Source organism: Odocoileus virginianus, chromosome 11 (assembly GCF_023699985.2).
Source record: "Odocoileus virginianus isolate 20LAN1187 ecotype Illinois chromosome 11, Ovbor_1.2, whole genome shotgun sequence".
Classification (NCBI taxonomy): Eukaryota; Metazoa; Chordata; class Mammalia; order Artiodactyla; family Cervidae; genus Odocoileus; species Odocoileus virginianus.
The window spans coordinates 66,150,176-66,222,264 of record NC_069684.1 but is presented as its reverse complement, the minus strand read 5'-3'; positions in this window follow the sequence as shown (position 1 = coordinate 66,222,264).

Below are 72,089 nucleotides of genomic sequence, written 5' to 3'. Positions count from 1 at the left end.
ATATAAAAAATCATCATTCATCTGTGAAACTGTTCCTATTCTTGTATTGTTTTTTCCCTAAATGGTGGCACTGTTTTTCTCATTTGCAGTCCTCAAAAACCTCTCTCTCCACCTCCTCCCTCATCACTAAATCCCTTCTGCCCCCTACCTAGCTTTAGTCTTTAACCCAACCCTGCCGTATCCCCTGATCCTTCCTCTTTTTGCCACACTGTGCTGCTCTCCTCTGTCCCCTTTCAAAGACTGCCACATCTGACATTTGAACTGCCCCACCTTCCCAACGACCCAAGAAGCGTATTTCATGCCTTACTGCCTGATGAGGCCATTTTCTCAACGTCTTGAAGACACTGTCTTGAAGACACACGGAAGACACTGTCTTCTAGAATGTCTCGAAGACATTCCTTCAGTGCAACCCATCTTCTACCTTGCGTTTTCCATGTGCCATATTCCAACCTTGCCCCAAAGCACCTCCACCCTTTGCTCCCAGACCACAAACTGACTGAAGGCAGAGCTGACAGCCAAAGCTTCCACGTCATCAAGTGGAGCATCTGATCTACAAAAGGAATCCCACACAATTTTTTTAGTAAAATGTAATTTGTTGAACATAGACTATCATAAAAGCACTTTAATGCATGCAAAACATAGCATAGACTCAGAATTCAGTGCATTAAATAAGTACAATTGTATTTCATGTGTCTGAAAATATTTACAGCCAGAGAAGCTATGCACTGGATTTTTTTCTTTTAATTGTTTACTTGGTTTTATTCCCCATAAGTGGGTATTATGATACAGTTACTGTGACTGCTCACAGGGCTGGTAGGAGGCACAGTTAATTAACATTTGCTGAAAGGTTTAGAATTCTCACTAAAGATATTTTATGGTTCCAGATCACTTTATTTTATTCAATAATAACAAAGTGGTCCAGTTTGTCTGTTTGCCCTGAAAGATAAAATGACATAAATAGAAGCACATAAAAGACACTAGGAATGCTGCAAACCTTGGATGCATTTAGTCTTCAGATTTTAGAGATAGTTATATCAATATGTGTTTTGGAACTATGTTTAAAGTAGAAAGGGCTTCTGAGTTATGAAACAATTTCCTTGAATTATAGCTCAGATACAGGGCCCAAAAGTCAACTGCTTTCTCTCATGAAGATTTTTGAAATCTTACTAAATAAAGAAGCAGTTTCTCACTAGGATCATTTAATGGTTAATTTAATTTTAAATATGCTGTTTATCAAAACAAATTAGGTGAATCAGATGTTTCTTTTCTAAGATTATAAAATCTGTAAATTACCTGAAAGTGTTTAAATACATATACACATATCTTAACCTGTATCTGGTATGCTTAAGATATATATATGCATAATTATAAATGATTTTATTAAAATCAGGCCAAAAAATAATATAACAGAGCATTTATAATAGAGATACCTACATAAATATAGCAAAATCACTTTTATGATATAAAAATACAAAATAAAAAGTGATTTCCTCTGGTCAAAATAAATTGCACCATAACCTCTCATTTTCTATATCAATGTAGAGAGCTAAAGAGATTGCTGTCAACATAAATATCTAGTTAAAATAGAGATATACACACAAATTCATGATATGTACTTCTATGGCAGCTTCCTGATCAAATATGAAACTTTGAAGATGCATATTTTTATATTTCTTTTTTTTTCATTTATCTTTATTAGTTGGAGGCTAATTACTTTACAATATTGTAGTGGTTTTTGTCATACATTGCCATGAATCAGCCATGGATTTACATGTATTCCCCATCCTGATCCCCCCTCCCACCTCCCTCTCTACCCGATCTAAAGTCATATAAATTGACATAGAATGACTCTTCAAAATAACACAACTTACATAAGAGAAAAAAGAAACAAAATCAGTTGGAACAAAAACAATTTCTATCTCATATGGTACACCAATCATCCCATGAATCAGAAACAACTCTTTTATGTTTTTCTAGGAAACATAAATTTAAAAAACATTTTAATAGAAGCAGCCTATACATTCAACATTAGGTTCCAACTAGAAAATGTTAGTGGAATATATTGATATCCAATTGCAAAGGCTTGTAGTTTAGTCGCTAAGTGGAGTCCAATTTTTTTTTGACACTATGGACTTTAGCCCACCAGGCTCCTCTGTCCATGGGATTTTCCAGGTAAGAATACAGGAGTGGGTTGCCATTTCCTTCTCTAGGAGCCCTTCTCAACCCAGGGATTGAACCAGTGTCTCCTGCATCACAGCCAGATTCTTGACCACTGCACCACCTGGGAAGCCCCTGCAAAAGCTTGCCTGTGTTTTATAAATGCCACTAACAGAGAATGCTCTCAGATCTGGGCCTCTAACTGCCCAGTCCCCACCCCCAACGCAGGTTTCACTCTGGTTACTGTGTCCTCCAGGGGTTCAGTCTGGTGCATCTCAGGATTCGGTCTCTCTCCGGATGGAGATGAAAGCTGAAACAGATGCACAGAAACCTCTGCCTTCCTCCACTCCTGTTCTCTCCTAGTTAGAGCCACACCAGCACAGTAAGCTGGTGTCTTCCCTTTCCTGATTTCTGTTCACAAGTGAATAAAGCAAGGGTGCCCTTCACCTCTTGACAGCCTTTATCTTAATGACATACTCAGAAGATACTTTGAATCAAATTCTGTTTCCCTCTCTCAAAAGACTGTTTCTTCAAGATGCAATTGAAAGAATATTTCTAGCCTTTACCCATTTTTTAAGTCTTCACAAAACTTGACAAAGCTACTCTCTGCCTTTGTTGACTGCACAAAGAGGGTCCTCTATCCAGGCAGCCACTCCCAATGTGCATGACACCAATGTTTGGTTCCCCAGGATGGTAACAGGAGATAGACAGAAAAACCTTTATTAAGGGAATTCTCAGAGTATTTAACATATTACAGTGCAGCCTCATTCTTCAAGAAAGAGAAGAGCTAAGTAAAATAGCATTTTCCAGTCTGATTGTAGGAAAGAAGCTCTCATTTCACAGAGAAACTCATAGGAATAGTGATTCATGAGATATCCTTGGGAAACACTGTTTCAAGCAATGATTCTAAAGCCAAATATACTGATGTGCCTGCCTCCCTGCTGTTATATTTCTCTTTCACACTCAGCGGGAACATTTAATCCACAAAGGCAGGCTTAACTCTACCCTCAGCTCTCAGTACCGAGAAGTCTAAAATGAGTCAACATCCGCTCAGCTCTGTGCTCTTCCTGACATCTCTGAGGGCTTCATCCTGGTCAGTGGGTATCTGTCTAACTCCTGAGCTGACATCAGCTTTAGGGATGGTTTCACATCATGCTGTCTCATACCCAACTCCAAAGAACAGCTTCCTGCAGAAATGGATTTATGAGTTGCTCTTACGTCCTTCCCAACTCTATGCCTCAGCCAAGAGACCACCTCTGAACCCCAGTTCTGAGGCTGGAATCCTACCTACTGTCAAACACAAATCCAGACCTCCACATGTTACATATTCCATCTCTGCTGCATATATCTGGTACTGACTTTTGTCTGCTCAGTTACATTCTATATTACACCCTCCCCCCAGAGTCCTTAGTGATCAGGCTGCACTCACAGGTGTGGACGTTCCAAAACTGAAACTTTTGCTTTCAGTTCTAAAAGCAAAGTCTGCTTCTGATTCCTGTTCTCACTGTGCAGGGTCCCCAACCCCAGTCTCCCTAACCAGACCTGTCCTCCCGCCTTCTGAGCTCCACAGCACCATCCTGACACTAAGGAGATAGGCTTGAGAATCAGCAAACATTAAAAGGACACTACAATTTCTAACTTTATTTATTCCACTGAATGAAAATACTTTAAAACTTATACAGGAAAAAAAAATTCTCAAAATGTACATTAATTACACCACACTGGAGATGGCCATCTAAAGAATTTTGCTCAAAGACTTTTTCTACAGTAAAGACAATGTTCAAATTCTTTTCTTTCATTTTTACAGTTTTATTGAAGTGAATTGATATCCAAAAAAAAAACTGTACATATGTAACGTAGACAGTTTTCTGAGTTGGACAAATGTACCCAAGGTCAGGGGCAGCGACCGAGAGTGCCAGGCTGCAACGGCGCAGGAGTGGCCGAGAGGAGCTACCCCACCTCCAAGGAGTGGCGGCTGCGCGGGCGCAGGAGGGCCGAGAGGAGCTACTCCATGTTCAAGGTCAGGAGGGGCGGCCATGAGGAGATACTCCTCGTCCAAGGTAAGAAGCAGAGGCTGCGCTTTGCTGGAGCAGCCGTGAAGAGATACCCCACGTGCAAGGTAAGAGAAACCCAAGAAACACCTACCGTCTTAGGTAGGTGTTGCAAGAGGGCATCAGAGGGCAGACACACTAAAACCATAATCACAGAAAAGCAGCCAATCTGATCACAGGACCACAGTCATGTCTAACTCAGCGAAACTAAGCCGTGCCATGTGGGGCCTCCCAAGAAGGATGGGTCATGGTGGAGAGGCCTGAGAGAATGTAGTCCCCTGGAGAAGGGAATGGCAAACCACTTCAGAATTCTTGCCTTGAGAACCCATGAACAGTATGAAAAGGCAAAATGATAGGATACTGAAAGAGGAAATCCCCAGGTCAGTAGGTGCCCAATATGCTACTGGAGATCAGTGGAGAAATAACTCCAGAAAGAATGAAGGGATGGAGCCAAAGCAAAAACAATACCCAGTTGTGGATGTGACTGGTGATAGAAGCAAGGTTCCGATGCTGTAAAGAGCAATATTGCATAGGAACCTGGAATGTTAGGTCTATGAATCAAGGCAAATTGGAAGTGGTCAAACAGGAGACGGCAAGAGTGAATGTCAACATTCTGGAATCAGCGAACTAAAATGGACTGGAATGGGTGAATTTAACTCAGATGACCATTATATCTACTACTGTGGGCAAGAATCCCTTACAAGAAATGCAGTAGCCATCATGGTCAACAAGAGTCTGAAATGCAGTACTTGGATGCAATCTCAAAAACGACAGAATGATCTCTGTTCATTTCCAAGGCAAACCATTCAATATCACGGTAATCCAAGCCTATGCCCCAACCAGTAACACTGAAGAAGCTGAAGTTGAACGGTTCTATGAAGACCTACAAGATCTATAGAACTAACACCCAAAAAAGATGTCCTTTTCATTATAGGGGACTGAAATGCAAAAGTAGGAAGTCAAGAAACACCTGGAGTAGCAGTCAAGTTTGGCCTTGGAGTACGGAATGAAGCAGGGCAAAGGCTAATAGCGTTTTGCCAAGAGAACGCACTGGTCATAGCAAACACCCTCTTCCAACAACACAAGAGAAGACTCTACACATGGACATCACCAGATGGTCAACACCGAAATCAGATTGATTATATTCTTTGCAGCCAAAGATGGAGAAGCTCTATACAGTCAGCAAAAACAAGACTGGGAGCTGACTGTGGCTCAGATCATGAACTCCTTGTTGCCAAACTCAGACTTAAACTGAAGAAAGTAGGGAAAACCACTAGACCATTCAGGTATGACCTAAATCAAATCCCTTATGACTATACAGTGGAAGTGAGAAATAGATTTAAGGTACTAGATCTGATAGAGTGCCTGATGAATTATGGATGTAGGTTTGTGACACTGTACAGGAGACAGGGATCAAGACCATCCCCATGGAAAAGAAATGCAAAAAGGCAAAATGGTTGTCTGAGGAGGCCTTACAAACAGCTGTGAAAAGAAGAGAAGTGAAAGCAAAGGAGAAAAGGAAAGATATTCCCATTTGAATGCAGAGTTCCAAAGAATAGCAAGGAGAGATAAGAAAGCCTTCCTCAGCGATCAATGCAAAGAAATAGAGGAAAACAAGAGAATGGGAAAGACTAGAGAAAATCACTGCAGATGGGTGATTACAGCCATGAAATTAAAAGACGCTTACTCCTTGGATGGAAAGGTATGACCAACCTAGACAGCACATTAAAAAGCAGAGACATTACTTTGTCAACAAAGGTCCATCTAGTCAAGGCTGTGGTTTTTCCAGTGGTCATGTATGAATGTAAGAGTTGGACTGTGAAGAAAGCTGAGTGCCAAAGAATTGATGCTTTTGAACTGTGGTGTTGGAGAAGATGCTTGAGAGTCCCATGGACTGTAAGAAGATCCAACCAGTCCATCCTAAAGGAGATCAGCCCTAGGTGTTCACTGGAAGGACTGATGCTGAAGCTGGAACTCCAATACTTTGGCCACCTCATGCGAAGAGTTGACTCATTGGAAAAAAATCCTGATGCTAGGGAGGTTTGGGGACAGGAGGAGAAGGGGACGCCAGAGGATGAGATGGCTGGATGGCATCACCGACTCGATGGACCTGAGTTTTAGTAAACTCCGGGAGTTGGTGATGGACAGGGAAGCCTGGCATGCTGCGATTCATGGGGTCATGAAGAGTCGGACACGACTGAGCGACTGAACTGAACTGAACACACATATGATCGCTACTGCAGTCTCAAAATTAAAACAAATTATCACTTTAGAAATATATCAAATAAAAGACTAGCTTCTGAAACAACCACGTCCATATTCCCCCAAAATGTGGGACTTTTGAGAGCTTCATCGTATTTTCTCTCACTGTAACTCCTAGCCACATGCTGTGGTTCAGTCACTCAGTCACCACTAACTCTTTGAGGCTCCGTGTACTGCTGCAACAGCAGGCTCCCCGTCCTTCACCACCTCCTGAAGCTTGCTCAGACTCACGTCCACTGAGTCAGTGATGCCATTCAACCATCTCATCCTCTGTCATACCCTTCGCCCCCACCTTCAATCTTTCCCAGCATCAGGGTCTTTTCTAATCAGTCGGCTCTTCACATCAGGTGGCCAAAGTATCGGAGCTTCAGCTTAACCAGTCCTTCTGATGAATATTCAGGATTTATTTCCTTTAGGATTGACTGGTTTGATCTCCTTGCAGTCCAAGGGACTCTCAAGAATCTTTGGTTCAAAAGCATCAATTCTCCTAGCCATTGGTTCTATATAAATGATAGCACTTTTTAAAACTGTGAAGAGTCATCTGTGAAAACCACCTTATATTCAGTTATAAAATGAGATTTGAATTTAAAACTTGTTGGAAATATTTTTAACTGTTTACAGTTTATTTTAAACTTTCCTCAAGCTGGGACCAATTTCTGGGCTAAGACTAACAAGCACCATGCAGCACAAATCATTTCCTGGCAGGTATGTCGAATGATCAAAAACAATTAAAGATCATTAACCTAGATTATCTTATATTTCCCAGACTAAAATCAGTCTTCAGGGCCACTTAATTACAGACCAGGACCACAGAAATACATAGTTGACTGACGTGTGGACCTTGACCATAACCCTCCCACAGACCTCAAGCTGCCAGAAGCTAAAGCCCTATGCCTGCAAAGCTTCTCTTCTCAGATCCTCAGAGAGCTGCCAACAGACACCGAAGTATGCACTTGCAAGAGCAACCCTCAATGACTCTCAGGAATTGGTGGCTAAATACTCCTACTCCCTCGCTTCACAGGGAGGGTAATTCTGGGGCATGTGCCATGCTCCATCTTGCAAACTTTTCTCTAGTTACGCACTTTGCAGGATTAATAAAGCTCTCTGCTTATAACTGACTGTCCTTTCTTCCCAGTTTCTCTTTCCCACTTCACTGTTTTACTTCCCAATTTACATTTAAAAATTTCCCATGAACTTTGGCTTGCAGTCAAATCTATTCTTACTGTTGTCTAGGTCTTCCTTCCTACCTAATTTAGGTAGAAATTATATTCCACTTTCTACCATACACTCATCTGGATCAGTTTGCCTCAGAATGTCCTATTTGATGCCTATAATCCTGGTGTATTTATTAACAGCAGTCCTTTTCATTCTGAAGTTCCTGGTGTTGGTGATAAATTATACCATCACTCTTCATTGTACTATTAGCCTGCCAGGCTTCTCAGTTGTCAACATTATGGAGAGATAGTAAAGTTTACATCTTGTTCTGCCCATCACTATAGTCTTCTTTATTATGACTTCGTGCCCAAATCTCTCTACTTCCTCAGTCCTGGTTCTTACCTTGGTACATGACAACCCATGTCCTGGTATAGCAGACTGCAATTATTAACTGCCTTAGTTTAGAATCACTATTTTCCAGTTTTTAATGGGCAGAATTGGTTTCTTATTAATATTTCAAGGGTTAAATAAAACCTTTCTATTGACTTGCATACTTTCACTGTAACCCACATGATGTGAGCATTAAGGCAACCTAGGATGTTAATGGTGACCAGGAGGGAAACAAGACTAACCCAGCAGTGTGTGGGGTCAGGTCGGAGAATGAGGGGTGAGTATTATAGAGTCACAAGATCTAAAGTAAGGTGATGAATGGAGCTTCTACTTGAGCAGGAAAAAAATAATAGTATATATTTTCAAAATTTATAAGATGCTTTCATTAGTCAAACTCTCTTGTATTTTTTTTTAATTTCTGAAAACAATCAGGATGATGGAATAGCAATGACTTCACAGAAGAAATAACAGTTGGCCTGGCCATTGGCTAATGAGTAGCTGTTCTGTTTTTCTGGTGCAAAAATATGAGGAAAAACATTCACATTCAGAGCCATGAACACGAGAGGCCATGTGGCAGCATGGAATTGGGTAAAAATCTGATTAACTGGAACATAGGTATTATTGAAGACAACAGCGAGAAATACTTCACGGCAGTGCACCTAACTATGTCTCACTAAGGATGCTTCAGATCTACTCTTCCTGACTGCCTTCTTTAATATAATTGGGAAGATGCCATTTTTTAAACCTGTCTTGCAATTTTAGCTTTTGATTCAAATAAATATAGACAAAAAACTAATGTATGGCCACTGTGTCTCTTATTAAGAGGATTCTTAGGAGACAGATAGCAAAATATGTTTTAATAACAATAATCCAAAAACTCAATTATAGAAATAAATGAAATTTAAATGCACCTTTTCCACACATTTATTGAGAACCATTAGGAACTGGAAATGTACAAGTAGTTTTTATTCCATGAAAGATGTTGGCCTAAAATATTAATACATGTTCTTAAATTATTTGTGATTTTCTCCTCCTTATTTCTCCTAACACAAATGAGAGTAATATCTTACTGTGCCTTTTTTACTTAAAAAAGGAAAGCTTTCATATCACAGAAATAGTTGAAGCAGATTTCTGAGACTCAGAACATCTTTTAAAGTTTCCCAGTAATGTAAAAGAAATTCAGAAAGAAGGCCTGACAGGGCGTGTTGAAAGGAATTAAAAAAAAAAAAATACTTTGCATGATGTCCTAACTGCAAATCCAATTCCCAAATGTGCTTTACTTGATCATTTTCAGTTAATCTTCTTATAATACACCAAACCGTCATCTCACCAGCATAATTTAGGCACCACAGTGCATATGCTTGGACACACACCCACAAACATATACACCAATCCTAGGTCTAGCCACAAACTGAAAGCCTTGAAATCCTACAGTTTTACAAAGACTTTTCATGGGGCAATGACTATGCGCACACAATCTCCAACCCACATGAGTAAAAATTAAACCTCTGTGTAGTGCAACCACTATTATTCACCTAACGCAAAAGGTCTCTCTTAAATTTTAATAGGCAAAATTAAATTGCCCTCTAAAGGACTGAGCTGACTTACACACTGAAGGAGAATATATTGGAGAACTACTCCACAGTTTTAATCATTTGAATAATCTTTTTATCTTCATCAATTTTGTGGGTAAAACAATACTGTCCTGCAACACTGATTTGTATTTCTTGTGTTATGAGAATGGACAGGTTTGTGTGAGTTATGCTGATTTATCTTTTTCACGTATGTGCTCTGCCCCTTTTCTACAGGGTTGCTAGTTTTTCTTGATTTGTAAGTGGTCATGACATAGTAATACAAACACTGTATGAGGCAAACACTTCCCAGCTTGTCCTTTGATACTTTCCTTACTGTACATCAATTTATAATTTATATTAATGTATGTATCAATGTTTTCTTTCAGGACTTAAGTATATAGTGCCATACATTAAAAGTCTCTCCCACTCATTAGGTATTTGTTTTAATGTCCTATGTTTTCTTTCAGATCTTTAGTTCCGCTTACCTGATGCTGCACAATAAATTACCCCAAACTGTAATGACTTCAAACTACTGCTATCAATTTATTATCATCTCTCAAGGTTCTAGAGATTGACTTCATCTGTTGGGTCTCACTCAGGACCACTCATCTGACTGCAGGCAGACAGTGCCAGCAACTGGGCTCACCTCCAAAGCTTCTGCACTCACATGTCTCACAGCTGATTCTACCTGCTGGATGAGACCTTTCCACATCAGCTTGGAGGGGGAGTTCTAAAAAAGCAAGGGTCTCAAAAGAGATAAATTATGAGCTGCCAGTCTCTTAAGGTCCTATTATATGGGTCAAACAATCACAAGTCCAGATGCAACAAGAAGAATATTGACTTCATCTTTTGATGGGAAGAATGCAAATAAATATCAGGGGTATGTTTTAAAATGGCCATACCTTCTATGGCTTAATTTAATATCAGTTTGATGGCAAAGTAATTTGTATACAGTTCACCCATTTTAAGTATACAATTGGATAAAGTTTAACAAATGTATAGAGTTGAATATCCACCACAATCAAGATATAAAATATTCCTATTTCCCCTCAAAGTTCTCTTTTCTCATTCTCTCTTCCTCCCATCCTCAGCTCTAAACAATCACTGACCTACTTTCAACGTCTTTACTTTGCCTTTTCTAGATTTTCATATAAATGGAATCACACAGCATGTAGTCACTGTGACGAGCTTACCTCACTTAGATCACATAGTGTTTTCAGATTCATCCACGCTGCTCTGTGGTCAGGAGATGTTCTTTTTAGTGCGGGAAGTTTTGCATTCTGTGGACAGACTGTAACTAGTCCATCCATCCACCTGTTGGTGGACATTTGTGTGATTTTCTGTTCGTGCTGTCAGAAACAAGCTTCAGTTGAGTATCTGTATACAAGTCCTGGTGGGGACATAGGTTTTCACACATCTTTGGTAAATATTACAGGATTTGAGTTGCTTAGTTCATCTAAGTGTATGTTTAACTTTGTAAGAAGACACATCTTCATTTTTTAATTATTTAAATAACTGACCCAGCAGGAATTGCTTTTTAGAGTAAGGAGAGAGTTTCTATAATTTGTTTCCAGACAGCTAGTCAGGGTTCTGAACACTATTTATTGAATAATACTTTCCTTGACCTTCAACAGATCTGTCACACAGACTGAATTCCATAGGTATCTGGTCTACCTCCGGACTTGCCCTTCTATCCCATTAGCGGGGACTGCTGGAGGCACTGGGGCTGGTGCTAACCTGCACTGCTTTAAGCATTTTGCACATGTCAACTCCTTTCATCTCTACACCAATGCTTTGAGATAAACACTATTTTAAGGCTCAGATGAAAAAGTAGGACAAAACCCAGAAATATTAAATAATTTCCCCGAGATCCTACAGCCAGTGGAAGTGAGGAAGACAGGCTGGGAACCTGGCTTCCCTCCCAAGCCCACGTGTCTGAGCCCTGGACTGACTGCCCACATTCAGCACTCACTCAGTGCCTTCACAGTGCACCATCCAGATACTGCATAAAACCCTGTGTGAAGAACTGTCCTGTCACACACTGATTATTTTCCCCTATGAGTAATGCAATTAGCTCAACTGTGCGTGCAGGCTAAGTCATGTCAGGTGTAACCAACTCTCTGTGACTCTATGGACTGTAGTCTGCTAGGCTCCTCTGTCCATGGGATTCTCCAGGCAAGAATACTAGAGTAGGTCGCCATTTCCTTCTCCAGGGGATCAAATCCATGTCTCTTATGTCTCCTAAATTTGCAGGCAGGATCTTTACCACTAGCGCCACCTCAGAAACCCCAAATAGCCTGACTAGCTTTGAAAAGGGCTTCCCTGATGGCTGAGTTGGTAAATAATCTGCCTGCAATGCAGGAGACCCCGGTTCGATTCCTGGGTCACAAAGACTCACTGGAGAGGGAAGAGGCTATCCACTCCAGTATTCCTGGGCTTCCCTGGTGGCTCAGCTGGTAAAGAATCTGCCTGCAATGTGGGAGATTTGGGTTTGGGAGGGGAGGGGGAAGGGAAATCCCTTTGGTATTTTGATTTGTTAAAAAAAGAAAAAAGATAAATTAGTTCAGGGAGAACTGGCCCCTTGTTTGTATGATGAAACAGCCAGATAGCATCACTGACTCAATGGACATGGCTCTCAGCAAACTCTGGGAGATACTGAAGGACAGGGAAGCCTGGTGTGCTGCAGTCCACGGGGTCACAAAGAGTCAGACACAACTCAGGGACTGAACAACAACAATAAGTATGCTATATATATTTCTATCCATTTCTAAATTCCTTTTAAAATTAGAATTTTTTCTCAGTGTCACTGATATGCTTTAAATACTTTCTTCATGTCAGGCAAATCTAGATGTGAAAAGTATAGTACATTTATTCTCCTCAAAGAGAATGAATGAACAACGCTCTTAGGGGGTACTGAAAAGACCGCTGTCAGGAATGCAGCAGGCACAGCAGGTAAAGTTATCAATATGCATACGTAAACAAACACACTGTTCTCAGTCTGTCCCCACTCTGTAGCACACCTTTTCTGAGCATCCCACCATTGGATCCTAACCACCCCAGATGCTACACTCAGTATTATATTCTTCTGTACTACCCCTGCTATTCTCCTTCCATTGACACTTCTCCAAATCTCACCCCTTTTTCCTTTACAAAGTCAATGAGGTGAGAGCTAATTTCCTAAATACATCCATGTTTTTGTGGAAAGAATTCCAGAACAGAAGCCAACCCAGCCCTTCAACTCTCCAGAAACACAAGCATGTTTACACGGAGTCCTTCTCATTGCAATGCTCTTGCTTTTGCAATCTCATCAAGCTATGAGAATTTCAAATCATTCAACTGGGGAGGCAGGGAGTAAGTATTTGTAGGTGGACAGGCTCAAGCGATACCCTCATATTCATCCATAATGGCTTTAACTATAGACAGGCTCAGCCCCAAACTCTTCCTACTAAGTTTGTATTCTCATTTCTAAATGTAGGCACAAAATACAGCCTTTCTAGAAGTGTGTGTGTGTGTGTGTGTGTGTGTGTGTGTGTGTGTGTATTTGTGTGTTCAGTCACTCTATCGTGTCCAACTCCTTGTGACTCTATGAACTGGAGCCCACCAGACTCCTTTGTCCATGGGATTTTCCAGGCAAGAATATTGGAGTGGGTTGCCATTCCTTTCTCCAGGGGATCTTCCTGACCCAGGGATCCAAACTACACGTCTCCTGAGTCTCCTGCACTGGCAGACAATAGTCATCACCACGGAACCACCTGGGAAGCCCTTCTTGCAGTAAACCAGACAATTATTAAGTCCCCCAGAATATCTATTTGCTACCTTTTTCATATTTCAGAGTGAAACATATACTGAGTCATAATACAGAGAAAGGAAATTCTCAATAATCTTTAAATTAAATAGCAAGCAAGTGAACAAGTCTTCCTGGGAAGTCACTATCTATACATGTTATCCTGTGCCCATGAATGTGACTCTCTGATCCACCATCAATGAAAAATGGAGACTCCATCTTGTAACTTGGCTTGTCCCTCTGATAGAAAACCATTTCTCCTGGGGAATCCTCTGAGATTAAGGACCTGTACTGGGACCTAGGAATGCCTGCAATCTGTCAGAACAGTTTTCTCCTGAGTCAAAGCCTCAAGGTGAAGTGACAGCCCTTTAGAAATGAAGGCCAGTATATTAGAGGTCATATAATTTCCTACTTATTAAAATCCAATTATTTTCTGAGGCAGTGATGAGGAAACTGAGGTTCATAGAGTGGAAGTGACTTGCCATACATGACACAGCAAGTTAATAGCAGAGCTCATACTGACCTGGGTGCCTTGACTGCCTGCCCCTGCCCCCTCATTGCCTGCCAGTCACTGCTTATGTCTGCTGCTCAGAAAGCCCTCAACTGACATTGCACATTCTCTGGTTCAAAGGTAGTACATAATACAACAAGACAGTGTGTCTCTCCTAAAAACAATTCTTAATGTTCCAAAACAAATATACAACAGTTTCATTAAAACAAGATTGAGAAGGGTGTTTTTCTTTCAAAGCACTTAGTCTTCTTACACTTTACTTATAGCAAAGTGTGTCTAGGGACTTCAAGATCAAAAAGGTAACCATCACTAAGACCTCAATGAAAAATAAATATATTCTAGAGCTCTGTTGTACAACACAGAGCATAAAGTTAACAGTACGGCAGCACTGTACACTTCAAAATTTGTCAACAGCGTAAAGCTCATGTTAAGTATTCTTATAACTAAAGGGGGCGGGGCACAAGGAAACTAAGTGATGGTGTATGTGTCTATTACCATAATTGTGGTGATCGCATCGTGGGTGTTTGCATATGTCCAAACTCGTTAAGTTTTATACATTAAATATGTGCAATTCTTTGTATGTAAGTTGTTCCTCAATAAAGCTATTAAAATAATTCTAATACACTGTGCGTTAGCAGTACTGATTCAACCTATTAAAAAAATAATATCTGGGGACTGGATACACTTAACAGCAACTTCGTGCTCTTTATCTGGATCCTGTAAAACTGAAAGGGGACAAGAGGAGATGATTCCTGTTTTGACTGAAGGAAGAAGAGGGAGTCACCCACAGCTAAGCATCCACATCTACTAATTCCCTCCTTATTATAGACTGCAGGGGCGGACACTGAAATGAATGTGGACACACCGTCATGCCAATTATCAATGTTTAAAGGGGGCTAAATGAATTCACTAAAAACACAATTAAATATATCATTAAGAGTAATAGTAAAGTCATTTAAAAATTAAAAAGGAGCAACTACAGTCTGGGCATTCAAAATGGAGCCCAGTGACCACTGTGGATGTGGTTTCAGACCAGATCCTGCATCATCAAAGTACTGAACTTCCTCAACTGCATCAAATTCAAGGATACCAGCGGTGTTTTCAAAACAATATCCCAGAGCAGTTGCTAGCTGCAACTTTGTAGTTTCAAAGTCCCCCAACCCAGGCTTCACAACTATGTTATCATTTTGAACCTCAATCAATCCTTGCTTAACAAGTACCCTTTCTTCTTGTCAGCCCCAATCCTAGCTCTTGACAATGGACATAACCTTGCAGGTTTCGCCTTTCCCCATTTTGCACTCTCGCAGAGCACAACTTCAGTGCTTCTTGGTTCTATGTCTCCTGGGTTGAAGGCCCACAAACTCCAAACAAACGTTTCTTCATTTTAACCAGGTCTCTGCTTTTTCTGAACAACTGGAATAAAACAGCGTATGCCCATTGTCATTCCTCTATCAGCCGACCATGATTTATACCTCTTCATAACATGCAGGTTTGGTCCCTGGATCAGGAAGATCGCCTGGAGAAGGAAATGGCAACCCACTCCAGTGTTCTTGCCTGGAGAAGCCCATGGAGAGAGGGAGCCTGCTGGGTTATGGTCCATGGGGTCGCAGAGAGTCGGACCTGACTGAGCACACACCACATGCATAACATATGCTACCTCTCAACAGATTATTCATATGTTTGTATGGCCCATCTCCTTTCTCCTGTAACAGAAGTTCCGTGAGAGTAACTACTTTATCCTTAGACAGAAAAAGAATACCTAGAGCCTAACAAACACTTACTATTTGTCAAATGACTGAATGTACAAGGGTTTCTCTATTCTTCCTACATATACACTGGATATCAAACCATACCTATGTACTCCATTTCTTATGTATGACATGCAACCTTATATGCATCACTTCATCTGCTGGGAAGGACACTCTGTTTTGACTGTTTTATGAATTGGACCTCTCAGGTTCATTCCAGAATTAGACAATGTTAGTAAATTTGAATCCATTTGCTTGTCACGGATGCCAGGGTTCAGTAGAGATGTATGACCTCGTAAATATGACTCAGTGAAAGCATGCACCCCCCAGAAACCAATCGTGTGTCCCAGATCCACTTTTATTGTTCAAAACTTCCTCTTGCTGGCAACAATTTATAATGAGTATTAATATTACTATTAACCTCAAACACTTTTTTTTTTCCTATAAGGAGCCAGCTAATAAACATTTCAGACTTTGAGAGCCAGGGGTATCTGGCACAACTATTCAATTCTACTGTCACAGGGAGAAAGCAGCCACAGACAATTTACACATGAATGACTGTGGTCTTTGGCTGTAATCTGCCACACCCTGACCTAGATTGTTTATTTAAAAATTGGGAAGTGTGACTGCTGGGGGTTGGTGTGGGTGTAGAGAGGGGCAGGCACAGAGGGTTTTTTAGGGATTCTCTTGTCCATTCACAATAACTTTTCTGTAACTAATCACCTGGGCGCTGTCATATGAACCATCTTAGTTACCTTACAGAGTCATTTTCAATAAACACAGCACTAAAATGATATCCTTGAGTGTCACCTCCTACCAATACTCAGAAAAAAAAAGTATAGTGTAAGTCATTCTAGGCAGATGTGATAGCTTAACTTTTTTTAAAAATTAATGAGTTTGGATTACAAAATGGATGTCATGGGTGTTAGATTTCAGCGAAACATTTGATACAGTGCCTTCTGAAACCTCAATTTAAAATTTCATTTAAATTGACTTTGATAGGATGACTCCTGCAAGGATTGCAAACCATCAGGAGGAACACAAACAATGGGGCATGAATGATAAACAACAGTTTTCTCTGTAATGAGGAAGGTATCTAGTGTTGTACCCAGGGACTGGTGCTCAGCAAGTTTTTAACATTTCATTAATGATCTGGAAAAGACAGTAAACATATGAAGACTTGAGGAAGAATAGTGCAAACCAATGACTAGCAGAATAAATATGGAAAGATTACACTGAGAGAGTTTTGGAGATGCCACTGTGAAATAATATAAGTTAAATTTTCCTGAGGTTATGTTAGTCAATAAGATGAGCATTAAAATAGGTAAAAGAAATTTAAAGAGAGTTCATTAAAAGATAATTTCTATTTCAAGACAGAACTAGCTGTGCCCTGAATAGAAAAACATCTGTAAAAGAGACCTCTCATGAGAGCAACTGCGTCACTAGGAAGATACAGGGATGTCTAATGCACAGAACCTCACGATTCCCTCATCAGGGACAAAATAATTTACTACAATTATATAGCAGACAGATAAAAATTTTTTCATTGTATTTCTAATTTATAGCAAAGTGCTCACTTGGTTTAACTCTCACATGGCAAATACACTGTGTAAAACATGTGGTCCCTTATCTTGTTTCTTTAGGTTTTCTTATTGTTCATGTTTGTCCGCTACTATGAACATCCATGCTTCCCTGGTAGCTCAGCTGGTAAAGAATCCGCCTGCAATGCAGGAGACCCCAACTCGACTCCTGGGTCAGGAAGATCCCCTGAAGAAGGGATAGGCTACCCACTCCAGTATTCCTGGGCTTCCCTGGTAGCTCAGACAGTAAAGAATCTGCCCGCAGTGCAGAAGACCTGGGTTCGATCCCTGGGTTGGGAAGATCCCCTGGAGAAGGGCAGGGCAACCCACTCCAGTATTCTTGCCAGGAGAATCCCCACGGACAGAGGAGCCTGGTGGGCTACAGCCCACGTTGTCAAAGTCTGACACGATTGAGCGACTCGGCGCGGCACAGCACAGCACGAGAACATCCACAGGTTACTTTCCATGGTGTCTTCCAGTCCTAATCAGCCAAATGCAGATAGCTGGATAGGAATCATCTGCATTGCCGGATGTAAATAAAATCACTCCTATGAATTCACTGCTCAAATTATCTGATAACTACCATTGTATTAATTTTGTGGCTGAATACATTAAACAACCGCAAGTTCACTTTCTTGAAAACATGATAATTATTTTGGACGTTCTTCAGGGATTGCCACTACACATACACAGGTATTCATTTAATAGTTCAAGTCTATTAAAGAAAGCCAATAATTTATTGGTAAATGACCTTCCTTCCTAAATGAGGAGCAATTTCACTGAACACTGAAATTATAGCTACCTTCATTAAAAATAGAACATCCATTCAATTGACATGGAAACCTTTATTTTTCATGCAAAACCACATACCCCAAAAAACCCTAAATATAGAAAACAGGTAAGACTTCTATTCTCTGATCAAGGGATGTTTAGAACTTGTAACTTGTCACTTCCATCTTCACAAAAAAAAAAAAAAAAAAAAAAACCTGGTGGGAGGAAAAAACCTCTGAAAATCAATAGCTCTTCGTAGGTCTATCAGAGAACTGAGGTCACAAGGCAAAGTGCTGCCCCCAAAGCTGGAACAACAGGCAGAGACAGAGAACCCCGGTGCAGTGACAACAGGAGCCCGGGAGCAGAAGTCCACAGCTGCATCCAGTATCTGTGGGAACATTTTATGATGGATGGACACATGCATGCATGCTGCAGGCTCAGTGTGGACTAGCTGGAGAGTTAAACATTCTGAGGAGGCCCAGGAAGGGGGTCGCCACACTTTCCTGAGGGTCTCACTCTGAAGGTTAGAGAAAAATCTCCTCTTGTGCTCCAAAGAGGAAGGAGGAAAATTACCATTCTGAATTACACTCAGTGCAATCTAGGGCTTCCCTGATGGCTCAGTGGTAAAGAATCCACCTGCCAATGCAGGAGACGCAGGCTCAGTAGCTGGGTCAGGAAGACCCCCCAGAGAAAGAAGCAGCAACTGACTCCAGTGTTCCTGCCTGGGAAATCCTATGGACAGAGGAACTTGGTGGGCCACAGAGAGTCAGACAGGACTCAGCAACTAAACCACAACAAAAGAGCAAGCTGCTCCCTTTAACAAGCCTGTTCCTGTGGGAAACCTGTTTTATTTACCACTAACTGACCTTGAGGAAGGAAAACATCCAACTCCGGCTCCTTTAGCCTCCCATATGGGAGAAAGGAAATCTCCATCTCAAGTTCATCGTGGTCTTAAGTGGGGGGGAAAGGAAATATCCAACTGAAGCCCACAAAAAAGCTAATTCAATAAAATGATGAGACATCATCATAAAAATGGCCCCTCCCCCTCACCAATCCACATCAATAGTGCTTTGGTATAAGGAGAGCAAACCAGTCGATCCTAAAGGAAGTCAGTCCTGAATGCTCACTGGAAGGACTGATGCTGAAGCTGAAGCTCCAATACTTTGGCCACCTGATGTGAAGACTGACTCACTGGAAAAGAGCCCAATGCAGGGAAGGAGTGAAGGCAGGAGGAGGAGATGACAGAGGATGAGATGGTTGGATGGCATCACCGACTCGATGGACAGGAGTTTGAGCACACTCCAGGAGATGGTGAAGGACAGGGAGGACTGGCGGGCTGCAGTCCACGGGGTCACAAAGAGTCAGACACGACTGAGAGACTGAATTGAAGTGAACTGATAATCAAAGAGTGATTAAAGCTAAAAGAATGAGCCTCAGACCTGCTTAAACAGTCTCTAAAAAAACCTAAAGACAACACAGAAGACAAAAATAAAGATGCTAAAATGAAATTTTAGCCTCTGACACCACAGCTACAGCAATCAACAAACACAGCCTAAATCCTAGCCAGATAGAGATTAAACCCCACACTAAAGTCCTATTGACAGGAGTTCCTTTCACCCAATACTTCATGTCTGATTTTTGACAAAAAATTACAAGGAGACAACACAGTCTGGGAAGACAAAACAAATATCTGAACCAGTCTCAGATGTGACAGACTTGGGAATTCAAATAACTATGATCAATACATTAAGGGCTCTAAAGGAAAAAGTTGGCAACAGGCAAGGACTGATGGGGCGTGTGAGCAGAGAGAAGAAAGCTCTGAAAATCAAAAGAAGATGGTAAATAGAATTCAAAAATACTAACAGAAATGATGAATGCCCTTGATCGTCTCATGAACAGACTGGGCCTGGCCAAGGAAAGAATCAGATATATCAATAGAAACTTCCAAAACTAAAACACAAAGAAGAACAAAAAAACACTATCCAAAAATTCAAATTCTTCTCTTTCCACTGTTTTCATTACACATATGTTATACCTTTTGTGATGATGTGAGGACATTTTTTTTTTTCATTTATTTTTATTAGTTGGAGGCTAATTACTTTACATCATTGCAGTGGTTTTTGCCATACATTGACATGAATCAGCCATGGATTTACATGTATTCCCCATCCCGATTCCCCCTCCCACCTCCCTCTCTATCCGCTCCCTCTGGGTCTTCCCAGTGCACCAGGCCCGAGCACTTGTCTCATGCATCCAACCTGGGCTGGTGATCTGTTTCACCCTAGGTAATATACATGTTTCGATGCTGTTCTCTGTGAGGACATATCTGAAGTAACCAAACAAACGAAAAAGAATCCGTCCTGGGTGAGAAGGAGAAGAGGGCACCAGAGGATGAAATGGCTAGAGGGCACCACTGAGTCAATGGACACGAATCTGAGCAAACTTCTGGAGATAGCAGAGGACAGAGGAGCCTGGCGTGCTGCAGCCCACTGGGTCACAAAGAGGTGGACAAGACTGAGCAACTGAACAAGGACTCGGTGAAAGGCAAAAAGCGTTCCCTTCACCTTTTCCTTTAAGTTTCCCTGGGGAAGCTTTGTCAAAACCTCTGATAGAGGGAATCTAGTTAGAACAGGCATTCAGAGTCATTTCCTGAAATATTTAATCCCCTTTGCTTCTCCTTGCCTGTTACACTGTAGAGCTCCTGCAAGATTAACGGAGACAGACAATAGGTACCTGTATACTCTATTGTATACATCTATCATCTCTTTTATCCTTAAAGAGATTAACTGCACGACATTTATCTGTAATACAATGTGCCCAAAATGAATTTATATGCTCTCTCCACACGGATTAGAAACCAAAACACCATGTTTTAATAAAGCAGCGAAGAAAACACCATGTTTTTAATAAAGTAGCAACCTTCCTTTATGTAACTCACTTGAGGATATTTGATTGCCTTCATAATTATAAGAATTAAGAAGGCTGATGATTTTTTGGTTCTTAATACAAATAAAGCTTGTTTTCCACAAACAAAAAAAACCTGCAGGCTTTTTTTTTTTAATTAGCTTTCTATTTAAGAATGACTTTTTACAGGGTTGTTTTTTTTTTTTTTTTTTTTTGGACCATTTTTAAAGTCTTTATTGAATTTGTAAAATTATTGTTTCTGTTTTATGTTTTGGTTTTTTGGCCACAGGGCATGTGGGATCTCAGCTCCCCAACCAGAGGTCGAACCTGCACCCCCTGCTCTGGACGATGAGGCCTGAACCACTGGACCATCAGGGAAGTCCCAAGGATAGTTTCAGATTTTACAAAATATTACAAAGAGAGTACAGTCTCATACAAACCCCCCATCATATTCCTGTTATTATTAACATCTTACACTAAGATGACATATTTATCAAAAGTAATAAACTAATACTGATGCATCATGATTAACTAAAGTCCATGCTTGATTCAGATTTCTTTAGTTCTATCCTGAGAGCCTCTTCTGTTCCAGGATCCCATCTAGGTTCCTACATTTAGCTGTCAGGACTTCTTCTGTTTCTCACAGCTGTAACGTGTCTCAGATCTTCCTCATCTTTGATGACTTTCAAAGTGCAAAGTAGAAGTGGTCAGATATCTTGTAGAATGTCCATCTACTGGGGCTTGTCTGATATTTTTCTCCTAAACAGACTGAAGTTAGAGGTTTTGGGGAGGAAGACCACAGAGGTAAAGTGCTGCTCTCATCACATCTCATTAAGGGTAAATGTTTGATATGACTTATTACTGCTGTTAACCTTGGTCATCTGGATGAGGAAGTGGTGTTAGGATTTTTCCCTGTAAAGTCTTTATTTTCCTCTTCTACTATACACTGTATTCTTCAGCAGTAAGTGATTTCACGCAGCTCACACTTAATACATGGAGAGTTATAGTCCACACCGAGGGTAGAGTTATCTACATAAATTATTTGGAATTCTTCTGCATTGTCTCTCATCATCCATGTATTGCTGCTGCTGCTGCTAAGTCGCTTCAGTCATGTCCGACTCTGTGAGACCCCATAGATGTCAGCCCACCAGGCTCCCCCGTCCCTGGGATTCTCCAGGCAAGTACACTAGAGTGGGTTGCCATTTTCTTCTCCAATGCATGAAAGTGAAAAGTGAAAGGGAAGTCGCTCAGTTGTGTCCAACTCTCAGGGACCTCATGGACTTCAGCCCACCAGGCTTCTCCGTCCATGGGATTCTCCAGGCAAGTGTACTGGAGCGGGGTGCCATTGCCTTTGTATTTGGTTGGCCAAAAAGTTGTTCCACAAGATGTTATGGAAAAATCTGGATGAAATTTTTGGCCAGCCCAGTATTTCCTCAGTCACTTGTGTATATCAGTATGGACTCGTGGATATTTTACACTTTGGATTACGATCCAACAGCACTTTGCTTTGTTGCTGCAATTTTTCCAGCTATGGCCACAGGAGCTCTTTCAGTTGTCGCCTGTGTATATTTGACATATCAACATTGTTGCGGGGTTTTCTAGAGAATGTCTTTACTCTCTGGCACTAGAAGGTGCTTCAGGATTATCTTATATATCTCTTGCTCCAGTCTTGGAATTAGACATCCATCCCAGGAGTCTTGGTTTCATTGAATAAGAACTGATACTGGAAACCGAGATCTGGAACACCAGGTGTGCTGGTTGCCACTGGGATATCATTGCTTCCAGGCCCTCTTAGTTGACAAAACTAGAAAATATATATATATGCAATCCCTTATAATATATACACATCTATAAATACATTTGTATGTAACCATCTGTATATATGTTAAACTAAATGCAGATACACACTGTCTCCAGCTCCCATCCATCAAGAGGTAGATCGTATCATCCACTTCCCTTATCTGTAACTCCCACTGCATCCATGAGAAACCTAGACCCCCCACCTGCCATATATTTAGTGAATTACTCAATGCCCATCTACATGTATAGTAGGATCTGGACAGCTCACTCGTATACTCATTAGAAACAACTTTATCAATTACAGTGCTCATGTAAGTTCCCTCTGCCTTTCTCTTACACACTAGAGTTACTTAAGTCACTGCAAAGTTACTTAGGGTCAACACCCCATACACTTCAGTGAATTGTTTCACACACATGTAATATAATTTGATTTCTTTTATACTCTACATTCTAACCTGAAATCCTCCAGCTTTGTAAATGATTTTTAAAATTTGTATACGTTAAGATTCACTCTTGATGTTTTTAAGTTCTGTTTGTTGTTGTTTAGTCAATAAGTTGTGTCTAACTTTTTTGTGACACCACGGAGTGCCGCTCTCCAGGCCTCTCCGTCCATGGGCTTTCCCAGGCAAGAATACTGGAGTGGGTTGCCATTTCACTCTCCAAGGGATTTTCCTGACCCAGGGACCAAACCCATGTCTCCTGCACTGGCAGGCAGATTCTTTACCACTAAGCCACCAGAGAAGCCCTTTAAGTTCCACAAGTTTTAACAAATGTATAATGTCATGTGTTCTCCACTTCAGGATAATACAGAATTTCACCATCCTAAAAAAAAAAAAAAAAAAAATCCACTGAGCTTTACTTATTCAACTCTCCCCCAACTGTCACCAAACACCTGACAACCACTTACCTGTTTACCATCTCTGTGGTTTTACTTTTCTCAGAATGTCACATAAATAGAACCTGAGTGTATAGTGTTACAATGCTTTTACTAAGCAGTATGCGCTCATTCACACTCTTGCTTTGCTTAATGGCTCATTCCTTTAAATTGCTGAATGGTATTCCATTGGAGGATATATCACAGTATATTCATCCATTTACCTATTGAAAGATTAGCTGCTTCCATATTTTGGCAATTAAGAATAATGCTGCTATCAATAATTGTGTACAAGTTTTTTTTTGGACATAAAATTTCAAATGAGGTGGATAAATATATAGGAGTGCAGCTGCTCAGTCATGCAGTAATACTACGTTTAGTTTTGTCAAAAATGACATAAAACTCTCTTCCAAAATAGGTAGAGCATTTCCCATTCTCACCAGCACTAGATGAGACTTCCTGCTGCTCTGCATTCTCACCAGCAACTGCTGTTCTTAGTTCTTCCAGACTTTAGCCATTCTAATGAGTATAGAGTGGTATCTCATTTTGCTTTTAATTTTTATTGGAGTACAACTGATTTACAATGCTGTGTTAAATACAGAGCAAAGCAAATCAGTTATACATATAATATATGCACTCTTTTTTAGATCTTTTCTCATATAGGTCATTGCACAGTATTGAATAGAGTCCTCTGTGCTATAGAGTAGGTTCTTATTGGTTATTTCATATATAGTAGTGTATATATGTTATTCCCAATCTCCCAGTTTATCCCTCTCCTTATTGTTTTAATCTGCATTTCCCAAAAAGATGTTAAATAGTTCTTGATATATTTATTTATCAGCTTCCTAGAGAGATCTTTGTTGCGACATTTGATCCATTATTTAATTGCAGTTTTCTTATTTTGAGTTTTAAAGATTCCTTGTATATTTTAGATTCAAATCTTTTATCAAATGTGTGATTTTTTCAATATTTTCCCCCAGTCTGTGGCTTGTCTTCTGATCCTTTATTCAGTGTCTATCAAGGAGCACAAATTTTCAAACTAAAGTCCAAACTATTCATTTTCTTCCATGCATTGAATTTTTGTAGATAAATTCCTCTGTATCTTTTTTTTTAGATTCCAATTTTCCTTTTTTTCCACACTATGTTGGCTTTTCTCCATCTTTTGCCTTGCCATATAAATTTTAAAATTAGTTTATCAATATCTCCAAAATAACTTGATGGAATTTTGATAAGTATTGTGTTGAAGCAATACATCAAGTTAGGAAGAAATGAAATGGTAACAATACTGAATGCTTTAAAAAGGAAATTGCAATATCTCATTTCAGTTCAGTTCAGTTCAGTTCACTCGCTTGATCGTGTCTAACTCTTTGAGACCCCATGGACTGCAGCACACCAGGCCTCCCTGTCCATCACCAACTCCTGGAGTTTACTCAAACTCATGTCCATCAAGTTGGTGATGCCATCCAACCATCTCATCCTCTGTCATCCCCTTCTCCTCCTGCCTTCAATGTTTCCCAGCATCAAGGTCTTTTCGAATGAGTTACCTCTTCACATCAGGGGGCCAAAGTGTTGAAGTTTCAGCTTCAGCATCAGTCTTTCCAATGAATATTCAGGACTGATTTCCTTTAGGATGGACTGGTTGGATCTTCCTGCAGTCCAAGGGACTCTCAAGAGTCTTCTCCAACCCACAGTTCAAAAGCATCAATTCTTTGGCACTCAGCTTTCTTTATACTCCAACTCTCACATCCATACATGACTACTGGAAAAATCATAGCTTTGACTAGACAGATCTTTGTTGGCAAAGTAATGTCTCTGCTTTTTAATACGCTGCCTAGGTTGGTCATAACTTTTCTTACAAGGAGCAACTGTCTCTTGATTTCATGACTGCAGTCACCATCTGCAGTGATTTTGGAGCCCCAAAAAATAAATATCTCATTTACCCAGATCTATTTCATTTCCTTTATCAGTGTTTTGTGATTTTCCACATATAGATCCTAAACACATGCTTTCAGACATATCTAAGAATTTCAAAATTTTGTTCCATTGAAAAATGTTAGCTTTTCAAAAAATTATAAGTTCCAATTGTTATTTGCTTATAAGTAGGGATAACACTGATTTTTGTATGTTGACCTTGTATCCTGTAGGCTTCCAGGGGGCTCTGTGGTAGAGAATCCACCTGCCAATGCAAAGACATAGTAGAAACAGATTCAATCCCTGGACCAGGAAGGTCCCCTGAAGAAGGAAATAGCAACCCAATCCACTGTCTGTGCCTGAAAAATTTCATAGACAAAGGAGCATGAAGGGCTACAGTCCATGGGATTGCAAACAGTCGGATACAACTGAGCAACTTAGCATGCACTTGTTCCCTGCAAACTTTCTGTATGCAATAGTTCCAAGTTTTTATTTTCCAGATGCTTTGGGGTTTTCTGTATCAGCAATCATGCCATCAGAAAATAAAATCAGTTTTACTGCTTCCTTTCCAATATGTCTACATATTGTTTCTTTATCTTGTTTCATTGTATGAACTACAATCATGAATAGAAGAAGCAAGTGAGGACCCACTTGCCTTGAGAGGTTTTTATCATGATCGGGTTTGGATTTTGCCAAATTCCTTTCCTGCATTAACTGGCATAATCATGAATTTGTTTCACAAATTATTTTTGAATTCTGAACTAGCCTCACACACCTGAATAAATCCCCTTGGTCACAGTACATAACGATAAATATACTGCTAGTTTCAGTACGTGATGTTTAAGGACTCTGTGTCTATATTAAAGAAAGACATTAAGAAATCTCCACACTGTTTTCCATAGTGGCTGTACTAATAAATAGAACTGCCATATGACCCAGCAATCCCACTTCTGGGCAATCACACCAAGGAAACCAGATCTGAAAGAGACACGTGCACCCCAATATTCATCGCAGCACTGTTTATAATAGCCAGGACATGGAAGCAACCCAGATGCCCATCAGCAGATGAATGGATGAGGAAGCTGTGGTACATATACACCATGGAATAATACTCAGCCATTAAAAAGAATTCATTTGAATCAGTTCTAATGAGATGGATGAAACTGGAGCCCATTATACAGAGCGAAGTAAGCCAGAAAGATAAAGACCATTACAGTATACTAACACATATATATTGACTTTAGAAAGATGGTAACGATAACCCTATATGCAAAATAGAAAAAGAGACTCAGATGTATAGAACAGACTTGTGGACTCTGGGAAAAGGCGAGGGTGGGATGTTTCAAGAGAACAGCATTGAAACATGTATATTATCTAGGGTGAAACAGATCACCAGCCCAGGTTGGGTGCATGAGACAAGTGCTCGGGCCTGGTGCACTGGGAAGACCCAGAGGGATCAGGTGGAGAGGGAGGTGGGAGGGGGGACCGGGATGGGGAATACATGTAAATCCATAACTAATTCATTTCAATGTATGACAAAAACCACTGCAATGTTGTAAAGTAATTAGCCTCCAACTAATAAAAATAAATGGAAAAAAAAATAATAAAGTTACCAAGTAGAAATACGGAGTAAAAAAAAAAAGAAAGAAAGACATTAGTCCACAGTTTTCTTTTCTTATGATATCTTTACGTAATTTTGGTACAAGGGTAACATTGCCCTCACAGGATGAGTTAAGAGATACTCTTCTGCTTATATTTTCTGAAAAAGACTGTGAAAAAATGGTATTATTTCTAAACTGTCTAGTAGAATTTATCAGTGAAACTAAGCATGGTAGTTTATTTCTTGGAAAGTTACTGAATGAATCTCAGTAATAAATATAAGGCCCCTCAAGTTATCCCTTTCAACTTGGATGAATTTTGGCAGCGTGTATCTTTCAAGGAATTGTTGCTCCATTTCATCTAGATTATCAAATTTGTCAGTAAAGAGGCTGTTCGTATCACTTTTTAATTATCCTTTAATGTCCATGGGATCGGTAGTAACGAACTCTCTTTTATTTGTGATACTGGTAATTTGTGTCTTCTCTATTTTTTCATTGGCTAGCCAGGCTATAGATTATTTTTATTGAAATTTCATGTAGCCAGTTTTTGATTTAAATGTTTCTCTCTGTTTTTTAATCTGTTTTCAATTTTATTGATTTCTGCTGTAATTATTATTTCTCCTCTTTTGCTTGCCACAGGCCTAATTTACTCTCCTTTCATTTACTAAGGTGGAAGCTTGGATTATTGATTTTTAGAACTTTCTTAATATATACATTTAATGATATATATTTTCCTTTAAGAGGCACTTTCAATGCATCCCACAAATTTTGACAAATTTAAATTTTTTGGTTCAAATATTTTTAATTTCTCTTAAAACTTTTCCTTTACTCATAGTTTATTCACAAACATATTCTAATTCCCTAATACTTATTGGATTTCCCAGATCAATAGTTCAGCTCAGTCACTCAGTCATGTCTGACTTATGTAACCCCATGAACTGCAGCACGCCAGGTTCCCTGTCCATCACAAACTCCCAAAGCTTACTCAAACTCACATTCATTGAGTAGGTAATGCTAATCAACCATCTCATCCTCTGTCATCCCTTTCTCCTCTTGCCTTCAATCTTTCCCAGCATCAGGGTCTTTTTCAATGAGTCAGTTCTTCACATCAGGTGGCCAAAGTATTGGAGCTTCAGCCTCAGCATCAGTCCTTCCAATGAATATTCAGGACTGATTTCCTTGAGTATTGACTGGTTTGATCTCCTTGCAGTCCAAGGGTCTCTCAAGAGTCTTCTCCAACACGATAGTTCAAAAGCATTCAAAAGTTCTTCAGTGTCAGCTTTCTTTATGGCCCAACTCTCACATCCATGCATGACTACTGGAAAAACCATAGCTTTGACTACACAGACCTTTGTTAGCCAAGTAATGTTTCTGCTTTTTAATACGCTGTCTGGGTTTGTCATTGCTTTTCTTCCAAGGACCAAGCGTCTTTTAATTTCATGGCTGCAGTCACCATCTGCAGTGATTTTGGAGCCCAAGAAAATGAAGTCTCTCACTGTTTCCATTTTCAATTGTTTCCTCATCTATTTGCCATGAAGTGATGGGACTGCATGCCATGAGCCTAGTTTCCTGAATGCTGAATTTTATGCTAGCTTTTTCACTCTCCTCTTTCACTTTCATCAAGAGGCTCTTTAGTTCCTCTTCACCTTCTGCCATAAGGGTGGTGCCATCCGCATATCTGAGGTTATTGATATTTCTTCTGGCAATCTTGATTCCAGCTTGTGCTTCCTCCAGTCCAGAATTTCGCATGATGTACTCTGCATGTAAGTTAAATAAGCAGAATGATAATATACAGCCTTGATACACTCCTTTCCCAATTTGGAACCAGTCCTTTGTTCCATGTCCAGTTCTAACTGTTGCTTCTTGACCTGCATACAGATTTCTCAGGAGGCAGGTAAGGTGGTGTGGTATTCCCATCTCTTTAAGAATTTTCCAAAGTTTGTTGTGAGAGGAACCACAGATCAAATTTCCAACATCCATTTGATCATAGAAAAAGCAAGAGAGTTCCAGAAAAACACGTACTTCTGCTTTGCTGACTACACCAAAGCCTTTAACTGTGTCAATCACAACAAACTGAATTTTCCAGCTATCTTCCTAGTACTGATTTCTAGTTTATTTCATTGTAATCTGAAAACGCATATCTATAATTTTTCTTTTAATTTACTAAGATATGTTTTATTAAAAAGTCTAGAATGGGATCTATCTTACTGAAGACAGGTGATGCATAGATTGGAAAGAAATTACCTGCTGTTTTAGAATGTTTTAAAATAGCTGATTACATCAACTTGATTTTTTCCTTTGTCAGTCACCTAACACTCAGAGTTTTCCAACCTTATTGAGATATAATTGACAAAAAAAAAAAAACTGTATATGTTTAAGGGAATGTTTTCATATATACATATACACTTTGAAATAGTTGACACAATAAGCTAATTGATGTAGTGATTACCTCACAGAAACTTTTTCTTGTTTGTGTACGTGTTGAGAACACTTAGATTAACCCTGTTAGCAAACTTCAAGTACACAACACAGCATTGTTGACTATATTTGCATTGTTATACATTAGGTTTCCAAAAGTTATTCATCTTGAATCATAAGCTTTGTACCCCTTGACAAACATCTCCCCATTTACCCCCAGCCACTGGCAACCACTATGCTGCACTCTGTTTTTACAAGTTTGACTATTTTAGATTCCACATAAGAGTGATTTCATGTAGTATTTATTGTCTTTCTGCATTTCGTTAATTTTACTCAGCTTAATGTTCTCCAGATTCATCTATGTTTTTACCAATAGTAGGAGTTTCTTCTCCTTTCCATTGTATATATGTCCCATATTTTCTTTATCCATGGATTTAGGTTGTTTATGCATCTTGACTACTATAAATAATGCTGTAATGAATATGGGTGCACATCTCTTCAATATCATTTTTTCCCTTCCCTTTAAATATATAGTCAGAAGTGAGACTGCTGGATCATACGGCTCTGTGTTTGTGCGTGTGTATTGAGATCACCTATCACTTTGGGTGTTAGGTAAATAAACTCTCATCTGACAGAACAGATTCGCTGTTCAAGAATTGCCTCAGTTTTTGTTTAAGAAAGTCTTTCTCCTTCACTTTTGAAGAATAATTTTATTGCATACAGACCTTTAAGTTGGTGGGATCTTTTTCTGAGCATTTTCAGTATTTCATCAAACTCACGACTTGTTTGTATGTATCTAATGAGATGTCAATGGAAACAGCAAGAAACTTTACTTGCTTGGGCTCCAAAAATCACTGCAGATGGTGACTGCAGTGAAATTATAAAAGACACCTGCTCTTTGGAAGAAAAGCTATAACCAACCTATACAGCATATTAAAAAGCAAAGACATTACTTTGCTGACAAAGGTCCATCTAATCAAAGCTATGGTTTTTCCAGTAATCAGGTATGGATGTGAGAGTTGGACCCTAAAGAAAGCTGAGCACTGAAGAATTGATGCTTTTGAACTATCATGTTGGAGAAGACTCTTGAGAGTTCCCGGAGATCAAACCAGTCCATCCTCAAGGAAATCAGTCCTGAATATTCATTGGAAGGACTGATGCTGAGGCTGAAGCTCTAATACTTTGGCCACCTGATGTGAAGAACTGATTCATTGGAAAAGACCCTGATGCTGGGAAAGACTGAAGGTGGGAGGAGCAGACGATAAAGGATAAGATGGTTGGATGGCATCACTGAGTCGATGGACATGAGTTTAAGCAAGCTCCAGGAGTTGGTTATGAACAGGGAAGCCTGGCATGCTGAGGACCATGTCCACGGGGTCGTAAAGAGTCGGACACGACTGACTGGACTGAACTGAGCTGAATGAGATATGCACTGTAACTATTATTCTTATTGCTCCCAGATAAGGTGTTTTCACTCCATGTAGCTTTTTTCAGATTGTTTCTTTATCTTTGGTTTTCTGCAGTTTGAACATGGTATGCCTATTCATATTTGGGGTATTATCCTCTATGAACTTCCTAGGTTTGTGATTTTGTACCTGTTATTAATTTTGGAATGTTTGGCTATTATTTCAAATAACTCATCTCTGTTCTTTTTCTGGTAGTTTAATTATACAAATGTTACACTTCTTTTGTATTGCATCACAGATCTTCAACACTGTGTTTTGTTTTTCTTCTGTCTTCAAACTCACTGATTTTTCCTTGGCCATGTTAAGTCTATCAATTGCTCATCAAAAGCACTCTTTATTTCTGTTTTTTGTCTCATATTTCCTTTTGATTCTTTGCTTTGTTCCAACAATTCTATGATATCTGAGTTCCTCACGCTTTTTCTTTTTGTCATGTATGATCTTTTATTGAAAGCCATACATGTGTATTAGGCAATAGGAACTGAGGCAAACATGCCTTGAGTGTGAGGATTATGTTAACCTGGTAAGAGATGGCTTCTGGTTTTTGGTTTTTCTGGGTGTGTTTTTTTTGTTTGTTTGTTTGTTTTGTTTTTTTTTGCTGTAGATATATATGCCAGTCTCCTTACTTTTCTCTTAACTTTGAACTTCCCTGAAGACTTTTCCTCTGAGAGACTCTGTGACTTTCAGCTCTTTTAGCTGTGACCCACTGTGGCACTAGTTGTAAAGAATCCACCTGCCAATGCAGGAGGTACAAGAGACACAGGTTCAATACCTGGGTTGGGAAGATTCCCTGGAGGAGGAAATGGCAACCCACTCTAGTATGTTTGCCTGGAAAATTCCATGGACAGAGGAGCCTGGTGGGCTCCTGGTGGGCTATAGCCCATGGGGTCACAAAGAGTCGGACACAGCTGAGTGTCTGAGAAGCACACACTGTTATTGCACTGGAGCCTTGTTGGTGTGATGGTAAGGGGCAGGGGAAAGGGAGGATTCTGGAATCAACTGATAAGTCATTGTCTTTTAGTGGGCCTGTCTCTGGGCTGTGAAATTGTACACTTCTATTTTTAAGAGTTAGTGATACAAGGGTCCCTTCCTGTGCCTCCTCCCACCCTTCAACCTCTAGTCCTTTTTCTGGCTGCAGCTCTTTCAATCCACTTCCTTAAAACCCTAACTCCTATGACCTTGTTTTCTCCCTTTAAGAGAGTTTGGAAGTGAAACAGAAAGGAAGGGGACAGGGCACAGCCATTAGCATATTACTGACTGGAGATGTACTAATACATCTTTTGTACCCAAACATTATTGATTGGAGATGTATCAGTACATTTTTAGAAAGCTATACAAGTAACACTGCTATTGAAGTTATTAAGAGTTTAAAATTGATCAAGGGTTCATTATACTACTTACTATCATCATTATTATTCACATTTTACTCCATTAGGTTTCTGTTCCAACCTTGTGCATGTTATATACTCAATTTTATTACCATAAAATTTTCAAAAATGACTCACCATGAAATTTTGAGTAAAGAAGGACTGTTCAGTGAATTTTATGCAAGCACTTTCTCTGACTGCCCAAGTGACATGTATACTAGTGTCTCAGAAGATGACAGTTTTTCAGAATTTAGTTCTGACTCAGATGGTGTGATTATTAGACTGACAAAAAGACAAAAAACCTTAGAAATTGATTCTGATATGGAAAGTGAAAATGAAACTCATGGTGCTAGAGGATATGCCTTTGCTTTTGCAGAAGAGAGGGCTAAAGACATTTCAAGAAAATCAGAAGACTTTACAGCTGTGTCAGGTATAACTACTGGACATAATCACCCACAAAGTGTGAGTGAACTAGCAGAATTAATTTTTGGCTGGTCAAAATAAAAACCAATAGCTACAGGCATCAGTTTCTGCAAAAATCGCTTGGTCAATAATGAGTTAAAAGAATGACACAATCATTAAGAACAAGACATGACAAAAACTGGTTAGGAACAGTTAAGCCTAAAATGGCAGAAGATTCGACTTCCAATAGACCTTGAGTTTCATTATACACTTCCTGTGATACAGCAGCTAAATGGCATACCCAGAGGTACCACGTCAGTTCCGAGACCAACCATAAAAGGCCAGGGCCAGGGCCACTCTCACATTCTCAGATGCCCACACTCTGCCTATGGAATGTCTCTCTCTAAACAAAGCTGGTTTCACTTCACTATGGCTTGTTCTTGAATTCCCTGCCAAGGACCCTTACTTGGCAGCCCACCCCAAGGACTCACCCAAGACCTGAGACATGACCATCCTCCCACGCCCCATTTTTCCTACAACACAAGGTCTGGAGGAGACTGGAGTGCAGGAGATTTCCTTGGAGTAGACCTTTGTTATGGAGAGGCTTTGATGTATTTCATTAAAGATTACTCCTTCCCTCCCCCTGCAAGTGCCAAGAGGGGATCTCTCACCATGAGAACCTGGTGGCGTTTAGGGGAATAAAGCCCTTAACACTTAAGGAGACTCCTCTAAGCCTGTGACCCCAGGATTTTCTCACTCTCAGGCTAGTCCAGGCTCAGGCTCTAGCAATCCACCAATATTACCATTTAAGAGTTTCTACCATTTTACGAATCCAGAACAACTCCAGACAGGCAGATCTCTGCTATGACTTTCCAGACTCACCTGTTTCTGCAACCTGCTTTGCAACCTCACTGCTCTGATGGGTCTAAGAGTGCTCACTGACTTCCTGGTTTCCAGGTTTTTCACTTTTTCTTGTTTTAAGGACAGAAATGATGACTTCCAAGTCCTTTATATGTCTTAGCTGAAACCAGCAAGGTTTTCCGTTTTCACCTTCCCTAAGCTGAGCTTCCAAAATAGGACAGCTAAAATAAAATGTATAATTAACTTTCCTTTTCTAGCTGGAGAGCAAAGTAAGCAGTATAGTACAATGTGAACTAAAAAGAGTGGGCTTTGAAGACAGCTTGCCTAGTTCCAAAACCTAACTGCTCTAAGCTTCAAGTACCTAATCAGTAAAATGAGAATAATGAAGTGCCAAACTCAAACCTTTGCAGCAATGGACAGTATCTGGCACACAACAAATACTCAATAAATTGCATTAGTATGTTAGTAAAAACATTCCATATATTGGCTGAATCATTGATTCAACTCCATAGCAGGAAATGTCAGTTTAAGAGTCAATAAACCCAAATTCAGATTAGAATGGATTAATCAAAGGTGTTAACAGAGATAAAAAGAAAATCTAAACGATAACTTAAAGCAAATAAAGTAAACAGATGGAAAAGAAATGGAATTTCCCCCCAAATATTCCACTTTAGCCTTCATCTGCTAGTAGGGTAAATATCAAACTGATTTGACAGTTTCTCCAAGACCAAAAATCTTCAGGCCTATTGCAAATGCAGATAAAGTTAAATGAACAGGAAAGGTTGGTTTTCTCTGGTAAAACTTCACTAGTTAGTATCCTGAGTTCAGATAAAATACATTAATACTTCCTAGAAAGTCAAATGCCAGGAACACAGAACTCTATTTTCAAATAGCATAAAGGAAAATAGAAGTTTAGTGAGACTGTGAGAATACATTTCAGGTAGGTTTGACCCTTCCACCTGGTAAGAAATATCACATCAGGAAAGTGACATCCGAACCCCTAAAGAGGCACTCAGGAAAGAACCTGGACTATGACCAATTCTTTGTAGCTGGTAGGCAATCAGATACACAGCCAAAGTCTCCAGAACAATCTGAAGGGGCCAAGAGGGTTTAATGTCCCTAAGAGGAGGGCACAGAGGACTTCTCCACGTCCCTGACAGGATTCATACCCTGATCAAGAGCTATCACTGACCACTTTGGGGAGGATTCAAAGCTAATAAAACCCACCAATCAGCTGAAACTGGTACTACCTCTGTGAATTAAGCTGTATCCTTCACCTACATTAGGAGGACTTGTAACCTCTGGCTGTGTCTTTACAGCTTCCTGTCAATCACTGTACAAGCATGCCCCAAGTAACTATTTTACAGCAGTCTAGGTCACACCAGAGCAAGGATAATCACTTAGTCAGAAAAACACCACTAAAAACAGCCGCTCTCTGACTTGACAAACAGTCTGAGGAACAAACAGTCCCTTCAAATGTCTCCTCACAAATCTCCAGAGTATCCATGGTGTATGTAAGGTGTGCATGTGGCGGTCTCAGGATAATCTCAGGGAGCTGTTCCTTTTTGCTTACACACCACAGAGGCTGATACTGAGCCACGTCAAAGGGAATCATTCTCACTCTAAGAGCACCTTGAATGAGCCAACTCCACCACAACGATGACCAGTCATCGAGAAGGTCATGCTGCTGCCTAGACTAGAGACGCCTTCTTCTGTCAGTGCTACTTTCCCAACACAGTGATGGAAGGTGTCTCAAATCAATCAGCCCATTTAGATTCTACTCACTGTTTTAAGAACCGCTCCGGGGGACTTTGTTTTGATTCCACAGAAGTATGGCAGCATAAGATCCATGTGTGCCTATCTATTCCCTCAGAATGAGAAAGTGCCTCAAAGCCTTAAGGTAAGATCCCCTTAAGATAATATCCCCTTGAAATAGGCACAGACTACGAACAGAGAGGTCTGGACATACAAGAAACACTTTTTCATCAGAGACACTCGCATACACCGCCATCTGTACTAAACTCAAGTATCCTCTCCCACTCCTTACCAAACCCTGACATTATAGATGTTTTGCCTTTTCCTTTAAGACAAACTAATTAGAAAACTTTTAATCCGATACTTATAAACTAAACCAAACTCTAAACACAGGAGAAGCTAGCTGCCATCAAATATTTAACAAAGGCAAGAGAACAGAGCTTTGGTCTCAGCTGGGTTTTTCCTAGAGTGACCTATGGTGAGGAGCTCGGGTTCCGAGTGGCATTAAAATCCAGAGAGATTAGAAAAGAGCCCGCAGGGCAGGGATACAGACACAGACACGGAGAACGGGTCTGTGGACACAGCGGGGAAGGAGAGGGCTGGATGAACTGACACATACGCACCACCACATGTGAAGCAGACAGCGGGCAGAAACCTGTTGCATAGCCCAGGGAGCTCAGTTCCGTGCTCTGCGACGGCCCAGAGGGGTGAGAGGGAGACTCAGGAGGGAGGGGAGTTAAGTACATATATGGCTGACTCACACTGTTGTATTTGTAAACCAATTATATTCCAATTAAAAATGAAAATTTTTTAATTAAAAAAATAAAATCAGCCACAACTTTCAATTCATTTGAAGTATAATGTTTCACAATATCATAGATTGACAGTATAGTTCAAGCTACTAAGAAGTTAAAAATTATCTAACTGTCTCATTCGACACATGAGGAAACTGAGATGCTGAGAGAAAAAGCAAACATATGTATAATCCAAGATTATTACTAAGAACTTTGTCAAGGCACAATACAAATTACTGAGGATGAAATTAATTGCTGATCCTCTTCTTTACAGGAAACAAGAATACTAGATTGTTATTAGAAATACTGGTATAAATTAACTGCATTTAATCCCTCTTTATCCTTTCAATATGAAAAGATTTCAACATCTAAAAGATGTTTCCTTTTCTCTGTAAGATGCTGTAATATCCATGAGACCTCTGAAATGGTAAATGCATATTCCATTTTATCCCAGCTTTCATATCAGAACTCATAGAATCTTAGAATGTTTTTCCTATAGGAAATACAGTTTTATAGTGGCCTTCATCTCACAAATGGAGCTGTTTAATTTAGAGCCAGAGGATGATCCCAGTGTGTTCACAGCACATTTACTGAATTTATAACTATAATGCCTTTGGATATGTATTATACTTATCATGTATTCTACTGATCCATTGAAAATATTTTGCCTCTTATAAGAGGCACAAGGGGACATTCATAAAGAAATTGAAGTGTGCCTTTTACCTCAAGTTCTAACATTAAATATAATGGATTGGTGAGACAAATAAAAGACTAAGCCATTATCTGATACTTTATTACTAGTTGTCTATAAGAGAATTCAGTGGCCCTTTTTCTTGATACTTTAATGCAGCTGCCTTTAAAGTAGGGTATGAATGCCCTTGGGGCACATGAGGACATTCCAAGTAGTGTGTGGAAATGGTCAGTTTTAAGGAAATCAGTTTCTAAATTTGACTAACCATGGGTATTCTTTCTAAAACTAACTGCCCGCACATTCCCTGAAGTAAAAGGCATCATTCAGAATCAACTTTCTTTATTTTCTCTTTTGTAATCTTAGCTCTCTTATTTAACAAAAGAAAATAGTATCATCCTGATGTGTAAAAACTTCTAGACACCAAACAAGGCAATACTGAAATTTGGGTGTTGAATTTTGGGCTAATTGAGTAGCTTTAATGACTGGCAACAACTTCTTATAAATCAGGTGTGTCCAGCTATTTTCTTTTTAAGAAAACTGGAGAAGCATGCCATCAGTGCTGGCAGCTGATCTTGCTCATAAATGACCATGTGAACTGATGACATGTAATTGAAAAGACTCAAAGCAGTGAGTGACACTGCTGTAAGATATCTTCCATTTCCATAATTTCTGCATGGGACTTACATCCTTAAAATGAAAATCAGGATTCTGAGCCCTCCCTCAATATAGCAATAACCAGTGTTCAACTGAAGATTTAGTAATTGTCTGAGAATTTTAGATCTGTTTATTTCATTAAAACATGCATTTAAGTAATATTTTTATTTTCATATTCAGTAGTTCATCCAAATTTATGTTCTTTTGATCAACTGTATACTAATGACAATTTGAGTCAAGCCTTAAAAAGCAATAGAAAAGATCAATGGAATTAAGAGCTGATTCTTTGAAAAGGTAAACAATATTGATAAACCTTTAGCCAGATGCATCAAGAAATGAGAAGAGAGCATTCAAGTCAATAAAATTAGAAATGAAAAAATAAAAGTTACAACCAACACCAAAGAAATACAGAGGATCATAAGAGATTACTATAAACAGCTATATTTCAATAAAATAGACAACTTAGAAGAAATGAGCAAATTCCTAGAAATATACAATCTCCCAACACTGAACCAAGGAGAAATAGAAAATGTGAAAACACCAATTACCAGTAATGAAATTAAATCAGTAATAAAAAAGAAAACTTTCAACAAACAAAAAATTCAGGACCAGATGGCATCACACATGAATTCTATCAAATATTTAGAGAAGAGTTAACATCTATCCTTCTCAAGCTATTTCAGAAAAAATTTCAGAGGAAGGAATACTTCCAAATTCATTCTATGTGATTACCTTGGAACCAAAATCAAAGATACCACAGGAAAAAGAAAATTACAGACAGATATAACTGAAAATAGATGCAAAGTGCTCAAAAAATATTAGCACTTTGAATCCAACAATAAATTTAAAAAGATCATATAACACAATCAAGTGGGATTTATCCCAAAGATTCATTAATTTTGGATTCGAATCAATGTCATACATCACATTAACAAACTGAAGAGTAAAAACCATATGATAATCTCAATAGATGCAGATAAAGCTTTTCATAAAATTCAACAACCACTTATGATAAAACTCTTCAGAAAGCAGTTATAGTGAGAACATACCTCAACAAAATAAAGGCCACATGTGACAAGTCCATAGCTAACATCATACTCAATGGTGAAAGGCTGAAAGCATTTCCTCTAAGATCAGGAACAAGACAAGGCAAGGATGTGCACGGTCACCACTTCTATTCAACACAGTATTGGAAGTCCTAGCCACAGAAATTAGACAAGAGAAACAAATAAAAGGTGTCAAAGCTGGAACAGAATAAGTAAAATTGTCACTGTTTGCAGATGGCATGATAGCACACAGAGAAAAATTCTCAAGATGCCACCAGAAAACTACTAGAGCTCATCAATAAACAGTAAAGTTTCAGGATAAAAAATTAATGTACATAAATCTGTTGTGCTTCTATACAGTAACAATGAACTATCCGAAAAAGAAATTAAGAAACAATCCCATCTATAATCACATCAAAAAGAATGAAATACCTAGGAGTAAATCTAAGGGCTTCCCTGGCAGCTCAGCTGGTAAAGAATCCACCTGCAATAAATTTGCATATTCTGGACAATTTCATCTGAATTAAATCAAGTAAGAAGTGGTCTTTTGTGCTTATTTATAGCGACAGAAAATAGATCGGTGGTTACCTGGAGTTGGGAGTGGGAATGAACTGTAAATAAATGAGTATGAGGGATTTAGTGGGGAAGTGAAAATGTTCTAAAACATGATTATGGTTGCATCATTCAGTAAATTTACTAAAAATATTGAACTATACACTTGAAATGGGTGAATTTTATGATATGAAAAATATATCCTAACAAAGTTATTAAAAATAGGAAAGGAAGAGTAGGGGAAACTGGATGAGGAATACACAGGAATTCTGCATTATCTTTCCAATTTTTCCATAAACCTCACACTATTCTGAAATTTAACTAAAAAATAACAAGAATGTTTGTGCATTCATACCTATCTGTGTGAAAAGACATTTAAAAAGATGAAATGTGTAAAATCTCATTACAGATGAGCATTATCATGAACATTTGAAACTATTTTGATAACAGAGAATACTATTAGCCCCAAATAAACAAAATGTTATCCCCCCAAAAGAATTCCATTATTCTCATTAGTTGTCCTGTATCACCTAAAATAAATGCTCAATTATTATTACCATGAATTTTATCAATAAACATTTGCTGAAAAAAAAAAAAAAAAGAATCCACCTGCAATGCAGGAGACCCCAGTTCAATTCCGGAATTGGGAAGACCCCCTGGAGAAGGGGTAGGCTACCCACTCCAGTATTCTTGGGCTTCCCTGGTGGCTCAGATGGTGTAGAATCTGACTGCAATGCGGGAGATGTGGGTTCAATACCTGGGTTGGACTGAACCTGGGCTGGATATCCCCTGGAGGAGGGCAGGGCAACCCAATGCAGTGTTCTTGTCTGTAGAATCCCCATTGGACAGAGGAGCCTGGCAGGCTACAGTCCATGGGGTTGCAAAGAGTCAGACACAACTGATGACTAAGCACAGCTGATGACTGGTATAGCACACCAGTGAAGGAAAATGAGGAGCACACAAAAGAGGAAAAGATATACTGTGCTCACAGACTGAAAGAATATTGTTAAAATGACCACTACCCAAGGCAGTCCACAGATTTAATGCAATCTGTATCAAAATATCAACCACATTTCTTACAAAATTATAGTATTTATGAAATATGTATGAAAACACAAAAGACTCCAAATAGACAAAACAATCTTGAGAAAGAAGAACAAAGCTGGAAGCATCATGTTCCCTGATTTTAAACCATACTACAAAGCTACAGTAATCAAAAATAGTTATTGTACTGGCACAAAAACAGTCACATAGATCGATGGAACAGAATAGAGTCCAAAAATGAACCCACACTTTTATGGTCAATTAATCCACGCCAAAGGAGGCAAGAATATACAATGAGGAAAAGATAGCTTCTTCAATAAATTGTGTTGGACAATCTTGACAACTACACATAAATCAAACTGAACCACTGTCTCATATCACACACATAGGCAAATTCAAAATGCATGAGAGACTTAAATGTAAGGCCCAAAATCATAAAACTCCTAGAAGAAAACATAAGCACAACACTCTTTGGCATAAAGTATACCAATATTGCTTTGGATCTGTCTCCAAAGGCAAGGAAACGAGCAAAAACAGTCAGTCAGTCAGTCAGTTCAGTCATTCAGTCGTATCCGACTCTTTGCGACCCCATGAATCGCAGGACGCCAGGCCTCCCTATCCATCACCAACTCCCAGAGTTTACTCAAACTCATGTCCATGTTGAACTATTTCAAATCCTGAAAGATGATGCTGTGAAAGATGATGCCAGCAAATTTGGAAAACTCAGCAGTGGCCACAGAACTGGAAAACGTCAGTTTCATTCCAATCCCAAAGAAAGGCAAAAACAAACAAATGGGACCTAATTACAATTAACATTGTTTGCTCAGCAAAGGAAACCATCAACAAAATGAAAAGACAGCCTAAAGAATGGGAGAAAATATTTGCAAATGATATGACTGATAAATGGTTTAATGTCCAAAATAAAGAGCTCATAAACTCAATATCCAGAAACAAACAACCTGATTAAAGAAGGGGCAGAAGACTTGAATAGACATTTTTTCCAAAGAATACATACAGATGCCTGATAGGCACATGAAATGATGCTCAACATCACTAATGATCAAAGAATTGCAGTTCAAAACTGCGAGATATCACATGACACAGAATGGCTAGCATCAAAGAGACCACAAACAATGAGTGATGGAGAAGATGTAGGGAAAAGAGACTTTGCATACACTGCTGGTGGGAATGTAAATCGGTGCAGCCACTGTAGAATACTGTATGTTCTACAGTGTTATTCAAAACCCTAAAAACAGAATGACCATATGACCCAGCAATTTCACTCCTGAGTATACATCTGAAGAAAACAAACATATTAATATAGAAAGATACTTGCACCCCAATGTTTATAGTAGCATAACTGCCAAGATATGGAAGCCACCTAAGTGTCCATGAACAGACAAACAGATTAGAAAAAGATGTGATACACACACACACACACACACACACACACACAGGGGCTCCCCTGGTGGCTCAGACTGTGAAGAATCCACCCGCAATGCAACAGACCTGGGTTCAATCCCTGGGTCGGGAAGATCCCCTGGACAAAGGAATGGCTACCCACTCCAGTATTCTTGCTTGGATAATTCGATGGACAGAGGAGCCTGGCAGGAAACACTCCATGGGGTCACAAAGGGTCGGACACAACTGAGCAACAAAGATGCACACACACTCACAATAGTATCTTATGGATGCTAGCCATAAGAAAGAATAAAATTTTGCCATGGACCTGGAGGGTAATATAGTCAGTGAAATAAGTCAGAGAAAGACAAATACTATATGATATCACTCACATGTGGAATCTAAAAAATAAAACAAACTAGTAAATATAACAGAAAATAAAAAAAATCACAGATATAGAAAACAATCTAGTGGTTACCACTGGGGAGAGGAGTTAATATAGGATAGTAGATTAAGTGGTACAAACAAATATGTACAAATAAGCTACAGGATACATTTTATAGCATGGGTAATATAACCCATAAGTTTATAATAACTATAAATGAAGTATAATCTATAAAACATTGAATCACTATGTTGTACACCTATGTATAATATTGAAAATCAGCTATAGTTCAATTTTTTAAAAAAGAAACATTTAGAAATGTAACAATGAAAAGTTGAATTGGGCAGAACACAAATGAACAAATGAAAATTAAATACTCTTTCTCTTTGCATTCTGGACATTTCATTGACTGGGGGGAACATCAGTCCCCAAGCATGGCCAAAGTGAAAAACAGAATTAGAGATGGAAAATGAGGTAACACAGGACTAGCAAACTTGCTAGTAAAGTAATAATTTTTTACAAAGTTTTAAATTGGGTATGACTAAAAGCATTGTCTATATTTTTAATATGAAATATTAGAATTAAAAATACATGTACAAAGTCAGCACATTGTTAAAACTGGAGCTTCAGTAACTAAAAGGGAGACTGGGATTTTCCTTCACTGTTCAGTCTTTTGACTTGTAGCAATTTCAGATCAGGATTGTTACACACAGTGCTCAGTGTCTCATGTATACCACCCCCCCTCTATGTGTTCTCCCACCCATTCTGTGCATACAAAACTTGCAAAAAGAGTAAATTCATCTGCTTTAGTACCTGTGCTCATTATATTTAAATTATAGAAACTTTCCTTTGTGGGAGTGACTATTAATCTTACTTATTGCTTTATATTTTTCTAGGGAAAATTTTCCCAAGTGTGTCTCTCTCTGTCTCCCCCTTCCCCCACCAACCTCTCTTCCTTCACATGCCAGACCAGTTCCTGATTCCCCCATGATTTAGGTCACTTCCTAAGGTGAGTCTTCTCTGAAGGTTATCTTTAAAAAAAAAAACAAGAAATCTGGAATACTTAACACTTTGGGTTGTAACTGCATATTTATTACTGTGGTTACTAGTGACCTAACTGCTTCCTCTTAGCCCACTCTTGCTATGCTCAGATATGTGTCTTACCCCTGAGAGAATACTGTCTTTTCGAATAAAAATACATTCAAGACAGGCTACTGTCTTTTCATATTGCAAAGTGACGCCAGGTTTTATGGAAATATCATATGCAGGAAAATCTAAGGATTCCAAACAAAACGGTGCTGTATATTACATATTTGAGAACAAAAGGGGAAAAGTGGGACTTGGGACTTCTCATAACCAAACTGCACTTCTGGCTTAATGAAGTTGAAGCCTCAGGAATTAGGGAGAGAAGAAAAGAAGAGGAAATGAAAACCACCAAAGAAAGAGAATCCCATCGGACAAAAAAAGCCAAGAGTATGGACATGCTTGCATCATTCTTTGAACTCTAAGGGCATTTCTGATCACCTGCAAGACAGTTTTTTTTAAACTGTGAATTGTCAGTTTTTGGCTTTGAGGTTTCCATAGCACTATGCCTGGCCCGTTATAGGCACTCAGTAAATACTGGTTCACTTTGGGTAAGGAGAAAACCACATTTAACTACCAAAGTTCAAATGGAGTTACATATAGATTAACAGAAACCCCCCCTCCTCACCAAAATATGTTTCTCAGATGTCATCTATTTTGGAAATAGATATACATTCCTTTGCACAAGAAAATACCAGGAGTGTAAAACTAGTGGTTTTTTTAAACTATAGAATAATATTGTTTTAAGATGAAAGAGATTCTATAAATCATCTATTTGGCCATTCTTAGTTTATGGAAGCTCCTAAAGCCCAAACAGTTTATTTGTCCAAGAATACAGCTGCTGCTGCTAGGTTGCTTCAGTCATATCCGACTCTGTGCAGCCCCATAGACGGCAGCTCACCAGGTTCCCCCGGTCCCTGGGATTCTCCAGGAAAGAACACTGGAGTGGGTTGCCATTTCCTTCTCCAATGCATGAAAGTGAAAAGTGAAAGTGAAGTCGCTCAGTCGAGTCTGACTCAACTACCCCATGGACTGCAGCCTACCAGGCTCCTCCACCCATGGAATTTTCTAGGCAAGAGTACTGGAGAGGGGCGCCATTGCCTTCTCCCAGAATACAGCTAGTTAGTTGCAAAACTAGAACAGGAACATTGGTCCTTCCCCCTACCCCCAACCCCATTACCAAACCAGAGATTTAGGAATGGAAGACAAGTTTTTGGGTAAATGAAGATACCGAGTATTCATAAGTCTTTTGAGTATTTATGAGTTTGTGTCTAATAAGGAAATGTGACTGCACTGACCCCATTTAAACAGGCTGTCTATATTTTGTATTCTGAAGGTAACACTGTTTACCTTCTCACAGTGTTTTTCATACATACATGATTTTTTGGGAAGGAACAAATTGGTAATTATCTTCACTAATGAAATGTGCAATCATTCCAGTTAGATTTTAAATGGGGCACGACTCGCATTCATAAGGCCCACTGAATAAATGCCTATTAGGTATAGTTTAATGGCTTAATGCTTGATTCATGTTTTTCTTCTCTATGGTTGATTCTTACTGCATATTCAGTGTAATTAGGAAATTTGATTTTTCTTCCTGGTGTATATATAATCCCTGTATTCAGAAAGCTCAGCTCAGCAAAATAACAAGATAAAAGTCAAATTTTTTCATGAAAAAAAAGTAAAGGACTGTATCTATGATGATGATAGGACTGGGGATTTTGGCTAAATGTTCTGTTAGCAAAGGAAATTCTTTTTTTGCTTTAGTAAGGAGTTAACAAATCTTAATTATCACATGCCTCAGAAAATGATTCCTGCAACACCTGGAAAAACCAGAGCATTTCTTTCCCATGTTTAAGTCCAAACTCAAATTGGCAAACTGCATTGATAAATTAATGGAGAAAAGCTTCCAATGAGAGTAAACTATATTGAAAATATTCCTGTTGTATGTTCTTCCATAACAAACAATAATATATATCAATTTATTAGAATATGACTTTTGTTCAATTTTTTCAAATTTATACACATTGTGTTAGGCTGTGAATGCTGATAACAATGAAGCAAGTCTCTGCTTTTAAAGCATTCAAACTTTTTCTCAATATTGGTTAATAACTTCCAACAGAATAAACTCATATAATGTGCATATATGAAAAATACGTTTTTATATTTACAAAGTTAGGTTAACACTCTTTGCACACATTCAAAGTTTGACTGCTTCTTTATGATTCAGAAGTTATTAAGTTGATGAATAGTAAGGCTTGAGTTATCTGGCAGGTGTAGATTCCACATGCTACTATATTCACTTACATCATTTTCCCCTTTCTTCTCTGCTATTCTCTCCCTAAAAGATAAGGAATTAAGTGGATCATGAGAATCTAAGTTTGGTTCACATGAGATCCTCACTTCCACTTTCAAAAGGAGAGCAACTCACATCACTTGCAATGTTAATCAAACGTAAGTTTGCTAATGCTTTTCTCTTCCTTCAGCATTTTCCATATTCCTAAAAAGTACCTCCAAGAGTGAAATAACACTTTAAATGAGCATGCCTGTTTATGTGTTAAAGACAGATGGAGAAGGAGAAAGAAGAGGGATAATTAAAAGGAGATGAGATGGAAAATATATTGACATTTAAATGTTCTTTCAAAATGTTCAGTCTACATCCCTTTCATTTGAGCTAAGATGAAAGAGGTAGTGGAGACATTCCTAGTTCTAGTTCCTATCTGGTACCTCCAGTGGGCTTACTGTGAGTTGAATGATCTGCCTCTTTAACATGGGAATAAAAAGATAGTAAAATGATGGCCAGGGAAGGAAGGGGAAAACCAACCAGACATGGTCAGAGGAGTAAGTGCTGGTTCCTGTCTCCTACAGTTAAGGCCAGAGAGTACTTATTTAATTTAGTCATTTATCATCCTATATAGATCAAGAACATTCTATTACCAGAGCCTCTATCAGCCCTGTGACTGCACATTATGGATATATGACAAGAAAGAGAGATGCAAGGGAACACTCTGATGATAGAGACCTATAGATGAGATATGGAAAGAGATACAGGTAGAAAAATGAGAGACTTATGGGAGAAAAATCAAAGTATGTGAACAAGAGAAAAACCTGTAAAGAAGTAGATCCTGTGATAGGATTTAAAAATAAAGACATCTGTCTGAATATAACAGCAAGACAAAGTTTTTAATCTTCTACTACTTTTGTGTACATGTTTAAGGTCTGTAGCCAAATGCAGGAAGATTAGTGTGTAGAGATGCATTGGGAGTATTATGCGTCAGAAGAGTGTGTGCCTGTGTGTGTGATTTGAGAGTATGTTTATATAAAAAATTCATAGTTCAGGCCCAAGTCATGGTCTGTTTTTTCAAAGTAAGTTGTGGTCCTAGCCTGTACTGAACTGACACATTAGCCAGTTCTATTATGTAAATTGCTTTCTGGAATTCTAAAACTGAAAGTCACACAAGAATTGTCTGCTGAAGGCCTACTCCATCCATTTCTTCCCATGCCCTAATACTCGGGCAATTGCAACCCATTAACTTTTTGCGAATTCTCTATTTCAGGTTTTTTGCAGGCAAGAAACCCTGCAGCTGGGGTGCCAGTGTCTCAGAATGTAAAAGTTTAACAAGATACAATCATCACACTGTATCAGCACAACAACATTTGTCAAAAGGTAGTAACTTGTTTTTCCACTCATGTCTATTATACATTAAGGATGGTATATACTGTCCCGTGATATTGGTGGAAACAAAATGCAGTCAGCAGAGAAAAATTCTCCATATCCTTCAAAATCACTCCCCACACATCTCTGACCACCCAAGGGCGGCCAGGTCAGAGTCATGTGCTTCAATCCTTTCACGTATATCTCTGCTGTGACTCCTCATGGCAGAATCCAGCCACAGACCAGTTCAGCTGTACAGTCTGTCTTGTGATGTCAAGGATCTCCATCAATATCTCACTTCACTGGCTATGAAGTGTCTCACTTCACTGGACATGATTATATTCATAGCTATAAAGTTGAAACAAAGCAGGATATGGAAAGCATCCATTGAAAATCTCTGTTCCTGATTCCTCTTACCATAATTCAGCACCTATTTTGAAAGACTCGATGCAAACAGCGACTAAACTGAACTGATTTTGAAAGACTGGACACCAAGGTGCATGTTGGTGAACCACTCTTGTAGTTGACAGGAAGGGTAATGCACCACAGGAGGTTATTTACTGGAACTGTTGGAAGTCTCTTGGCCAGAACCACAGGCTAAAACGATCATCCCATAAAAATCAAAAAGGTGGTGAGATGGAAAGAGAAGTAGGTGAATAAATGTGAGGGAGTGTTCAAGTCGCTCAGTCATGTCCGACTCTTTGTGACCCAATGGACTACAGCACACCAGGCTTCCCTGTCCTTCACCATCTCCCAGAGTTTGCAAAAACTCATGTCCACTGAGTCCATGAAGCCATCCAACCATCTTGTCCCCTGTTGTCCCTTTTTTCTCCTGCCTTCAATCTTTTCCAGCATCAGGGTCTTTTCCAATAAGTCAGCTCTTTGCATCAAGTGGCCAAAGTACAGCGATTCAGCTTCCGCATGTGCGGCAGACTGGAGGATGAACAGCAGCTCTTCCATCTCAGCTCATTTCACCTCACCTTCCTCACTTGTGGAAGGCAGACTTCCAGAGTCTGAGCCTCCCCAGAGACCCTGAGGAGTGTGGGGGGCGGGGCTGGGAGAAGTACACCCACCCCTCTTCCTGCAACTGTGACACCAGCAACCCCCTCTCAGACAACAACGGGCTCACTGACTCAAGCAACCTGGGCTCACAGTACAAATTCATGCTTTTCCCAGGAAGTGTTCTGTTTCCACTTAAGTTTGTTCAAGTTTCCTTTTCTTCAAGTATCTCTGTCTCAGTTTTATCAGCAGATTCCTTCTCGGTTCAGTTCAGTCGTGTCTGACTCTTTGCGACTCCATGGACTGAGCACACCAGGCCTCCCTGGCCATCACCAACTCCCAGAGCCTGCTCAAACTCATGTCCATTGAGTCGGTGATGCCATCCAGTCATCTCATCCTGTTGTCCCCTTCTCCTCCTGCCTTCAATCTTTCCCAGTGTCAGGGTCTTTTCCAATGACTCAGTTCTTCACATCAGGTGGCCAAAGTATTAGAGTTTCAGCTTCAGCATCAGTCCTTCCAATGAATATTCAGGTCTGATTTCCTTTAGGATGGACTGGTTGGATCTCCTTGCAGTCCAAGGGACTCTCAAGAGTCTTCTCCAACCCACAGTTCAAAAGCATCAATTCTTTGGTGCTCAGCTTTCTTTATAGTCCAACTCTCACATCCTTACATGACTACTGGAAAAACCATAGCTTTGACTAGACAGACCTTTGCTGGCAAAGTAATGTCTCTGCTTTTTAATATGCTGTCTAGGTTGGTCACAGCTTTTCTTCCAAGGAACAAGCATCTTTTAATTTCATGGCTGGAGTCACCATCTGCAGTGATTTGGAGCTCAAAAGGTCTGTCACTGTTTCCATTGTTTTCCCCTCTATCTGCCATGAAGTGATGGGACTGGATGACATGGTTTTAGGTTTTTTTAGTGTTGACATATGGATGACATGTAATGAGAGTGTTTAGTAGAAACACACACACACAATGAGAAAAACAGACAAACAGAGAGAGACACACACTGAGAGAGATTCTAAATACTCACATAAATGTCATCCACATGCAGGGGCTATCAAGAGATTTCACTGATCAAGCATGAAATAAAGAAAAGATTGCCTCCTGAGAATGAAACTTTCCCATTTCACTCCTATATCTCTAGAAAAAGCACTCTTACGTAAGCACATGCACACACACAGCTTTTCACATCACCTCTGGACACAAACATATCCATATCATCTTCCCCAGGTGCACTGTGCTGGATGATATGGGGCCTGAAATGAGCAGGACAGTATCACAGTTCTAATGGACTACAAGACGTGACTTGCCATCATGAGACATCTTACTGTTGGCAGTTCAAGTCCCTGCTGAGAGACTGAGTTGTGGAGCCCAGCAACACCACCTGCAGGGCCTCCTTATACTACAGAAACCTGGGCAAGAATTTTACATTCCTTGAACCAGATTTACCTCATCTATAAATTGGGGGACATGGTGATACCTATCTAATGGAGTGATGGTGAGGGTCAAATGAGATTATGAATACAAATACTGGTCAGGGATTCTATCATTGTTGTTGTTTAGTGGCCAAGTCATGTCTGACTCTTCCAGGTCCTTAAAAAGTGAATGGGCTTTTTGTGGTGGGAAGAGTAAAATCTTTACCATTAAGTAACCTTGATTTCAGGGGCTTCCCTGGTGGTTCAGTGGTAAGACCCCACCGGCCAATACAGGAGAAGCAGGTTCCATCCCTGGGTCAGGAAGATTCCCTGGAGAAGGCAATGACAACCCATTCCAGTATTCCTGCCTTGGGAATCCCAGGGACAAGGCTACAGTCCTTGGGGTCGCAAAAGAGTTGGACATGACTTACTAAAAGTGACAACAGCTCTGACTTTAACCCTAGCACTAGTACCAATCTTAAATGACCTTAAGCAAGTTACTTAAGACTTCCTGGGGAATTCCTTGGGGATCCAGTAGTTAGGACTCAAATTTTTCAGTGCTAAGAGCACAGGTTCAAACCCTGGTCAGGAAACTAAGATCTCACAAAACACATGGTACAGCCAAAAAAGGACTAGACCTGCTTCCTCTGTCTACAACTGTCCTTTCAACAGGGATGACGCAAAGAAGAGACACAAAGACACGCAAAGCACCAGAGAGCACTGGGCTATTACATCATTCACCACTCATTAAACTTCCAATGAAAATACAGAAATGTGTAAGATGACCTAAAGTTCCCAGGCAGAGGCAACACACACAAAAACAGACTGCAAGCCCCTTTATTTGCTCTCTGCATGCATGGGGCCAACCAGCCAAACTGTAAGAAATCTCCCTCTTCCTTACCTCCTATGTTTCAAATCTTGAGCATTCTGCTTTTATAAATCTCTGTCTGCCTTCTCATTGCTATCACAGCACTAGGCACAGACCCCTTCCCATCCTGGGCTTTCTCAGCCACTTGAACAGCCTCTCAGGCTCACTCCAGGCCATTCTCTACCTAGCAGCAAGAATGATATTCTAAATTAAAATTCAGGTATGTCACACCCCTGATTAAATCCGTTCAGAGGCTCCCCAGTAGTCCAGGGGATAAAATTCAAACTTCTCAATGGGAGACCAGCCAGCTTCTGTTTCCTCTACCACTATTTCCTGAGTGGGCTAAAGGCATCATCCTCTGCTCCCAAATGTCACCCATGCTCCCTCAAACAGAAACCCTCTTCTCTTCACCTAAGAAGATGCCCCTCTACCCTCGAGTGAAACACGGCTTCCTCGGGGAGGCTTTCTCTGACTCTACACCAGCTTACAGAGCACCCACTATGTGCTGAGGCGGCATCGTCTGCTGCTCCAACACAGACTCCATCCAACCCACGTCACTTACATTATTCAGCTAATTCTGACTTTCCCATAGATAAGTTCCTTTACTGCATGTTCCTTCTTTATCAAAGTGTCTTACAAGCATGCAACTTGAAACAAGAGCAATGAGAGACTCATTTAAAACATTCCAGTCTTTGATGGGTTTGTAATTTTCTTTGAATACTCCTGAGTGAAGAAAAAAACCTGAAAATCCCTTCTAATTTTCTCCCCCTTCTTTTGGAAAATGCCAAGAGAAGAATTAAAAATTATGGTCACTGTCCTCCCCCTTAACTCTGCAGTTCCAGTTTCACTCTTTCTTCACAGAGGTATCAATTCTGGGCTGCAAGCAACGATGTTTTATACAACCTACCGATAACTCCTTAGAAGTCACAACCTACCGATAACTCCTTAGAAGTCGGTAAGGAGAAACAAATGTGAAAGGAGTGTCTCTTGGGCTCAAATTCACACCCACCACTTCAGCAGCTGCTGGGTATGAAACACTCCATCTCCCCCAGGTTTGGTATCCCCCCCACCCCCCATCCAAATGAAGAGGACCCGCAGGGATACCTGGAGCAGAGCACCCCGGAAGGCGGCAGAGGAGTGCGCCCAGGGCTCCAGGCAGCCATCCATGTCACCCAGGCGAAAATCCACCTCTGGAAGAAGACACAAATTGTCCCCTGAGAGAAATATTAGATCCGCTGCACTGTTCCTTCTAGCATATCGCACCCTCATTTCTTCTCCTCTCTCTTGAAATGCCATGCTCAGAAATCTTCCCTCTCGGGGGAAGTCAAACATGGACAGCATCGCTCTGCGTTCCCTGCAAAGGGAGGAGAGCCAGGGTTCCCTCGAGGGGCTTCCCTGGTGGTTCAGGGGCAAAGAGTCTGTCTGCGGTGCAGGAGGTGTGGGTTCAATCCCTGGCTCAGGAAGATCTCCAGCAGAAGGAAATGGCAATGCATTCCAGCATTCTGGCCTGGAGAATCCCATGGACAGAGGAGGCTGGCGGGCTACAGTCCAGGGGGTCGCAGAGTCTCAGCAGGCCCTAACAGGAGGGACGGACTTGGAAAGAGCAGGAAGCACACAGGCGGAGGTAAGAATGCCCCAAATGAGGCTGTGGGAGAGAAGGCCTGTGCTGTGCTGCCTCTGGGTCACCCTCACTGTCCCGACACTTAAGGGGACCCCTCATGCTTCTCACTGCTGTCCTGGCCCCCCGGCCCACAGGGACGACCTCCTGGAGGGCTCCCTTCTCCAGAAGCAACACTGTTTCCAATAGTGCAGGGGTTTTTCTTTATGTTAAAAGCCCAAAGATTGAAGACATTTAGTCTGAACAGAAAGCACTGTTGAGACTAATACAGACCGACCATGAAAGAAACCTGCATGTGAATATATTTGTCTCTCATTTCCAGCATCTCCTGTGGCCAAATTTCTTGAGTATGTTCTTCTGAGAGGCACCTTAACAGCTCTAAGAAGAAGAAAAGGATATTTTCACAACATCAGTGATGAAAACCCAAGTGAGAAAATGTAGACAACGTTGACAGTTTTTCACATTTACTTTCACAAAGAAATAAATCCCAACTACATCTCGATCAGCAAGAAAGAACTATCACTTGAAAAATCTATGTGTTAGTACCAGGAACATGCAATTTCTATTTTTTGAACTAATAATGTTTATTAAATATGCTTCCCACTGCTCTGTATATTAATTTATACTTTATTATTTCTTAGGTTACTAGGCTTATTGTGCTTTTTTATGGACTTTTAAAGAGCTGATTATATAGTTTTTCAGTTAATTAGGTCACTTTGTAATACTGGGATATGAAAGGCATTTTTTTAAACAATAAAGGAAAACATTTCCTATGTGTGATGACGATCTAGTAAATCATTTAACAATTTGATTTGCTGGAAAGAATGCCAAGTGTTATCATCAGTCACTTTTCATAGATGGATAGCTTACTAAATATAGAAAGAAAAAATGCAACACATTAATCCATTAATGTGTTCTGAAAAAAAAATCAAGATTTCAGCTTTTTCAATAAGAGGGCATATCATTTATCTAACATTTATGGTAAACACATTTTGGCATGTCTGCCTAAACAATGGCCCCTATCTAGAAACTGCTCCCTACCTACAGTGTGTGTGAGTCACTCAGTCATGTCCCACTTTTTGTGACCCCATGGACTGTAACTGCAGGCTCTTCTGTCTATGGGATTCTCCAGGCAAGAATACTGGAGTGGGTTGCCTTCTCCAGAGGATATTCCCGATCCAGGATCGAACCCAGGTCTTCTGCATTGCAGGCATATTCTTTACCATCTAAGGCACTAGGCCTCACTGAAAGGTGAGCTTGGATCTCCAAATATATATTACAGGACCACTGTTCTTGTGGCCACAACAGATTAAATTAGATTTGGGTATCTGACTCAAGGAAGTCTTAGCCACAAGCTGAACCAAGACAATCAGTTCTCTCCCAAGAATTTAAACACGTTCAAATCCTACCCAGAGATAGAGGATACTTATGGTGGACACATGAATAGTTAAAGACTGCAGTGATCTATTTGGGGTCAGGTGGCTTTGATGAATAAGCAGAGAACATGATAGAGAGATATGGAAGAACAATACAGATATCAACAAAAAAGCTGAGACTGAGGAGACTTCTCTGGTGGTCTAGTAGTTAAGACTCTGTGCTCCCTATGCAGAGGGCACAGACATAGTCCCTGGTTGGGGAATTAAAATCCAGCATGCATGTGGCAAACTACTAAACAAAAGAAATAAATATACTAGTTGTTTAAAAAAAAAAAACAGGAAAGAAAAGCAGAGACTGAAAAAAAACATTATTTAGAGGAAAGAGTAAGATGGGAAATAGCTTCATAGTCTCCAGATCTAAGGATGTGGGGTCTGAGTTATACCCACTTTACACCCACAAGTATAATCTATACCCACATCCCCATTAGCTCACATCTCTGCACATTTTGTGACACAGATATGGCTGATTTTCTTTAAGTTTCCCTTTTTCCCCAATAAATTTTCTTTTCATTTAATCTAGAGAGTGAATTTCTCTTGCATGCAAAAAAAAAAACAATCCCTGGTCAAAACAGCACAAAATCCTTGCATTTTCAGAAAGTAAGCATTTTCCTTTAATGAAACTATTTTTGGAAAAATCAGTGACACATAAAGAAAAATCTGTTTATCCAAATTGGTCCTTGTAAGCTATAGAAACACCATGAACAGAGTAAAATATTTGAGAGTCAATTTTCTTTTGTCTTGTTTCTTTTATCACTTACAAGAGTTAAACATTGATTAGTGGATCAGAAAATGCAAAGATGGACCCAATCATGTGAACATAAACCAGCTTGCTGTGTAGGGAGCAGAAGCTCCAATCTGTAGCATTTGATGTTTCCTGTCATGTAAATATTCCCACTATGCCCAGTTTCAAGTTTGCATCAGGAAAACACAGAAGCCCACACAAGCCAGCTCCATCACACTCCCCTGGATGCACTCAGTGAAGAACACTGTAAGGCAAAATATTTAACATGATTGGTTGAGCTGATCCACCTCTCACACTAGTTGAGTAACTAGCTTATGGTCATAAAATAACTGGCTAAGCATGGACTCCCATCATAGTGGCCTAATATATCCAACCGAGTGAAACTACTGAACATACCTTACTAATTAATGTCTTTACACCAATATCTTCTACTAAATAAATCCTACCCCCAAAATTGCAAACTAAGAACTATAAAAATAAAGCTAGTTATCCCTAGTGTTCAGAGTGTGTGTGTATGTGTGTGTGAGAGAGAGTCACTCAGTCATGTCCAACTCTTTGCTACCCCATAGACTGTAGCCCACCAGGCTCCTCTGTCCATGGGATTTTCCAGGCAAGAATACTGGATTGAGTTGCCATTTCCTTCTGCAGGGGATCTTCCCAACCCAGGGATCAAACCCAGGTCTCCTGCACTGCAAGCAGATTTTTACTTTTGTTGAGGCCCTAGATCAAAACAAAAACAATGAATCCTACTGGTTTCAAGGGAGTCAAGATTCTAAACCTAAATATATGGTAGCTTATCAATTGCAAGTTAATTTAATTTTCATGAAGTAGAATTTATACACAACATCCCTTGGAAAGAATGTTCAAACTAGTGCACAACTGCACTCATATCACACACTAGGAAGGTGATTCTCAAAATCCTTCAAGTCATGCTTCAACAGTATGTGAACTGAGAACTTCCAGATGTTCAAGATGGATTTAGAAATGGCAAAGGATCAGGGAGGTAGGGGTGGAGGGTCATAAGATAGCAGAGGAATAGGATGGGGAGACCACTTTCTCCTCTACAAGTTCATCAAAAGATCATCTGAATGCTAAGTAACTTCCATAAAACAACTTCTGAACACTGGCAGAGAACACCAGGCACCCGGAAGGGCAGCCCATTCTCTTCAAAAGGAGGTAGGATAAAACATAAAAGACAAAAAGAGAGACAAAGGAGTTCAGGATGGAGACCTGTCCTGGGGAGGGAGTCATGGAGGAGGAGAAGTTTCCACACAGTAGGAAGCCCTCTTACAGGCAGGTCTGTGGGGAGTTTTGGAATCTCAGTGGGCAACAAAACTGGGAGGGAAAAAAAAAAAAAACCCACAGAAAACGCACCTAACCACAACTCCCAGCAGAGAAGTAGCCCAAATGCTCACATCTGCCACCAGCAAGCAGGGCTGAACAGGGAGGCATGTGTTGTATCATCAGTGCTTAGGGTAAGGACCAGACCTGAATGCCCTGAGGACAATCTGAGGGAGCTAACATGAGATAGCAACACAAACTGTGAGATTCTGCAGAGAAAAAAAAAAAGAGAGAGAGAGAGAACTTTCCCGTGAAAGGCTTTAATGTGCAGACTGGCCTGCTCACAGAACAAAGGATTGAACCCAAAACAATGAAGTAAATAGCAACAGGATCATATTTATCAATAATTACCTTAAATGTAAATGGGTTGATTGCCCCAACCAAAAGACAAAGACTGGCTGAATGGATACAAAAGTAAGACCCCTATATATGCTGCCTATAAGAGACCCACTTCAAACCAAGGGACACATACAGACTGAAAGTGAAGGGCTGGAAAAAGATATTTCACGCACATGGAGACCAAAAGAAAGCAAGAGTATCAATACTCATACCAGATAACAGAGACTTTGAAATAAAGGCCGTGAAAAGAGACAAAGGAGGACATAATGATCAAAGGATCAATTCAAGAAGAAGATATAACAATTATAAATATATATGCAGTCAACATAGGAGCACCTCAACACATAAGGCAAATGCTAGCAAGTATAAAAGGGGAAATTAACAGTAACACAATAATAGTGGGAGACTTTAATTACCCACTCACACCTATGGATAGATCAACCAAACAGAAAATTAGCAAGGAAACACAAACTTTAAATGATACAATCAACCAGTTAGATCTGATTGATATCTATACGACATTTCACCCCAAAACAATGAATTTCACCTTATTCTCAAGTGCACACAGAACATTCTCCAGGATAGATCACACCCTGGGTCATAAATCTAGCCTTCATAAATTCAAAAAAACTGAAATAATTTCAAGCATTGTTTCTGATCACAATGCAGTAAGGTTAGATGTCAACTACAGGAAAAAAACTATTAAAAATGCAAACATATGGAGGCTAAACAACACACTTCTGAATAACCAACAAATCACAGAAGAAATCAAAAAGGAAATCAAAATATGCACAGAAACAAATGAAAATGGAAATACAACAACCCAAAACCTATGGGATTCAGTAAAAGCAATGCTAAGGGGAAGGTTCACAGCAATACAAGCTTACCTCAAGAAACAAGACAAAAATCAAATAAATAACCTAACTTTACACCTAAAGTAATTAGAAAAAGAAGAAATGATGAACCCCAGCATTAGAAGAAGGAAAGAAATCATAAAAATTAGGGCAGAAATAAATGAAAAAGAAACAAAGGAGACAATATCAAAAATCAACAAAACTAAAAGCTGGTTCTTTGAGAAGATAAAAAAAATATAGACAAGCCATTAGCCAGACTCATCAAGAAAAAAAGGGAGGAAAGTCAAATCAACAAAATTAGAAATGAAAAAGAAGAAATCACAACAGACAACACAGAAATACAAAGGATCATAAGAGACTACTATCAGCAACTATATGCCAATGAAATGGACAACTTGGAAGAAATGGACAAATTCTTAGAAAAGTATAACCTTCCAAAACTGAACCAGGAAGAAATAGAAAATCTTAACAGACCCATCACAAGCACAGAAATCGAAACTGTAGTCAAAAATCTTCCAACAAGCAAAAGCCCACAACCAGATGATGGCTTCACAGGTGAATTCTACCAAAAGAAAAGCTAACACCTATCCTACTCAAACTCTTCCAGAAAATTACAGAAGAAGATAAACTCCCAAACTCATTCTATGAGGTCACCATCACCCTAATTCCAAAACCAGACAAAGATGCCACAAAAAAAGAAAACTACAGGCCAGTATCACTGATGAACAAAGATTCAAAAATCTTCAACAAGATTCTAGCAAACAGAATCCAACAACATATTTAAAAAATTGTACATCATGACCAAGTGGGCTTTATCTCAGGGATGCAAGAATTCTTCAATATTCCCAAATCAATCAATGTGATACACAATATTAACAAATTGAAAGATAAAAACCATATGATTACCTCAATAGATGCAGACAAAGCCTGCATAGAATTCAACACCCAATTATGATAAAAACTTTCCAGAAAGCAGGCATGTAAGGAACATACCTCAACATAATAAAAGCCATATATGATAAACCCAAGGCAAACACTATCCTCAACAGCGAAAAATTGAAAGCATTTCCCCTAAAGTCAGGAATAAGATAAGGGTGCCCACTCTGACCACTACTATTCAACATAGTCTTAGAAGTTTTAGCCACAGCAAAACTTCAGAGTTTTGAAAATGAAATAAAAGGAATCCAGATTGGAAAAGAAGACGTAAAACTCTCACTGTTTGCAGATGACATGGTCCTCTACATAGAAAACTGTAAAGAAACCACCAGAAAATTACTAGAGCTAATCAATGAATATAATAAGGTTGCATGATATAAAATTAATACACAGAAATCTGTTGCACTCCTATACACTAACAATGATAAAACAGAAAGAGAAATTAAGGAAACAATCCCATTCACCATTGCAATGAAAAGAATAAAATACTTAGGAATAAATCTACCTAAAAAAACAAAAGACCTATATATAGAAAATTATAAAACACTGTTAAGAAATCAAAGAGGACATAAATAGATGGAGAAATATATCACATTCATGGACTGGAAGAATCAATACAGTGAAAATGAGTATACTACCAAAGGCCATCTATAGATTCAATGCAATCCCTATCAAGCTACCAACGGTATTTTTCATAGAACTAGAACAAATAATTTCACAATGTGTATGGAAATACAAAAAACCTTCAATAGCCAAAGCAATCTTGAGAAAGAAGAACGGAACTGGAGGAATCAACCTGCCTGACTTCAGACTATACCACAAAACTGTAGTCATCAAGACAGTATGGTACTGGCACAAAGACAGAAATATAGATCAATGGAACAAAACAGAAAGAGAAAGTCCAGGGATAAGTCCACACAACTATGGAAACCTTGTCTTTGACAAAGGAGGCAAGAATATACAATGGAGAAAAGACAATCTCTTTAACAAGTAACTTGTAAAAAATGAAACAAGAACACTTTCTAACACCATACACAAAAACAAACACTAAATGGATTAAAGATCTAAATGTAAGAGCAGAAACTATTAAACTCCCAGAGGACAACATAGGAAAACCACTTTATGACATAAATCACAGCAAGATCCTCTATGACACACCTCCTAGAGTAATGGAAATAAAAGCAAAAATAAACAAATGGGACCTAACGAAACTTAAAAGCTTCTGCACAGTGAAGGAAACTATAAGAAAAGTGAAAAGACAGCCTTCAGAATGGGAGAAAATAATAGCAAATGAAGCAACAGACAAAGGATTAATCTCAAAAATAAACAAGCAGCTCATGAAGCTCAATACCAGAAAAATAAAACAACCCAATCCAAAAATGGGCCAAAGAACTAAACAGACATTTCTCCAAAGAAGACATACAGATGGCTAACAAACACATGAAAAGATGCTCAACATCACTCATTATCAGAGAAATGCAAATCAAAACCACAATGAGGTACCATTACACGCCAGTCAGAATGGCTGCTATCCAAAAGTCTACAAGCAATAAATGCTGGAGAGGGTGTGGAGAAAAGGGAACCCTCTTACACTGTTGGTGGGAATGCAAACTAGTAGAACCACTATGGAGAACAGTGTGGAGATTCCTTAAAAAAGTGGAAATAGAACTGCCATAAGACCCAGCAATCCCACCACTGGGCATACACACCGAGGAAAACAGAACTGAAAGAGACACGTGTATCCCAGTGTTTACTGCAGCACCGTTTACAACAGCTAGGACATGGAAGCAACCTAGATGTCCATTGGCAGACGAAGGGATAAGAAAGCTGTGCTCATATACAAAATGGAATACTGCTCAGCTATTACAAAGAATGCACTTGAATCAGTTCTAACAAGGTAGATGAAACTGAAGCCTATTATATAGAGTGAAGTAAGTCAGAAAGAAAAACACTAATACAGTATATTAATGCATATATGTGGAATTTAGAAAGATGGTAACAATGAACCTATATGCAAGACAGCAAAAGAGACACAGAGATGAAGAATAGACTTTTGGACTCTGTGGGAGAAGGTGAGGGTGGGATGATTTGAGAGAATAGCATTGAAACATGTATATTGCCATATGTGAAATAAATCACCAGTCTAAGTTTGACACATGAAACAGGGCACTCAAAGATACTGCACTGAGATAACCGTAAGGGATGGGATGGGGAGGAAGGTGGGAGGGGGGTTCGGGATGGGGGGACACATGTACACCCATGGCTGATTCATGGCAATGTATGGCAAAAACCACCATAATACTGTAAAGCAATTAGCCTCCAATTAAAATAAATGAATTAACATTTTTTAAAAAGGCAAGGGATCAAATTACCAAGATTCGCTGGATCACAGAAAAATCAAGGGAATTCCAAAAAAAATCTATTTCTGTTTCATTGATTATATTAAACCCTTTGTATAGATCACAACAAACTGTGGAAAATTCTTAAAGAGATGGGAATACCAGACCACCTTACCTGCTCCTGAGAAATTTGTACACAGGTCAAGAACGAACTGTTAGAACCAGCCATGGAACAACAGACTGGTTCATATTTGGGAAAGGAGTTACATCAGGGCTGTATATTGTCACAGTGCTTATTTAACTTATATGCAGTTTAGTTCAATTCAGTCACTCAGTCGTGTCAGACTCTTTGCGACCCCATGAACCACAGCACGCCAGGCCTCCATGTCCATCACCAACTCCTGGAGTCCACCAAAACCCATGTCCATTGCGTCAGTGATGCCATCCAACCATCTCATTCTCTGTCGTCCCCTTCTCCTCCTGCCCCCAATCCCTCCCAGCATCAGATTCTTTTCAAATGAGTCAGCTCTTCACATCAGATAGTCAAATTATTGGAGTTTCAGCTTCAACATCAGTCCTTCCAATGAACACCCAAGACTGATCTCCTTTAGGATGGACTGGTTGGATCTCCCTGCAGTCCAAGGGACTCTCAAGAGTCTTCTCCAACACCACAGTTCAAAAGCATCAATTCTTCGGCGCTCAGCTTTCTTCACAGTCCAACTCTCACATCCATACATGACCACTGGAAAAACCATAGCCTTGACTAGACGGACCTTTGTTGGCAAAGTAATGTCTCTGCTTTTTAATATGCTGTCTAGGTTGGTCATAACTTTCCTTCCAAGGAATAAGCATCTTTTAATTTCATGGCTACAAACACCACCTGCAGTGATTCTGGAGCCCCCAAAAATAAAGTCAGCCACTGTTTCCCCACCTATTTCCATTGAAGTTATGGGACCAGATGCCATGATCTTAGTTTTCTGAATGTTGAGCTTCAAGACAACTTTTTCACTCTCCTCTTTCACTTTCATCAAGAGGCTCTTTAGTTCTTCACTTTCTGCCATAAGGGTGGTGTCATCTGCATATCTGAGGTCATTGATATTTCTCCTGGCAATCTTGATTCCAGCTTGTGCTTCCTCCAGCCCAGCGTTTCTCATGATGTACTCTGCATATAATTTAAATAATCAGGGTGACAATATACAGCCTTGATGTACTCCTTTTCCTATTTGGAACCAGTCTGTTGTTCCATGTCCAGTTCTAACTGTTGTTTCCTGACCTACATACATGTTTCTCAAGAGGCAGGTAAGGTGGTCTGGTATTCCCACCTCTTTCAGAAGAGTACATTATACAAAATGCCTGGCTGGATAAATCCCAAGCTGGAATCAAGACTGCCAGGAGAAATATCAACAACCTCAGATATGTAGATGATACCACTCTAATGGCAAAAAGTAAAGAGGAACTAAAGAGTCTTTTGATGAGGGTAAAAGGGGAGAGTGAAAAAGTTGGCTTAAAACTCAACATTCCAAAAATTAAGATTGTGGTATCCAGTTTCATCACTTCATGGCAAGTAAATGGGAGGAAAGTTGAAATAGTGACAGATTTTATTTTCCTGGGCTCCAAAATCACTGTGGATGGTGACTGGAGCCAGGAAATTAAAAGACACTCCTTGGAAGAAAGTTATGACAACCTAGACAGTGTATGAAAAAGCACAGACATCACTTTGCCGACAAAGGTCCACATGGCCAAAGCTATGGCTTTTCCAGTAGTCAGGTACAGATGTTTAAGAGTTGGACTATAAAGAAAGTTGAGTGCTGAAGAATTTATGTTCTTGAACTGTGGGACTGGAGAGGATTCTTGAGAGTCCCTTGGACAGCAAGGAGATCCAACCAGTCAATCTTAAAGGAAATCAGTCCTGAATACTCATTGGAAGGACTGATACTTACGCTGAAGTTCCAATAATTTGGCCACCTGATTCAAAGAGCCAATTCACTGGAAAAGGATAGTGATTCTGGGAAAGACTGAAGGCAAGAGAAGGAGATGACAGAGGATGAGACAGTTAGGATGGCATCACTGACTCAATGGACAGGAGTTCGAGGAACTCCTGGAGATGGTGGAGAATCATGAAGCCTGGCGTGCTGCAGTTCATGGAGTTACAAAGAGTTAGACATGACTTAGTGACTAACAACAATCTACCACAAAGAAGTTTTTGGCATTTCTGAACATATCACACTCTTTTTAAAAACCATAGTGTTTCAGAAACTCTTCCCACACTTCTTCTGACTGAATTTTTACTCATTCTCTAATACCAGCCAAATCTCAACTCTCCCATGAGTCCTGTTCCAGCTCCTCAGACAGAATCATTCACTAAAGCTACACTCCTCAGTTTAAACAGTCCTCTTTTCCAGGCATATTTTGGCTATCATCATGGGCACAGTCACTTTAGTTTATATACCTGACCTGCCATTTTAAACTCAAATCTCCATGTCCAACACAGCACCCAGCGGAGAATGAGTGCTCTACTGTTTACAGAATGAATGAGTCATTCATTCAAAATACTCGATACCCTTTTTATAAGGAAAAAAGCAAATTTTTTAAAGCACAGATGAATAGGGTTGGGATGGATGACTGTAAATGAAAAAGACTGAGTTGTTCTCCTGCTCCAACTAAGTAAACTTAGAAATTAAGTTTGAAGAACTGTTGGCACAAGACCTGTATTTTCAGAATTATCAGTTCCACTTACAACTTCCCCCTTCACCACACAGCTCACAGTTACAATTCTACTGCGTAAGCCACAGTCACCACCGAAGATACTTTCCTAATGAGGAAAAAAAGTTTTCTGTTGGTCCTGATCTTGAGGAAGGATTAAATTCACTCAGTGCTTTAACATGACCCTCAACCAAAGACATTCCCATCCTATTATAGCTGTTCTGCAATTATACAAGCTAATTTGCCTAATAACAACTTTCTATAAAGATTTGTATGTATTTGCATACATCTATATGAGAGGAAGGGAGGGTTGAGGAGAGGGACAAAGATATAACAAATATCTTAAAAGGAAGTTGTTCTTGTCCATTATCCTATTTTACAGGAAGAAAACAACTGACCGTGAGAGAAACTGAATAACTTGTTCAAGCAGACTCTGAACCCGGACTCTCTCACAACCCACAGACTTTTAACATCTTTCCATGTGGCAACACCTACTACCTCCTGTTCCTTTTTCTTTCACTGTTATCCTAAGACAGCTTAAGTCCTATGAAACGCAGAGCCTGCAGGAAATAGTCGGGAGAGCCGCACTGACAGACCCACGCTAGCACGGGTGAAGCAGATGCCCAGCAGGAAGCTGCTGTGAGCACAGGGAGCCCAGCTCAGAGCTCTGTGATGACCTGGAAGGGTGGGGTGGGGGGGTGGGAGGGAGGTCCAAGGGCCGAGTCAAGGGCTTCCCTGGTGCTTCAGACAGTAAAGAATTTGTCTGCAATGTGAGAGATCCAGGTTCGATCTGTGGGTCAGAAAGATCCCCTGGAGAAGGGAATGGTACCCACTGCAGTATTCTTGCCTAGAGAATTCCATGGACAGAGGAACCTAGTGAGTCAGACACGACTGAGTGACTGACACTTTCACTTTTTGCAGGGGCTTACCATCTGGTGATAGTGATAAAGAACCCGCCTGCCAAGACAGGAGATAAAAGAGATGAAGTTTTGATCCCTAGGTTGGGAAGATCCCCTGGAGGAGGGCATGGCAATCCACTCCAGTATTTTTGCCTGGAGAATACGATGGAAAGAGGAGCCTGGCGGGTTACAGTTCATGGGGTCGCAGAGTTGGACATGATTCAGCGACTTAGCACACATAGCTGATTCACATTGTACAGCAAAAGCTAACACAACACTGTAAAGCAATTATACTCTAATTTAAATTTAAATTTTTTTTTTAAAGAAATATCAGAAGATGCGATGAGAATCATGCTGCCACTCCCAAAAGGTCTGCTTCCTCTCATCACTCAATTTATTCTTGACCTTGAGAAAATCAACTTACTCTGGGCATCGACCAACCCAAATTAAAACAAGAATTGTTATTACAGCACCTTTACTAATGAGTCTGACTAAAACAAAGGAACATGTGTGTACAAACTTGTCTTTTAGACCAAAACGGTTGCTAAGGACTAGAACTGCTTCTGATTTAAAGTGGTCACTTTTGATTAGTGTATAATCTCAGTAATCAATGACTCACATATATAAATAAAATCATTTTAATTTCCTGTTTGCAGCTAAATGTATACATCAGAACAAACTAAATGGACACATTTAAATGTCTTTAATCTAGTGGATGCGGGGCTCCACTAGTTCATATTTTCCTGATCTGAGCAAAAAAAAACAGCCATGTCTCAGAAGTGAGAAACGTGTTCTGGGAAAAAGCAGATATGAAATGTTTTCACTTTTATAAATGACTTGCCTGTTCAGTTCTCTATTATATATTAAATGGCTCCTCTGATTTGAAGAACTTTCAAGCTGAATCTACAAGCCAGCAGTATTGCCCAATATAAACAGTCACTCGACAGGATGAAAAAAAGTCATTCCATCTTCTCTTTAATCTTCATGCTTCCTTCTCTGCCCCTTTCCATTTACAACACAGAATGGACTCTGAACTATCAAGTCTGGGCCCTTCTATAACCCAGTACTTCTTCCAAGGCAATTCTGTGCATTTTAAACAGAGAGGAAATGAAAAAGCATACCACCACCAGCTGATTAACTGCCTATCAATATATTTAGATCAGCTCAATTTTTCCCACAGAATTCAAAAATATTGAAAATGCCCTCAGGGGATGCTCGTAACCAGAATATGGAAGCAGCAAAACACTTTGTAATCAATTCTCCCAAATTCCTAAGGAAAAGCCACCCCTAATTCAAGCTAATAACATGTGGGAAGCCAGAAGACTTGGAAAACTCCGTCTAGCTAGTTTGGTTTTTGAAAGCTGCAGAGACTCCAAAGAACTCAATGACCTAATAAAATACCTGCCATCAGGGCTGATGGGTTTATGTCCTTGAAAATGCATTTTGTGATGACACAGATAGTTTCTGTACTTAAGTAACGGTATCTGGGCTTTCACCTAGCTTTGTCAAGGAATTATTTTGTTCCCAAACACCCCTTGGATCGATAGCAGCTCAATATCATTCATGATGAGTGCAGAAGTATTCTTTCACTTTCCTGGACTTGAAAGCTAATGTACATGAAAAGGTTGACTTCAACCCTATTAGTATAAAGGAATTAAAACAGAATTTTATGTGGCTGATTCAGGCTGTCCAATTGCACCTGGCCTCCTGGCCCTATTCAAATGTCCCCTCCCTATCTGTCTACTGCATTTCTCTATTCCAAAATGTCTCCACTGCTTTCAAATCTTCATGTAAGTATACCTTCTTACCTTTAGCTCATCACTTCATCTTGAACTTTTTTTTTAAGTAAACAGTCTATCTGACTGAAACTATCTCAATTTTTCATCTAATGTAATAACTTTTCTTCATATGTAGGCATCCTATTTTTTTTCTTCTACCTCAGAATTTTCTTTCTTTTCTGAAACTAAACCCATTCTGATACCTGCCCTTTGCACATTTCTCAAAATCTTCCTTCTTTAAGTCATTCTTCTCACCTGATTTTTAAATTTCTTCCTCACTCTTCTTTTTCTTCTTAACAAGATCCACGTCCAATTCCTCAAATCCAAAGCCCTCCCTTGACCTTAAACTCACTTAAAGTGACTATTTTCTCTCTCTTCAGATTCTTTTCTCACATTTATTTCCATTTTTATGACAAAAGTAGGCCATTTTTTTACTTAAAACTTACAAAATATAAAAACTCAAAGAAAAAATCAGATTGTTACCCAGTTATGAAAAGTGAAAGTCGCTCAGTTGTGTCCGACTCTGTGCGACCCCATAGACTGCAGTCCATGGAATTCTCCAGGCCAGAATACTGTAGTGGGTAGTCTTTCTCTTCTCCAGGGGATCTTTCCAAACCATGGATCAAACCCAGGTCTCCCGCATTGCAGGTGGATTCTCTACCAGCTAAGCCCCAAGGATAGCCCAAAAATACTGGAATGGGTAGCCTATCCCTTCTCCAGCGGATCCTCCCTACCCAGGAATCGAACCAGAGTCTCCTGCATTGCAGGAGTCTCTGCAACTGAGGTATCAAGGTAGGAGTCTCTACCAACTGAGGTATCAAGGAAGCCCTACTCAGTTATAAACAGTACTATTTAAAGGTATTCACAAACACGTGAAAGTGAAAGTGTTAGCCACTCAGCAGTGTCTCTTTGCAACCCCATGGACTGTTTCCCACAAGGCTCCTTTACCCATGGGATTCTCCAGGCAAGAATACTGGAGTGGGTAGCCATTCCCTTATTCAGGGGATCTTCCTGACACAGGGATTAAAGCCAGGTCTCCAGCACTGCAGGCAGATTATTTACCATCTGAGCCAATACTTAAGCATACTTAATAAAACTAACTATATACTATGTTTCACTGACCAGTATTTATGACAAGTGACTTTCCATGCCAATAAAAGTAAATCTCTACCATCATTAACATGATTGTAATTTATTTGACATTATGGAGGATTAAACCAAATCTCTTATATTGGTCATTTGTTAGGTAACTAATTTTCCTATTATAAACAACGGCTGCAATAAAGATTTTTGCCTGCATCTTTGCACACTTATGTGATTATAACCTTTGAGGATGTCCTTGAAGAAGAATCCTAGGAAACATTTTGAAAGCATAATACCTGTGAGTGGACTATTTGTCTTGCTATCAACATCTTTTCAACAGTATGTGATAGGGGTTTAGTCATCACTGCTTTAACAGAATTACTCTCTCAAAATGAATTATGACATTTTAATTATCAAATACAGTGTTCAACCTAGTTTTAATAATTCTTAATGTCTATATATGAATTGACAATAATCATTCCTTTCCTCTTAATAATCTCTCTTCCCCTAATTTTTTCCATGGCATTACTATCTCAACTCCACCTCTATCATTCTTTCCCTTTTCTGCCTACATGTCTTCCTCCTTCTTCCAAGTAAATGTAAGTCTTATTTCTCTCCTGAGACTATTTTCTCACTTTATTCTTCCTAAACTGATAGTCTTACCCACTCCCAGTTAAAGCTGTCACCTTCATTTTCCCCAAATCTTCATCTTCAGCCCAGTTTCATCAAGAATGACCTGCTCCCTCCTAGACTGATTTGCCCTTACATTCGATTGATAAAAAAAAAATAAAAATAACAGGTTTAAACTCACTTATACCCTCTTAACTTGCTCATTTTTCTGGATTCCCTGGTGCTGTTGATATCTCTGTCAACCTCACAAATTTCCCACCCCTTTGCAAAAAAATGATCACCAAGCATCACTGCTTTTGCCTGAGTATACTTTCCTCGACGTGCTGCTAGACAAAACGATGCTCTCTGCCTTCTGTGGTTTTTTTCCTGCATCCTCATGGGTGGGAGGAATATCGAGGACCCTGTTTTCCTCATTAGTCCAGTAGCAACTCCAGCTCACTTAGGATGCACTGAATTCAGATGATGATAAAAGCTGTTTCTCTGAATCTCTCCTCTCTGTACTCACCCTCCTTAAGTTTCCCCAGGATGGTGAGAAAGCCCACTAAGAGGATTATGGAAAATCTGAGATCCTGAGATCCTCTGAATTCTCAGCTCCCAAATCAGGAACAAGAGAGCGTTAAGAGGACTACGTGAACCCCTGGGGAGGAAATTTTGTTCTGGTTCGGTTTTCACTTTGATTTTGATTTGTGTCTTCCTGCCAAAGTCAAAAAAAGAAGAGAGGCCCCTCTGTGGAGAGAACAGCAGCAGCAGCACTGATCTGATGACAGCACTGGCAACAGCCCTCATGCAGGCAGCTGGCAGGGGTGGGAAAGGTGCCAGTGCTGGAAGAAGCTGCCACGGCAACCCTGGTGCAAGCGGCAGTGCTGGCACGGGTGGCCTCGTGTTGGCAAAGTAGCAGCGTGAAATGCGCAGGAGGCTAGGAAGACAGGCAGTGGCCTTGGCAAAGGCAGAGGCGGTGGTGGGGGGAGCTGTATGATGGAAGGAACTTGGTGCAATAACAAAGCCCAGGAGAGAACACGTCATCCCCCCAAGTCCAGAATCACAGATTCTTCCATGCAGCAATTCACCCACCTTGGTGTCCCTTACACACATTCCAAGCCCAAAATGCACACAGGACAGCAAACAAAATACCAGAAGCCATGCTGAGAGTCAAGACGATCCGAACTGGCACAGGATTCCCAAGGCACAGAGTGAAATTACTTCAAAAGTAGGAGTCAATTAAGATGTTGAGATGAAAAGCAACATTTCACATGAGATCGATATGCAGACACTGGGTTTTACTGTTTGACTCTCCAGTAACAAAGGGCTGAAACGAACCAATACACACCTCTCCTCCCACTCAACTGACCAGAGGCAAGAAGATTCGGCAAGCTCCAATTTTCTTGAAAATAACTTACTCTTTCCAAATCCTTTAATAAATATTCAGGAGACAGAGTTCATCGACAATCCCCACCCTCAGATGTGAACCTAATTAGCTGCTGATACCTAAGCTTAGCATTTAGCTTTCTAGTACCAAAGAAGATTCTTTTAAAAGAAGTGTTTATTCTGAATGTAAATGATAAACTGGAAAGAACTATGGATTAAGACCTCAAAATTGTCCTCTCAAAGGGCTCTCCTTTTTTTTAATCAAAAGACAAAGGAGATAAATAGGAAAATGAAACTATGTGGGGGAATGAAAGATGGAGTCCTTGAAGAATTAAGTATTTCTTGATATGTTTTAATGCTGTTGGTGATTTAAGCTGCTCATTTTCCACTCAAAGATTTTAAATAATCTCATCTAAAACCGAGGACCCAAAAAACTTTAATAATTTTAAGATTACTTTCCCAAAAGAAGGACTTCATCCCACTCACTCAGCTTTCTTTCCCTATTGTGTATTATTTCAAGACAAAATTTAATCTCTTTGGGCATTCAACTATGGTTGCAGATTTGCACTGCTGTTTGCACTTAATCCCCAAAATAAACTCCAGAAACTGCTGTAGATCAAGGTTGTTCTGCAGGGGAAAAGTCCTCTACATAGGGTACAATTTGTTTCATTACCATCCTGCAGTTAGAACAACAGATAATTTTGTTCATCAGTTTTGCCACTGTGACTTCCGTCAGGCAACATCGACTGGAACCAAGAGAAGACAGACTCTGCCTTCATATACATCTTTTACTTCAGGATGAAACTTGGAAAGCTAATTGGTTTGTTTTCCTATTAGTCTTTCTCACTTGAGAGGAGTTCTTATTAAGGCCCTGAATTGAACACTATTCAGATTAAGAATTCTTTGAAAATTCAAGCTATGAGGTTTGCATTTAAGGAATCTGAAGCACCAGTATTTCTCCAACAGGCTTGAAGTTCATCAAAAGCTATGGGTCCTACCAAAGCCCAGCACTTTGTCTTTTTTTAAGATTTATTTTTTTGATGTAGACCATTTTTAAAAGTCTTCATTGAATCTGTTACAATATTGCCTCTGTTGTTTACATCCTGGTTTTTTGGCCACAAGTCATGTGGGATCTTACCTCCCCAATCACAGATCAAACCCACACCCTCTGCATTGGAAGGCAAAGTCTTCACCACTGAACTGCCAGAGAAGTCTCGGGCTTTGTCTTTATACCAAGGAGAGCCATTAGTTGCCACTCTTATGATTCTATACACATCAAGATCTTATGAAACAACCCGAATGAACTTTTTGGTCAACCCAATACCACAGCTGTCTTTTACAAGAACTTCAGTGATCAGCTCTAATTACTGCAACTAGATAAAAGTTTCAAAGGTCAGAAACAAAACATCAGAACTGTTTGGTCTATAGAAAATAACCAGTTAACTTGTTTTTTTCCCATTACCAAACAGCCTCAGAAAGCTCATGAGTCCCTTAAAATTAATGGAAATGTATGCATACAGCTCAAACACTCCTATGTCTTTGCAACTCAACCTCAAAGTTTGTATCATATCATCTCAAGGGAGTTATGCTTTAATGGGGCACATCTCCCACTGAATGCTCAGCTGTGGCATGTCACTGGAAGCCTACATGTCTTCTGGCAGTGACCAGAATCTTCTCCTATCCCTGAGGTTTTCTAGAAGTCAAGGAAAATAAGTTTACAAGAACTTTATGTATACCAAGTATATTACCCTTTCCATTTTCTTTCCTTAGATAATTGAGAACTATGTCTCCTACCAGCAAATTCATGTACTACAGTAAAATGTAGAAGAAAATTAGGCCTACCTCAATCATTAAGTCCATCCTCTGTAATCCTTCTGTTTAATTTATAAGAGTGTTGGGTCCTGCCCGATTTACTGCAACATAGATCTATTAATATAAAACTGAGAAGTCTTACAGTGCACTTGGTAGGAGGTAAAGATTTTTACTCTCCTACCGCAAACTGGAGACAAGAATTAATGATGCATAATTTGGTGGATGATTTACAATCTTACTAGTTTTCAGCATTCATTTAATAATATGCTGCAGCTTTGTCTACTGTCTTAAACACAACCCTGCCTTCCTAGATGTTGCAGGATATGTCATATCTGGTTCAAATTGGGGAAACACAATAGCTCTAGGAGAAGAAGATAATTATATATACCTGCTGTCTATATAATACATATATACAGCAGAAGAAACGGAAGAGGACTTAAAATGGATATAAGACTCTGATGACAACCTCAGGGAATCTCACAGTTTTTAGTATTATCATAATTCATAGATTTTTTTTAATTTACTCTTTTTCTTCCTGTTTAGCCTCAATCCACTGGAGCCCTGTATTGTCACAACCTCCGATCACACTTCTTTAGACTTGAATGTTGGTACAGTTATTTTTTACAAAAATGAAAACACAAAATTATGTTTTTTAACAAATATATATTGAAATGGTTGTTTATTTCTTCTAATTGATCATCTGGAGACAATGTTGTTGTTGTTGTTGATGATGATGTTGCCGTTACTGTTGTTCAGCTGCCAAGTCCTGTCTGACTCTCTGTGGCCCGACGGACTGCAGCACACCAGGCTTCTCTGTCCCTTTCCATCTCCAGGAGTTTGCCCAAGTTCATGTCCATTGAATTAGTGATTCCATCCAACCATCTCACCCTCTGTCGCTCTCATCTCCTTCTGCCTTCAATCGTTCCCAGTATCAGGGTCTCTTCCAATAAGTCAGCTGTTTGTATCAAGTGGCCAAAGTATTGGAGTTTCAGCATCAATCCTTCCAAAGAGTATTCTGGGTTGATTTCCTTTAAGAATGACTGGCTTGATCTCCTTACTTTCCAAGGGACTCTCGAGTGTCTTCCCAGCAACACAGTTCGAAAGCATCAATTCTTCAGTGCTCTGCCTTCCTTCTTGTCTAGTTCTCACATCTGCACATGACTACCGGAAAGACCATAACCTTGACTATACAGACCTTTGTCAGCAAAGTGATGTCTTTGCTTTTCAACACACTGTCTAGGTTTGTCATAGATTTCCTGCCAAGAAGCAATCATCTTCTAATTTCATGGCTACAGTCACCATCTGCAGTGATCTGAGAGACCAGGAAGAGGAAATCTGTTACTGCTTCTACCTTTTCCCTTTGTTTGCCATGAAGTGATGGGTCTGGATGCCATGGTTTTGTGTGTGTTAGTCGTCAGTTGTGTCTGACTCTTTGCAACCCCATGGAATGTAGCCCACCAGGTTCCTCTGTCCCTGGAATTCTCCAGGCAAGAATACTGGTGTTGGTTGGCACTCCCTTCTCCAGGGGATCTCCCCAACACAGGGATCAAGCCCGGGACTCAGGCATTACAGGCAGATTCTTTATCATCTGAGCAACCAGGGAAGCCCATGATCTTAGTTTTTACAATACTGAGTTTTAAGCTGAGTTTTTCACTTTCCTCTTTCACCCTCATCAAGAGGCTCTTTAGTTCCTCTTCACTTTCTGCCATTAGAGTGGTATCATCTGCATATTTGAGGTTGCTGATACACAGTTTATTTTAACAATGCAGGCATTATTCAAAATTCTTTAAAATCTCCCTTTGACATGGGCCGCAAAGTATACAACATATTCTATTTATTAATATCCTGCTTGGTGGGAGCAAATATTCATCTTTTGAAGCTATTCTATGAATAAATTTGCAGATCCTTTCAGATGATAATATTTGAACTCTTTTATAAAATCCAATTTAGATCTATATACAAAACCACACATTTAGCTATTTTGGAGCATATACTATGAGAAAGGCTGGATAAACAAAAATGAATAATAGAGAGTCCTTGTGCCAGAATAGCTTGTTGTCCGGAGGGAGCGAAAGACACACAAATAGATCATCTCAGCATTATACGTCTGGGGCTGAGCACTCCGGGAACGCCCGGGGCCACTTAGCTCCACAGGAAGTCTGGTGCCTCCAGGTAAAAGTTTCCTGGGGATAAAGATACTTAAACTGAGACTTAGGGGATGAATAGGAATTAGATGAAAAAGGACAGAAAGCACCTTCAAAGCAGAAAAAAAACTGCGTGATTAAAGG